This window comes from Rhopalosiphum padi, chromosome 2 (genome assembly GCF_020882245.1).
Source record: "Rhopalosiphum padi isolate XX-2018 chromosome 2, ASM2088224v1, whole genome shotgun sequence".
NCBI classification, from domain to species: domain Eukaryota; kingdom Metazoa; phylum Arthropoda; class Insecta; order Hemiptera; family Aphididae; genus Rhopalosiphum; species Rhopalosiphum padi.
The window spans coordinates 45,660,586-45,732,674 of record NC_083598.1 but is presented as its reverse complement, the minus strand read 5'-3'; the positions used below and the strand labels follow the sequence as shown (position 1 = coordinate 45,732,674).

At 30.0% G+C, this 72,089-nt stretch overlaps 5 protein-coding genes across 6 annotated transcripts; 3 read left to right on the top strand and 2 right to left on the bottom strand.

The window, feature by feature from the left end:
• The first annotated feature begins 2,379 nt into the window (after positions 1-2,379).
• On the top strand, positions 2,380-19,291 carry LOC132919764 (probable chitinase 10). Of its 2 annotated transcripts, none has more exons than XM_060981585.1 (37): positions 2,380-2,504; positions 6,307-6,469; positions 6,781-6,872; positions 6,941-7,105; positions 7,177-7,365; positions 7,440-7,717; positions 7,789-8,094; positions 8,160-8,286; positions 8,354-8,407; positions 8,473-8,655; positions 8,716-8,845; positions 8,902-9,043; positions 9,164-9,391; positions 9,457-9,655; positions 10,036-10,148; positions 10,233-10,455; positions 11,495-11,968; positions 12,030-12,214; positions 12,288-12,492; positions 12,578-12,714; positions 12,775-13,156; positions 13,219-13,398; positions 13,464-13,675; positions 13,805-13,940; positions 14,004-14,146; positions 14,213-14,398; positions 14,466-14,591; positions 14,658-14,793; positions 15,596-15,881; positions 15,954-16,087; positions 16,173-16,384; positions 16,511-16,646; positions 16,735-16,877; positions 17,268-17,453; positions 17,534-17,727; positions 18,288-18,570; positions 18,629-19,291. In XM_060981585.1, the coding sequence occupies exons 1-37, from the start codon at positions 2,438-2,440 to the stop codon at positions 18,719-18,721; spliced, it is 6,828 nt and encodes a 2,275-aa protein (XP_060837568.1). In that variant the 5' UTR covers positions 2,380-2,437; the 3' UTR covers positions 18,722-19,291. The 2 variants fall into 2 exon arrangements, with proteins under 2 accessions (XP_060837568.1, XP_060837569.1); XM_060981586.1 differs by lacking the exon at positions 2,380-2,504 and adding an exon at positions 2,896-3,445.
• A 6,901-nt stretch (positions 19,292-26,192) lies between these two features.
• LOC132919346 (protein white) lies at positions 26,193-47,782 on the top strand. Its single transcript, XM_060980904.1, has 13 exons — positions 26,193-26,535; positions 38,013-38,190; positions 38,649-38,887; positions 40,273-40,344; positions 40,424-40,522; positions 40,997-41,235; positions 42,866-43,049; positions 43,525-43,680; positions 43,749-43,880; positions 45,123-45,351; positions 46,082-46,187; positions 46,440-46,611; positions 46,804-47,782. The coding sequence occupies exons 1-13, from the start codon at positions 26,437-26,439 to the stop codon at positions 46,900-46,902; spliced, it is 2,004 nt and encodes a 667-aa protein (XP_060836887.1). The 5' UTR covers positions 26,193-26,436; the 3' UTR covers positions 46,903-47,782.
• LOC132919347 (F-box/LRR-repeat protein 4) lies at positions 46,242-52,552 on the bottom strand. The gene is made up of 12 exons (XM_060980905.1): positions 51,338-52,552; positions 50,684-50,777; positions 50,410-50,623; positions 50,123-50,342; positions 49,950-50,060; positions 49,737-49,862; positions 49,543-49,667; positions 49,367-49,476; positions 49,144-49,305; positions 48,889-49,054; positions 48,450-48,801; positions 46,242-46,605 (listed from the first exon to the last, which is right to left on the bottom strand). Exons 1-11 carry the CDS (start codon positions 51,614-51,616, stop codon positions 48,459-48,461), a joined length of 1,950 nt encoding a protein of 649 aa, XP_060836888.1. The 5' UTR covers positions 51,617-52,552; the 3' UTR covers positions 46,242-46,605; positions 48,450-48,458.
• A 1,839-nt stretch (positions 52,553-54,391) lies between these two features.
• On the bottom strand, positions 54,392-57,853 carry LOC132921994 (translocon-associated protein subunit gamma). Its single transcript, XM_060985283.1, has 5 exons — positions 57,553-57,853; positions 57,339-57,466; positions 57,167-57,258; positions 55,779-55,910; positions 54,392-54,789 (listed from the first exon to the last, which is right to left on the bottom strand). The coding sequence occupies exons 1-5, from the start codon at positions 57,689-57,691 to the stop codon at positions 54,723-54,725; spliced, it is 558 nt and encodes a 185-aa protein (XP_060841266.1). The 5' UTR covers positions 57,692-57,853; the 3' UTR covers positions 54,392-54,722.
• Positions 57,854-59,858: 2,005 nt separating this feature from the next.
• On the top strand, positions 59,859-60,897 carry LOC132921105 (cofilin/actin-depolymerizing factor homolog). Its single transcript, XM_060983941.1, has one exon. The coding sequence runs from the start codon at positions 60,088-60,090 to the stop codon at positions 60,532-60,534; it is 447 nt and encodes a 148-aa protein (XP_060839924.1). The 5' UTR covers positions 59,859-60,087; the 3' UTR covers positions 60,535-60,897.
• The last annotated feature ends 11,192 nt before the right edge of the window (positions 60,898-72,089 follow it).

The following is a 72,089-nucleotide window of genomic DNA, read 5'->3' as shown; positions in this document are numbered from 1 at the left end:
TCATGTCTGAAAATTTAAATGAATTACACGTGTAATTGTATATGAGAGCATGAGACTATAATTATTACTTTATAATAGGTACATTTTAATTACCAATGTAATTTAGTAAGTGATTTAAAAATTCTTAAAGATAAAAAATTTATTAAAAATACACTTTTTGTTTATTGTTTACCTTTATTATTTAATCACTATTATAATTTAATGGTAGACCTTTTATATTATGATGAATTTATTATAAGTATATCATGAAGTGTTTTTGATTAATACTCTATTTACAGTTGATCAATGAATGTTTTAAACTTATAAATATTATAGTATTTTATAGTAACTATTATTTACATCCATCACAGTTAATGCGTGGCAGATTTATATGATTTTTACCTATTGTATTAATTTAATGTTAGTATTATTTGATATAAATGTATTATAATTTAATATTTATATTTTTATATGCGGTGTATGTATATTAAGTTATTTTATACATTTAAAGGTTTAATTAACCTTGAAAATTACCAATCCACACAGAAGTACACAAATTATTCAACTGCATTTAAAATAACTTCAGACTTAGTTGTATCATGATCTTTTTTAAACATTCACATCCATCTCGCATTTGATTATAATTCTTTCAAGGTCTAGGATTTGGTCACGCTAATAATTTTGAAAAAAAGTAATGGGTGAATAGTTTCCTGAGAACTCCGCTTCAACGTGTTCTATTGCAAGTAAGTACCCAATACAATTTAAACTCATGAGCCATACTCAATTTGATACACATAGAATAATGAATGAAAATGTTAGTCAGTTCATTCAGTTTATATCATATTGTACGAGCTTCGTTTTAATATAAATCTAAAACGTATAATATGGTTTTTTTATAAGACGCACCTAATACTATAATCATTCGATGTATAAAATTCCTTTCGACATTATACGAACAGATATAAAGGTATTGTGTAGTAATGTATAGTGACTATAAAATAATTGACAACATTCGATGAGTATTTGTGTTTCAGTTGAATCATTAGAAAAATATTTATTTAACTATAAAAGTAAAATAATGTTATACACGGTAATATTATACAGCTGACTATATATAAGTTACAATAAAACGGTATATGCTGTATTTAAACCAACTAGTGTTGAGATTAGTCATCTATAATCACATAGGTATAATACCTACTTTTTAATATAATGTCAGCCAAAATTAGCTTAGATACATACCAATTGTCTGATTTGAATAGGTATACTTATCTATTCTGTTAAATAACAAAACATTCGATCACAGTGCCAAGATTTTTTTTCACGACTTAACACCCGCAAAATCCAAGTACATTTTTCATTGTTAAATATTATAATTTAACACCTACCGAATAAACTGAACAGCATATATTATAAGTAATAACTGTCGTCATAATTTTGTCACCGGAAAAACGTAAAGCCATATTATAGGCTATAATATACCAAAACAGTTGCTAAAATATACATTTGAGCTGAAAAATATGAATTTAGGGTGTGTGCAGACTGTATAGATATAAAGCACTTCATCATTTTTGAAATGGAGAAAATAATATTCGCATACCTAGCTAATTATTTATTATAATCTTTGAACTATATTATTATGATCACATTTAAAACTATACATAATAATAGCCGTGTTGTCAAATATAATTCGTTCAGTTCAAAACAAGTAGGTAAACAGATACGTATAATTTTATTATTCCTTTTTAATGTACAACATTTAAATTACCGTCGTTTTCGTGAAACATAAAAACAGATAAATGTATTATTAAAATCCTTGGATTTTAATTTATGGAACACATAACATAATTGCAGCAAACGAGTGGGGTTATTGATTTCATTATTATTACGTACAAACCGATTTATCGTATATTATTACGATTAGACTACTTATTGTTCCTCCTATCTATGAACCGTGAGCATGATTTTTAGGGCCTATAGGCAATGCGAGTGACGCGCGTACTGCGTGTTGTACATATATTTATATATTGTAACTGCAGTTCCGCGGTCTCTCGCGACGACGGTGTGAGAGAATTCGGCAGAGGAACAAAATCGTAAAACGGACTCTGCGAATCGATTTGTTCGGAAAAATCAATGCGCATTGGAAAAATTACGGGGCATTACGTCGGTTCATCATCGGACTGCAGCGCGAAAAACGTACCCGATCGCCAAACCGGAATATCCCTTTCCAAAACACCAAAGCCGTCGATTGGTCGCGGAGGTTCCGGTCGCGCGCGCCCACCGGCCCGACCGATCTCGTATACCCTTTCCGGACGACCTTGAACCGGTCGGTGGTCACACACTCCCCCCCGGACGACGATCGCTCCGGCACGGGGTGGAGACGCCGCTGCCGCCGTGACCGCGGAGGCTCGCCGACATCATTCTACCGCGGTCCGCGTTGTCCACCGGACATAATATCATGCCTGGTCGTGTCGTCAACCGCCAAAGCAATCGCCGCTGGTCGGCCATCAGCAGCACTACCTCAGGTATATATTATAATAATTATGAGTTCGAATATTATATATATTATACTGTTTCGTAGCGCAGTTTCGATCGTATAATAATAATAATAATAATATTGTATTAACGTTATTACCATTATTTATCGTAGTCGTATATTCGAAACATTATTTATCAATAATTATCGTCAAATCGTCAGCATTTGTAATTTATAATAATATAATGCGCGGTATTGTACCGTTGATTAATAATAATCAGTAGTGGTGACGCGACGTCGGAGGACTGTACGGGCACGCGACGTGAATCCTAAAACATATTAACACAATAATATTATTAGAAGTAAAAAATCCGATACGTTCGGTGATCGGAAAACCCGCGCGGGTGAGGCCAGTGCGCGACTCGTGCACGCAGGACGCGGTCGTCGCCGTCACGAAAACACATCGCTGTACGTTACTGTAACCCATAAGTCGTGAGTCACTATTACAAATTATAATACTTAAAGTTTTCGTCTTTAACCGCTTTTGCACCATTTCTGGGGGTTTTTTTTATTTCCTTTACAAATATCGTTTAAAATCGATCGCCCTGCGACTTGTTCATCGGTCGTATACCTAATAATAGTATATATCACATGCGTTTACAAGTTATACAAACACGTACGTGAGAAGCCGCGTGTTAGACACAGTCACTCAAGGATTACAGCTCAAATCGTTTTGTTTACTCCCATCCCGATCGCCCGCGGTTCATCTACGGTGTACATTAAGTGTATATTATAATGTATATATTGTTGTGTTTTTAATCCGTTCGGGATTTAATCCGATTCGGGAGTCCGACGTGTCAGCGACTTCGACGTAGGTAGACGTACCTGACCCGTAAGATATTAATAACTATAATCTTGAGCTTTTATACAACGCGACCATAGCTCCACCCGATCAGGTCTTACTGTCATCCAATGTGATTTCAAATAGAGGTACGTAACATAATTGTTATTGGTTTATATAGCATATACATATAACTATTATATTATTGAATATATAAATAAAATCACTATCTCGAAATTAATTTGCATGTTTTTTCGTCATTTATCGTCTTAATGTCTGCGGATTTTTTCCATATTGCATTTATAGTTTCTTTTTTGAATAAAATATAAAATTATGTTCAAAACATTCAATATTGACTCGTAATGATATTAAATCTCTATTAAATCGCCATCTCTCTTTATAAAATGAAATCTTAAAATATAATATCTCCGTATTTATTTGCAGTTTTTGTTATTTGTCATCTTAGTGTCTTTTCATTTTCAACATTTTTATAGTTTTTAAATAAATACATTTTTTGGCACCTCATAAGATAGCTTTTTCCAATTTTTTTCCACGAGGTTCAATAAATAATCAATTTGCGTTTATTATAGATAAAATATGATTTTACAAACTGACATTTAAAATTAAAATTTTTTTTTAATTTTTGTGATTTGTCGTTTTACTGTTTTCATATATATATATATTTTAGTTATTATATTTATTGATATACTTGGAAAGATTTCATACAAATATAATATATGTTCTATGGCCAAAAAAATATAATACATCAATTTGTATTTTGTATATAATTTTTATTATTTGATTACCTATTTTTATAACTACATAATAGTTTATATAATATTGTATTAAAATAATATAATATTGTGCCAAGTGGAATTCATTTTTAAAATTGTGTTTGTATTTATTTGTATGAAACTTGCACGAGTTTATGATTTGATAAAAAAAAAAAAAAAAAAGATTGTAGAAGATTATATAAGATGATGCAAGATGACGTACTTTTGATTAATATTTTAATTACTTCTTAGAAATGTTTTGGTTTTTAAGAAATATATTATTACTTATTACCTGGGGAGTGTATACTTTAATGTATTTATATTTTACATAATTATTAACTGTTAAAATAAAATTAAGTATTATACATTTTAAACTACACGATGTCGTAGATTTAATAAAGTGTATAACTTATAACTCAATTATTAGTTTATTTAAAATATTAAATAGAATATTAGATTTTATGAGATCAATTTCTAAGTAAAATTTAAAATGTGTAATTGTTGTTAATTACATTGTTAAATATGCTCCAATAGTCCAATAAGATTTTGTTTCTTATTAAGTAGGTATTGAAAGTTTAGTCGAATTAATATATATCCTTTTTAGTTCTAACGAAATTCTATGATTCTAAACCGGAAATTCAAACGCACGTACCTATTGGTATTTTATTTTTTTATTAATTTTGTCGCTTTATGAACTGCTTGAGTTGGAAACGAATAAAATGCATTGTCGCCGATATACGTGTATCGTTACAACTTGAAAATATTATAATCAAATTAAAAAAAAAAAAAAAATGAATAAACAAAACACTAAAATCATTCTAAGAACCATTCTACGTTATAAATTATAATATACCGAGGCGTGGTACCCCTTTTATTACCTACGTTATACAACAATATAATATAAACACATTTTTGGTATTGTTTTTACACGCTATAGATACGTAAAAAAATCGCGCATCTGATTAGGTTCGATTGTTTTACGCATAGTAGCGGTGGCTGTTACTCATTTGGCGACGACGGTAACCCGTCAGCCACTATTATTGACGCACACTGAGCGATCGTGTGTTATTATATTACCCCGAGGGCGAATATCAGCGGCACATCTGTAATGTAATGATCCAGTTGTAATGTTACTACGGGCGCGTCTCTGTGCGATTATGTAGATTTGTCGGCAGTCCAATTAACCGACCGATCGCGTCTAATACGAGATAATTACAGAATTTGCCCCGGAGTTATACAGTAGTAGCAGCATTACATATATATAAAATATTATTGTAGTTGCCGTCCGAACAGCGTAGCCCGGGCTTTTTTGCACTTGACCTCCCGCAGTAACTAACCTGTTGTCCATATGTATTAATACGCGTCTCCGCGTTTGATACATATCGGTATGGAACATCTATAGAGAATATGTGCAGTGTAGGAAGTGTTGACAGATTACACGACAAAAAGGTATTTACTAACGGACGTCGGCGGTTAAAATACGACTTCGGCAGCGTTCGTAAAAAAAAAAATTGATCAACCAGAGATACAATGATATATATATTATTTATATGAAATAAACATTATTTATTATTACGACCTTGAAGTCACTTTGTGCAGTCTAGTAAAAAAAAAAAACTCAGCTAAAACGTTATGTACCTACTCGGAATTCAGATCGAGAACAAAATCGTACATCGTGAATTGTAACTTTTGTTCTAATAAAAATAAATAATAAGTTAAACTTATTTTTATTAATAACGATTGGACTAATGGTGTCATACTTAAGTCATTAATTTGGGGTGAAAAAATTTGATTGCTTAATTTTAGACAGGTAGCGAGCTAAAATTACATAACATATTATACGTATTAAAAATATTAAACTAATGGATCGATTTGTAACGTAAGTGTTCGTGAGGGTCGTGAAACCACTTTTTTTTAGTGAAGATTCGAATAATCCTTAATTCTGTGGGTCAACGTATTTACATACTCCGCACGAATATTAAACAATAAGACCGTCACTAATGCGTTATTGCTGTTTTTTTTTATAGATAAATAGCGATTTTTTATGGTATACAAACATAATTTAATTTTTTTTTTATATACATATATATTAAACTTTTCAAATGAAGGTCTATAGTACATAATATTATATTTTGTTTGTATTACGGTAAAATCTAAAAATGATGCAACGTGATGCGTTTTGTTCATAAAACATAAATGCAAGTACGTGCAATGACGCTTATTTAAAATATTTTCAGCTATGAGGATCATCGGTGTTTTGTTTACCGTTATCCTTTTTTTCGTACCATCACGATGTTTGACGTACGTAGATGGAGATGAATCATCCGATAATTGGAACAAGGAATCCGATATTTTACCAAGTAGAGCGGCTATTGAACGAGTACCTCATCAGTTCGAAAGGTAATTTTTGTTGAAATAATAAATTAAAATGTGTTCATTAATGCATAATATATTTTTATTACTCTAAAAACTGATGTAGTGACGTTAATATAAAAGTCACTTATGCTCAATATAATAAAAATTCCAATTGCACTCATGTGTAAAATACTTAATACATATTTTAATTTAATTCTAAACAAGTATTTATTTAAAATTTCTAATTTACATATTCGTGTATGAATACAAATTATATTGCAGAATATAGTAGTTCTATTTTCGATCAAAACTATAACCATGAAAATAATGAAATAAAATATTTTATATGTCTTCAGGTACAAAATCCATGTCCCTGTTCGCGATGCTGTTGAAAAACTGCCATCAAAAAAAGATCCATCACCCTCAAAATATAGACTAGCGTCTGGAAGTAATGTTTTTTATTTAAATCTTGAGAAAATTGTATAATTTTTTTTTTATCACGATCTATAATTTTAGGTGCTAACGTTTTTTGTCATCTGGACTCTACACAATACCATAAAAACCAAATTCCTCAAAAGTTGGAACAAATCGTATTATCTTCATGTACTCATATTTTGTTCAGTTCTGTAGACACAAATTTTGACACTATTGCAAACAATTGGTATTCTAGTCAATCAAATGGTATAAACATTAGAATAAACATTCTATGTATGTAGCTTATTTGTTTTTATTTACATTTTACTATTTTTTAGGCACTTTTGCTTCAATTGCACGTTTAAAAAAGAAAAACCCTTCGACAAAAATATTGTTATTAATTAACGAAATTTTACCAGAAAGTGTGTCGTTTTCGAAGAGAGATTTTATTATTTCGGTTTCGGAAGTTTTGAAAACTAGTGGATTCGATGGGCTAGTGTTATCTGATGTTGCACCCTCAAATTATAGTAATACTATATTTATTATAGTAATATTATAGTTATGTTAATTTTTAAGTTTGTATTACTAAATACATTTTTAGACGAGTTTGGTGAAGACGAAAATATTAAAGAAGAATTTCCGTTATTGATTGAAGAATTAGCGAGTGTGCTAAAACAAAGAGGATGGTCATTATCACTAATTGTACCTCCAATGGATCAGACGTCACAAAATTATGACACCAAAAGAATCATTTTAAATTTAGATTTCATTATTCTCAAAAGTTTTGATTTCCGGCAAGACAATGAGAAAATTATTGGTCATCACGCTCCTCTATATAGCGCGGTAGATAGGGATCCATCGTCAAAGTATCGTAATGTGGTAAATATTTTAAATATTCATTAAATTATAGGTCATATCAACAACATATAATACAAATTTGAGTTTTAAAGGATTATATGGTGAAACATTGGATACACAACGGTGCTGATCCGAATCAGATAATAGTTGGAGTAGCATTATTCGGAAGAAGTTTCAGATTGACTGACCCTAAAAATTTCCAACCAGGTTCTCGAACAAACGGTGATGGATATGCTGGTAGATGGACAAAAACGTCTGGGTTCCTATCGTATTACGAAGTATGTGATCGTGCAAAAAAAGACGATTGGAAACAGTATTCGGACAAATCCGGTTCCCCGTTTGTTGTTAGAAAAGATCAATGGATTAGTTATGAGAACCATCACAGTTTAACAAAAAAAGTACATTAAATAAAAAGTCTGATGTTCGATTTAAAATTAGTTATAACACAATTATTATATTTTAGCTTGAATACATGGAAAAATTGTCATTAGGAGGAGTTATGTTGTGGTCATTAGATTCAGACGATTTCAATGGACTTTGTGGCACTCCCTGGCCACTTGTAACCACAGTTAAAACATATATTAGTAATGGTGAGTTAAAATAATGTAAAAATATTTTTGTACTATTAAATTAAATTCTGTTTTACTATTTTTAAAGTTAATAAAAAAAATTCTATGGCGAATGATCTACGAGAAACACCATTACAATATGGTAAATATTGCATTAGAAGGCTATAATAGTTTGATTTTGATACCTAATAGTTAATTTATTTTTAGATCTAAACAAAAAAGTGGTATGTTACTTTGCCAGCTGGTCATGGTATCGTTATGGAGAAGGCAAATTTGCTCCGGAATATATCGACAAAAATCTATGTACACATGTAGTTTATGCATTTGCTTCTTTAGATCCTAATGATTTAACAATAACATCGGGAAATGAATGGGAAGATTTTGAGAATAGTACGATTATCAGTACAAAATTATGTGTAGTATAAAGTAATAAATATTTTTATTTTATAGAATTTTATGAAAGATTGGTGTCCAATTCGAAATCTGAAGATATTAAAGTTATGATCTCAATGGGTGGATGGACTGACTCAGCTGGTGACAAGTATTCAAAATTAATCAGCAGTGGAACTACTAGGAGAAAGTAAATTTTTATAAAAGTATAGTTAAATAGATTAAAAACAATTTATTGTATTGTAGTTTTGTAAATTCTGCTGTTGCGTTTTTGAGAAAATATAATTTTAACGGTCTTCATCTGGACTGGAATTATCCAGTGTGTTGGCAAGCTGATTGTACTCAAGGCCCAACTTCCGACAAAACAAATTTTGTTAAACTTATACAAGTATTATTATTTTTATATTACAAAACTGTACAATATAAAAAAAAAATTTAAAAAAAAATATTGTTACTATTATAATTTAATATTCTATCAATATTTAATTCATTTTTTATATTATCATAGGAACTTAAATCGGAGTTTAATAAACAAGACCCACCGTTTGAATTATCAGCTGCGATCTCCGGTTATGAAGAAATTATTAAAGAAGCTTACGACTTTCCAAGTTTAAGTGAATATTTAGATTTTATGTCGATAATGACTTATGATTATCATGGATCTTGGGAAAACTTTACTGGACACGTGAGTCCGGCTTACTACAAAAATGGTGACGAATTTCCTACTTATAATATGGTATGTCAATAGAAAACAACATAATATTTTTGTAGTTTCGATAAACAATTTTTTTATATATTTAGGATTCCACTATTAAATTAGTACGGAAATTGGGCGCAGATCCGTCAAAAATTGTAGTAGGTCTTCCATTTTACGGTCAGACATACACATTGTCATCGAATTCAGAACACGGAATTGGTGACCCTGCTAAAGGTTCGGGATATCCCGGTGAATATACGCAGCAACCGGGAATGTTGGCCTACTACGAAATTTGTAACAGAGGTACAATACAAATTACATTAATCAATTTTATAGTATCTATATAATATAATATGTAATATATTATATATATATATAATATATAATTTTTTGTAGATTTATTGTGTAAAAGTATATCGCAAAATATGTGATTATTAATTGTATAAATATGTACAACTTTTTCCTTAGCTTATTTAAAAATATGCATTAGCATATTAAAATTATTTATCAAACCCAATGAATATGAATATAAAATCTTTCTTGCATAAATTAATAACGCTATTATTGTTTAGTTAAAATTAATTATATTTATGATAGAAAATGGTTATTACTTATTTAACGGTAGTACACATTCATATTATATGCAGTTTTCATATAATATTAATATTAAATGTATGTTTTAGTTTCTAATGAAAAATGGCAAGTATCGAGAGATAAAAATAATGGATTTGATCCATATGCGTATGAAGGGAATCAATGGGTTAGCTACGACGACGAAATATCAATTAAATTAAAGGTAAACTGCGATAGAAACATTAGAATATTTTAGATTTTAGATTTTAAGATATTGTATGATTGATAATAAATCATTTAATTTCAGTCTGAGTATATAGTGAAGCAAGAACTTGGTGGGGCCATGGTTTGGACAATTGATTTAGATGACTTTAACAATATATGCTGTAGAGGCTCTTATCCGCTACTGACAAAAGTTAACGAAGTATTTAAAAGGATTCCAATTAAATCGTCAAATTTAATATGTAATAAACCAGATTATCCAACTACACCAAGTTATCAAATTCCTACGACAACTGAAGAAGGACAAGGTTTGTATTTTATAATTTAAATTAGAACGAAATAAAATAATGTAGACCCGGCAGAAATCTACTATCCATATCTACTATCTATAGGTAATAAAATACTGAATATATTGAATACAAGTATGCAACTACCACTTTTTACTGGTGCCATTTCAATGTAATTATCAGCAGTTTAAATTTACATTATTCTACTGTATACTCAAATTTTACATACATAAGGAGTACAAATAAATACAAATAAAAAACTAAGTAAAAACTCTTAAATGCTCATTATATTTACCAACATAATTGTTTAATCATACAAACTAATCAAGTAGATACAGTTTTACATATTTTGTAGTTAAATTAATCTAAAAACAATTATTAAAATAATGTGAAGATAAAAAACTCTCTTTCTATATATATATATATTAATAAAAACGTTTATTTAGCTATCGAATAAGTCAGCACGTTGTATTTTGTTAGTCAAACGATTAATTTTTGCTTAGACATAATTACGAGTTAATCCTTATTAGTTTAATGAATTTTTTTTTATTTAACTGTAAATATAAGTGTAATAGTGAAAAATATTAATAATATAATAATAATGTATAAGTTAATAATTATAATCTTATAAAAATAAATGGTCGTCTGTCAACTAATAAATAAAAAACAAGTTTATAATTATAAGTTTGATATATATTTGAAAACAATATCCATGATTATATACTTATAATAAAATTATCATAAAATTATATAAAAATATGTAATAAAAATGATTTTTTTTTAAAATTTTTTTTTCTAATAATACTCCGTGAATCATAAAAGTTCAATAAATATCGTTCAACAACAATTATTAAATTTGGCAACGTAAAAAAAAAATAATTAAATATTTTAAAACGTTCTGTTCTCTATCGTATTTTACTACCAAAATCGTGATGTGAGTTTATCGTTTATTAGTAGTATATAATTATAACAACTAATGTAAAAATTAAAACTTATTATAATAATTACTATTTACTATAATTAATTCCTATTAACAATGATATATTATAATTATCTATAGGCTCTTGGGAAGAACAACCGTCATCAACAGTATCAACAACACAACCTACAAGACCGACGACAATGTCGACAACACAACCACCTACTAGACCAACAACACAATTTATAACTAAACCACAAACCCGACCTTCGACAACAACAACTACCACGAGTACAACAACGACTACAACCCCTCCAACAACTTCAACTACAACCACAACTGAACCAACTATTGATGAAGTAATTGAAAATGAACAACAGACAACTCACAAGCCATCTGTAAACCGTCCTTGGTGGTCTGAGTACCATACCCAAAGACCAGAACAACAAGAATCGTGTAAACCAGGAACGTATCAATCTTCTAAAGACAGTTGTCAGAACTATTATCAATGTAAAAACGGACGATATAGGAAATATGCATGTAAAGATGGATTGCTGTGGAATAGAAATGCCAACAAATGCGATTCTTTAAGAAATGTTGACTGCAATGAACCTAGTAAGTTTTTAGCTTCATAATGATTAAGATATGTTAAAATTAATATTAAAATTATTCACAGCTAATTCTCAAATTTCCGAAGTAACTACAACCACGACAAAAAAACCTGTTACTACATCAAGACCTACAACAGTTAGACCAACCCCTACGTGGCGACCAACGACAACAACAGCCAGGCCGGTCACTACATGGCGACCAACGACAACAACAGCTAGACCGTTCACTACATGGAGACCAACAACAACTGTAAGTCATAATATAGTTAATTTTAAAAATTTCAATTTCAAAGTACTGATTTTGTTTTATGTGTATATTAAAGACGCAAAAATATAGAAAATGCGTTGAAGGTGAATATGTCGCTGCTATTGGTGACTGTACTTCATACTTTGTGTGTACGTACGGTTATTTCGTGAGACAGTTTTGTTCAGCTGGTTTGGCTTGGAACGATCAAAAGAAAATGTGTGACTGGAAATATAATGTGTATTGCAACTACCAACGTTCAAATAGTATATTTATGTACACTAGTAAGATTGCAAAATAAATATAATTTCAATAGTTTTGTCGTTCGAGAATTGTTATTTAGTAATTTTATACTTGGCAATAATCTAGGTATGTTAGTCAAATCTTCGGTGGAATGCCAAGAGGGTGAATTTGCGTCTCATTCGGGAGATTGCAACAAATATTTACAGTGTTTATGGGGAAAGTTTAAAGTTAACTCATGTCCTGCTGGTCTCTATTGGAATAATGTAATATTTAAATAAAATAATAATTATGGTCATCGTGTAGTAATTTTATTTTGGTTACAGAGGCTCAAGCTTTGTGACTGGCCAGTAAATTCTGGCTGTATGCCGTCTCAAGAAATTAACACTTACCCCACCAGTGAGCCAGAAATTCCATTATCACCTAGTCAACCGTCAAGTACTGAACCAACCACGAAGCCGACTACTTCAAGACCAATAATAACAAAGCCAACTACTTCCAAACCAATGCCAACAAAGCCAACGACTTCGAAACCAACAACTTCTACTTCTACGACAACTGCTACTTCGGAATTAACTACAGAAGAAAATTATACTCCATGGAAGCCAACAACTGGAATACCTACTACGGAAGATCCGTGGGCATGGAAACCTACCACTACGACTGCTGCAACTCTTCCCACAACCCAATCAAACTACCATTTGACTGGTAAATTAAAGCAAAAATTAAATCTTATAACACCTTTAATACTATTTTATTTTATCTTGTAGGACAGTATAAAGTTGTATGTTATTTCACCAATTGGGCGTGGTACAGACCTTCACCTGGTAAATTTTTCCCAGAAGATACAGATCCAAATCTCTGCACTCATATAGTATATGGTTTTGCAACTCTTGATTACACAGATCTAGTTATTAGAGTATTTGATTCATGGGCAGATATTGATAATGGTACACGTGAAGTTAAAAATTGATTAAATAAAAAAAAATCATTTAACATCGATTATATTTTTTAGGTTTCTATGAACGAGTAGTAGCACTCAAGAGACGTGGTGTTAAGGTATCTATTGGGTTAGGTGGATGGAATGATTCAGCAGGTGATAAATACAGTCGTTTGGTCAATAATCGTGCCAGTCGCAAAAAGTTTATTAACAATGTACTCGATTTTATGTATAAATATGGTTTTGAAGGTCTTGATGTCGATTGGGAATACCCCAAATGTTGGCAGGTAATAAAAATATACATATTTACACGTATATAAATTTAATTACAATATTTTATATAATATATTATTGTATCATATATTTTTTAATTTTTTTTTTATTTTATCAATAATATTTAAATTAACAAAATACAGACTAATTGTGACCAAGGCCCAGAATCTGACAAAAATGCATTCTCCAATTTTTTGATTGAGCTTAAACAAGCTTTTAAACCACATGGATACTTATTATCTGCTGCTGTTTCTCCTAGTAAAGTAGTCATAGACTCGGGTAAATATATTTATTTGTTTAATATTTTTGCAATCATTTTATTTAATAATAAAATTATTTTAGGTTACGATGTGCCTATATTAAACCAATACTTAGATTGGATTGGTGTAATGGCTTATGATTATCATGGTCAATGGGATAAGAAAACTGGTCATGTTGCTCCAATTTATCACCATCCGGAAGACGACATTTCGTATTTCAACTTGGTAAATAAAACAATAAAATATTATAATACGATTAAATTATCTTATGTAAATTAATTTTTTTTATAGAATTATACTGTTCATTATTGGATCGATAAGGGCGCAAGTAGTAGGAAAATTGTTCTTGGGTTCCCATTATACGGTCAGTCGTTCACGTTATCTAATCCTAAAGTACATGGATTAAACGCCCCTTCTTCTGGGGCAGGAGAAGCTGGCCCATTTACCCGATCTGCTGGATTTATTGCTTACTACGAGGTAAAAATCTATTAACGTTTATCATTTCAAATAGTTGTTTATAATATAAGATTATATTATTATACAGATTTGTCGTAAACTAGCCTCTGAGCAATGGACCGTTGTTCAAGACCCACAAAATAGAATGGGTCCATATGCGTATAAGGGCAACCAATGGGTAGGATTCGACGATGTCAAAACAGTAGCGCAAAAGGTCAATGAGTTTATTGATTAAAAATGCTTAAATATTCAATAATGTCTTAAATATATCTAATTTTAGGCAGAGTACGTGAAATCTATGAATTTGGGAGGCGCGATGATTTGGGCTTTAGATTTGGACGATTATCGAAACTTATGTGGCCAAGGACATTACCCACTACTCAGCACTATCATGAGAACACTAGGTCAAAAACATGGTAAGAATAAAAAAAAATTAATATTTTAGTAGCATTAATAATACTAACACTAGAAAACGACATTATACAAAAAAAAATTGTTTACATATTTTTTCGAGTGTATTTACTATTTATCAATCGCATGTTAATTAATTTCTTGTATTTAATAGAACTCCACATACATAGATTTGTAAAGAATACCTTAATAAATTTTAATTTCAGTTAGTATTATAAGATATAGGTGTGTTACTTTTTTCAACTAGTCAACAAGTCATTGTAACACTTAACAACTTTAGTAACACTACCTATATATTAGGAATTTTCATCAGTCATCTGTACATATTACATAAGTATTTTAAGTATTTATATAACTATATATGGAGTCACTTTTCGTTATTTTGATATTTTAAATAACACTCAACACGATCACAATATTATGTTCAATAAAAGTTTAAATCGAAAAAAATGTATAATAAAATATAATATTCAATATCTGTAATAGTATTTAAAATACAATTTAAATACTTGCTTGTTAATTTATTTTTTAAAAGTACAATATATATAATATATAATGTAAACCATCATAAGTCATACATGTTAGTTGTTCTACGTTTCTCATCAATATTGTGGTATTGTAATGACATTGTGTCGATGTCGTATAAAACTATAAACTATTTATTTTACACACATTATAATCCTATGTCGATCTATTGAATCTACTGTATGTCTGTATACATACTAATAATAATATTAGAAAATTCAAAATAATATAAAAAAAAAATTAAGTTATTTGTTCTTAAAACTTTTTTCTTTATTTATACAGGTCATCCAAATACAACTCCGATGATACCCGTAACAAATAAACCGACGACATCAACGACTACGTTGTCATCACCGCACTACAACACTTCAACAACCGAAGTGTCTACAACCACACTGTTACCGACAAGACCAACAAAACCTACGTACACGAGACCGCCAACGACGACAACAACGACTACGACTACTACCACGACGACCACAACACTAAAACCAACAACGACTGTTAAACCATCATCCACAGAATACTTTAAAGTGGTTTGTTATTTCACCAATTGGGCATGGTACAGGTTCGTAATGATTATTGTTGAAACGTACAACTATCAATAAGTTCGTCGGTTTATTTCGTTTGATCTTTTTAGACATAGTGGCGGGAAATATTTACCAAGCGACATCGACCCGTCGCTTTGCACACACATTATTTACGGGTTCGCGGTACTGGACAACGATGAGCTGGTCATCAGGGCACACGACACTTGGGCAGATTTCGATAACTGTATGTTTTCGGTGCCACCCATTGAGGCCGTACCGAGAGGAAGGGTATGAAGATTTCTAATTTGTGTTTTCACGTGTGCTTGCAGTTTTCTATCGCAAAGTGGCAGCGCTCAAGAAATTCGGCGTCAAGGTGTTGTTAGCGATCGGAGGTTGGAACGATTCGGCTGGTAGCAAATACAGCGAGCTGGTCAACAACCCGTCCGCGAGAACCAAGTTTGTGGAACACGTAGTCGGCTATTTGAAGCAAAACGATTTCGACGGACTAGATTTCGACTGGGAGTATCCAAAGTGCTGGCAGGTAATTAAACAGACGATCTGAGTGTAGAGATTTTGACAGTCGTGGTTTGTCCGTAGGACAAAATATTATAATATATTATTAACTGTTATCATTAATGTGCGCCGTAATGGTTCATAATATAAACAGGTCGACTGCAAGCGGGGCCCGAAAAGCGACAAAGAAGGGTTCTCGAGACTATTGTTGGAACTGCGAAGAGCGTTCGACAAAGAAGGTTTCCTATTGTCGGCGGCTGTGTCTCCCAACAAAGTTGTAATAGACGCGGGTACGTGAACAATAGCAATAGTACAAATGTATAATACAAATACAACGGGTTGCGGTGTTTTATTCGAGTTCGTTTGTTTCACGATTAGGTTATGATGTGCCACTACTCTCCGAGACGTTGGACTGGATATCCGTGATGGCGTATGACTACCACGGACAATGGGATAAAAGGACCGGACACGTAGCGCCCATGTACTCTCATCCCGACGATTTTGACATGACTTACAACGCTGTAATTATACAATCGTCATTTATTTAATTCAGGGCTGTTGAATAAACATACATTTATACATAAAAAAAATTGATTTAAAATATGTACTAAAAATTATAAAATGGTAAAACCGTTTGATTTAAAATTAATTAAAATCTTAATAATTAATGTTTTTAAAATGAATTAAATAAATTTAATGAATAATATTTTTAATTTATAAAAATTAGAAATACAACTTTTATAAACAACATTAGGAGTAATGACAGTAACGTGAAACAAAATATATTTAACCAACTCGATTAAAATCGATATGTGAGCAAAAAAAAAAACATTCAGAAAATACATTTAACTCGCAGTCCTGATCACCGTTTATATTAATTATACATAAGACAACAACGAAACCTTTTTCAGAATTTCACGTTGTACTATTGGGTGAACCAAGGCGCGGATCCGCGCAAACTCATAATGGGTATGCCCATGTACGGTCAGTCGTTCTCGTTAGGTTCCAGTAAGAACAACGGTTTGAACGCTCCGACCTACGGCGGTGGTGAAGCAGGCGACGCGACCCGGTCCCGAGGATTTTTGTCTTACTACGAAGTGAGTAACTATATAGTATAATAGTGTGGTGAATCGCCAAACGAAGAACTTTGGTTTTCATGCGTTCGTTGCGTTTTCAGATTTGCCACAAAGTGTTGAAGCGCGATTGGCAATTGGTCCAAGACCCGCTGGGCAGGATGGGCCCGTATGCCTACAGTGGCAATCAATGGGTGTCGTTCGACGACCAGGACATGATCAGATTCAAGTCCGAATTCGTCGTGCGTAATGATCTCGGCGGCGCGATGATATGGGCATTGGACTTGGACGATTTCAAGTGAGTTAAAAGTACAATTTCGCCAGAAAACAGTAGGCCATAGGCAGAGCTTGATAAATTTGGTAGAGGAGACTCAAGCCCTAGATTACTTAATGAAAACAATTATTAATAACTTCCTATATTATGTTAGAAATAATTTTGTTCATGTATTGTAAAAACAAAAAAATAAAAATCAGTCAGCGTTCAGCGTGTGGCAGCCAATCATATGCCAATACAAATATAAAGAAATATACTACAATGTATTAATGCATTGCACAGTATTACAATATTATTACAAATACTAAAATAAAAAAAACTGATGTAGAAAAAATAACTTCAACTGGATTTTTTTTAAATAATATTTTTAATTGTATAGGCTAAAAAAAATAGTATTATTATGCCCTATAAATAGTATATTTGTGAATGATAATACAAAACTGCTGGTACATAACTAGGGTATACATTTGGAGGGAGGCTAATGGGAAATTTAGGGGGCTTAGCCTTTGCAGTACGCGCGTATTGTATACGGATAATAATAAGCTTATGTATATTATTATATGGTCCAACGGTTTGATTTTTAGAAACGTGTGTGGTTGCGAGACGTATCCACTACTGAAGACTATCAACAGAGTGCTAGGAAGGTTACCGGGGCCGGGGCCAGACTGCTACTTGGACCAAGAGCGAAACGACTTGGACGGGGTGGTCATCAACAACAGTGACATCGGATACGAAGAAGAACTGGGCAGAGGGCAGTGCACCGAACCGCTGTTGAGAGGGCACGGGACTGACTGTAACAAATATGTGATTTGCGAGTTTGGAACGTTGCTCGAACAGTCTTGTCCGTCAAATCTGTACTTCAACAAGGTAAGGAAAAAATGCTTACAATAAGGCTCTAGTAAATCGATCGATAAATCGTTTTCAGATGAACATGTTGTGCGATTGGCCCGAGAACGTCAACTGCACCGAAAAGAAACGCGTGTCGTCCTCGCATAGACAAATGCAACTGTTACATTAACGAATCCCGAACCCCGTGGGAATGTGCCGCATCGATTAATTTAAGTTTACGGTTTAAGATACGACGATTATCATATTATACCTAAGTTTTATTGCAGTAAACAATTGAACTCTACATACTGTCCCTCAGTGTGTTCCCTTGGTCCGTTTCGCTATACCAAATAATATGTATCGCGACACGGATTGATGAGACATGTCGCGTATTCGTTTTTGATTTTAATTTTAAACCAAAATATTATTGTAAATAATTATGTTATATGAATATTATATTTTTATTATTGTTCAACAAAATACTCCACGGCTAATGATAATCAAAATTATAAAACATAGGTAGGTATATAATATTATAAAAAAAAAACCCTTCATAAATTTACGCAACATTATTTAAAACTCGTATTATTATTATTAGTATTATATTTCCGATTCGTTCGAACTCTCACTGATTCGTAACGTTATAATATCACTTCTGCCTTCTGTGCTCTGACGTATTGTTATAATAAAATTGATAATAATTTTATTCCTCTATAAAGTGATATTAATTATTGTATGTAATATAGTACTACTATTGTGATTTGTGTGTAATTTATACCTCAATACCTGCGTTCAATTTAGGTCAAGTTTATACTTTTTATAGTGTTATATTTTCTAGGAAACTTTTTAATGAATGTTTTGTAATAATGTCTAATAGTTATTTCTACACTCACAGTTCTCAAACAAACTCGATTAAATGTGAACATATAATAATAATTACCAAGTAGTTGATAGTAATTAATAAATTATTTTGATATAATATGTTTACTACAAAACATATAATATGTTCCTGAGTCCCGACTACTTAGAATCTATATTTTTAAATAAGTTTCATTGATAACGAAAATCTATAAATAATTTTAGATTTATTTTCGTATTGTGAACAGATCGTATTGTGAACAGATCGTATTGAACTTTCATTAAAAAAACTATTTTCATTAATTATTATTATAATAAACGTTTAAAATAATTAGAAAATTAAAAAATATTAAGTATTTTTAAATGTGTTTACTTGGTATAATTTAATATATTGATTCGAAAATCAAAGCCCATTACGAAATGAACAAAGTTTTTCCCTTAAATTTCTAAAACAAAAAAATAAATAATAAAAATCCTAAAATTCTATGAAATACGAGGTGTGATCATGTTTCCAATAAAATAATTTTTGTGCATTGATATGCTGATTCTATATTTCTGTATAGCTATATAGGCTATATTATGTATGGCCTTTGCACCACGTAACTATAAAAAATAAATTACCTAAACTGTTACCAGTGTTACCCTTTTAAAAAAACGGTATTTAACAGATGAATTTCAAAGATTTTTTTCAATAAAAAATGATCAAATTTATAGTAAAAAAGGGAAAAAAAACAACATAATCATACATTATTATTTGATAATATTTTTAAATGTTATAATACGTTTTTTTGCATCTAGTCTAGCTGCTCAATTATCCTTATTTATAAATATTATTGAATAATTATGTCAACGCCTGCACAGCATTTAAGTAGGCAAACTACAATACAAGAACGTAAATTTAAATGCATTATCTAATAATGTTTTAATTAGATAACAATATGAAATTGATTAATTTACAAATAACAAATTTTAATCTTATTTAGTAATGATTTAAATAATTTAAATAGTTCATTGCAGTAATCAAATTAATTATGAAAATTATATTATTAAACTATATTACAAAAGAAATATTAATTATTCACTGCGTAAGAAAATAATTTGGCGGTTAAAATATAATATAATAAGTATAAATGAACTAATAATGTTCATGACTATTGGTTACGAAATATTTTGTGAATTGTTTTAAATGAGTAAGCGCTTTTAATTTATTTATTTTATTAAATATTTTCACGATTATAATAGTTTATTATTATAATTATTAGGTTTTTTATTTCTCAATAACACTTAAACAGTTAAACTAATTAAAAAATATTGTTATATAATATTAAACTAATTAATCTTTTAACCGGGTACCATCTGAATTCAAATTAAACTAATCTGTATAAAAAATAACCATTAAATCTTAATAACTATATTTAGATATATGAGTAATATTTTTAACCTAACGCTATAGAGACATAGAGTATAGGTGAACCTATTGATTTTCTGTTTACAAAAAGTAAAAATACTGACAACTCCCTTTCAATTTTTGGAATCAATACTAATTCGGAATGAAACCACCCAGTAGATTATTTTCTCAAAATAATCGTGAAATTCAAAAGCTTATTCAAATCATATTATCAATATTAAAGTGTTTTATTCTCGACCCAACGGATCAAAGTCAATTTTACTACTGAGATGAGGTACGAATTTTTAATAAAATTATTACTTATCACACATTTACATTCAGTTTAAAATATTAGAATAATATAATATGTGGTTTTTCTTAATTATTTAGATTTTATATTCTTATTTTAATTTTATTTTTATGAAACAAACGCCCAACGGCTATGAATTTATATTTTATGGTAACAATAACAAATAATAGCAAAAACACAACAAAAACAAAACAAAAAAGAAGACCTAAACCATTGTAATCACACATCATACTGGTCAAGGGAGCATTTCTCGCCAAGTTAGTCTACTCGATGGTAAATAAAAAGTTTACCCCGTAAAGCTGATAAATCTATTTAAATCCAATTGGCAAATAATCATCCGAGTGTCGGATGTTGGGCATTTTGATTCGGTTGGCTGTAATATAGTCAAACAAAAATGGTTTTCATCATTAAAATAAATAGATTAATGCTTTTAAATGATAAATAATATATTCAATTTTAAACGGTTTAATAAAAATATTATATAAGTGCATAATAAATAATAATATCTTACTCTAATTTTTAATTCAGTCGAAGCCCGGGTGATTTTGTACCTTGTTATTATTATTAGTCCCAGAATTATACTCGTCTATTGAGATTGTGTCTTTTTACATTTTTATAGTACTTACTATAAGTTTAGCGTGCATTAAAAACATTTTCAGTTAGTTACAAAAAAAAAAAAAAAAATCATTGGAATAATTATTGAAAAGACTACTAATATACCTACAGTACACAAATTAACTTATCGGATTTAAGTTGTATGTATTTAATTAATTTAAGAAATTTATAAATTAAATAATTCACCCAACTGAAACAATTATTTTGTTAATATCAGTTTATTTAAATCTTTTTATAATTTATTATTTTTCTCATTTAAAATACCTAGTATTATATATATTATAATATTATTATTGTATATATTATACAGATATTATGGTATATCCATTGTATTTAAGTTGTTTGGTTGTTTGTTTTATGAACCTAATAATAAAAAAACACTTCAAATAAACGTAAATTATACAGTAATAATAATATGAAATACTCATAATAACTTGTTATTTCTATTGATCATATTATATAGATTATATTATATTATTTAGATATATATATATTACATCATTCAATGTAAATCAATATAATTTTCGTTTCTTCTGTAGTTTTCAGACATAATTTTATATAAACATTAAATAAGCGTATACAACTAATAACAGTGCCGGTTACACTATTCGGAATTTAACTTAAGTTACGTAAGTCCATAACACATCTATGACTCTATGTATTATCATTTATCATAAATGTATATGATAATAATAATATTAATTTATTATATTGTTTCATTATTTATTTCGCTTATGCCCGACACATATAAATTGTGTAAATAATATATTATTATAGCTAAGTACTAACCGTGTTAGGTATTATTATATTATTATTTATTATACCATAGAACATTAATATATACATTATACACTGGTATATTTAATTTATCATTGTAATTTATAAGTGCTAATATAATATTATTCTGCAGTAAGAACCTACCGTATGTTTTGTGCGTACGAGGTGTAACTAAATCGATTAATATAATGTTGGAATACATATAATAAGTACCTAGGCAATACATATATCATTGAGATTTGCGCGATACTATTAATTGGCTTACAGATTTTATCGTCAGATTTAAGGATACCTCTTTGCAGCTCTATATTACTCTACAACTGGTTCGGAGTGTTTCATCAATGAATATATTTTCAATATTATAGGTGTATACTGTATAGATATGTTCGCTATATTATAAACGGCTCGACGCCGTTTTAATATTCATAATACGCATTATCTAAGCTGGGCGTTTTATTTTTTTATGCACTTGTGCTAATAAAGAAATACTACAGTACTATCTCGCGTACCAATCGATTGTGTGAAAAATAGGGTGGTTTTAAATTTTAAGTTAAACATAGAGTGGCCAGATTAAACATTTGGGAACAAAAAAAAGCATTAGGAAGGATGGTTTTGTTTTATAATAAATAACAGCGCATTAACCATCTATAATTATTTTTACTTAAAAAATTGTCAAACAGTTAACGAAATAAAACAATTAATCTGTAACCAGTAAACATCCTTGGTACCTAACGTTTGTTTTTAATTTTTTAATAACTAAAATAACGATTACCTATTTGAATTTCACCAATAAGACTATATAATATACGACATAAATTGTTTAAATTTAGAACATTTAAGCGTCCCCAAAGCATTCGTCGGAACAACGGAACAGTCTTTTGAAATACAGAACGTCTAGTCACCCTAATTTAACATATGTCATATTGTATACCTATGGAATATTCACATAATATACTCGAATCATGTATGTTTTCTTCGCATAGTAGTATTAATGATGTAATACGTATATGAGTATAATAGATGTTCAACTTCAAGTAACTATGAGTAACTTGTCTAGGGAATGGCTGAGTATCGTGGGCCGCGGTGAACATTTTTTTGAGTCTATATATTTAGCTGGCTTCTCCATAGTACGTAGCATTATTAAAACGGTTTTTTTTTTTTACTAAAATTTTAGGAATATTTACAATTTTTTGATCAATATATACATAAAGTAATCGTGAAATAAGTTTTTTACTACCAGCTAAACTCAGAAGCTACTGGACCGATTTCGATAAAAGCAATATCAATACCTAGATTCTTTGAGACTCTAATATAGAAGGATGTTCAAATTTATTTTTTCAAGCCCTATAAGTTTCTAAAGGTGATTGGCACAATAATAAAAAAATATAATTTCCTCTTTGTTTCACAAACATCGAATAATTTTTTTCTTTATATCTAGGTTGCCTTTGATTACCAAAAAATTACAGAACAGACAATTGAAAATATCAACCGATATCATATTATTATGTACCTATTCCTATATGTCTTATTATGTAAATAAGAGACCTAAAATTCTGGGAGGAAGGGTACAGTGTTTATTCCAACAAAAATACATCATACAAATAGACAGTGTGGTATTCATTGTGTTCAACGTGTTAAATAATATTATATTTTATCTAAAATTATACTATGTGAACTCACTAATTTATAACGACCAACGAGCATGTCCTGAAGTGTTGGACAGACTTACATAATGGTAAGTAATATGCAGGGAATAAAACTTAAATAAAATTGAACCTAATAAACTAATATTTTATAGTAATTATTAGTACTTATAGGTTTGTCCAATTGTCTATATTAAACATTTTATTTCGATAATACAATAATTATATTGGGTCATTTTGTACCGGCCCAGGTGGTTTAATATGTATGAAACCTGCCCACTGCACAGTAGCACAGTGGTCCAGACCGTCTCTGCCGATAAAGTGCTTTTTTTTAAAAGTCATAGTTTTCCGAACGTAATCTGGTTTTATATCTAATATATTTCTTATATATTGCACAAACGCATTATTATATATATACGTATATTTTATTAAATAAATAATCTATCAAGGAAAGCACCAACCCATTTAGTTTTTTAGCAATATATACAAATATTTGATTATAATATTACTTCTGGATTCAAGAAAAATTGTCCACGTGGCGCATTGGTTCGCGTGGACAATACTTTTTATCTGTATTCTTATTTTATACAATAAATAAATTCAATAATTTTTTTTTAAATAATATTTATACCTAACTTATAACTGTACTATTATAAATGGTATAATAGAAAACACAATATGAAATTACATTAGGAGGTAAGCTTACCAGTGTGGGAACTCTCTGTATATTTGGCTGTTCAAAAGTATTTGTATTTTTTTCATTTACATTTTAAGTGTTAATGATTTACCTGTTAATATTTTAGACTTGTAGAGGAAAATAATTTCGTCGTTATTCGCTACATACTCGCGTCGCTATTCATAAAAGACATAGGACTTGTCATGAAATATAATATATCGGTGATCACCATTAAATATGATAAATAATGTATTTAGATAGTGATCTAAAATATTTCTTTTTTTTTCTATGATACAATAGTTACTTGGTTATTATATTATGTAGGTAGGTCGTAGGTATGTTAAAACCACACAATATCACATGCATGATGCATCAATTAATGGTACTACACATATTGTTCATTCCGCATCGGCATCATGATACCTGTAGTACCATTTACGGAATGTATTGATATATTATGTTCAAAGACATTTATGGTTATGAATTAATGCAATTATTTCATTACAATTATATAGTTTACAATTCTCGAGAAAACTATTAATTGTATTTCTAAACAATTAAGATGTAGAACTGTAAAATAATACATTTTGTGTTGTTTTATCCACACCCAGTGCTATGATATTGAAATTTTTCATTTTCGGCTTATAAAAATTTTGATTAATAAATTATTTTTAGCAAGATGTACTCGTTGAAATAACTTTTGATGTATATCTATTTAAATTTAAAAAAAGTTTAGCGTATTTTAAAATTGTAATTGTTTTGGAAATATCTTTCTAGTATTAAAAAAAAATTATTATTTACGTTTACGAATTGGTTGAATTGTCATACTATGCGTTAATAAGACGAAGTCAATATATAATATGCGGATATGACGTCCTCTCGGGTTAAAAAGAAACAACAACAAAAAATTACATCATAATAGTATGTACTTGCAAGAGGTAATTATTTCAATAATAAAATAATATCTATAAATACCTATAAACGTAAATAATATATATATATTATTGTAATAACCGTGGCATTGTATTTAAAGCTCACTTTATATATTATGTTAATAGTGTTTACACGTTTATAATTTTATATTATAAAAACCAATAGTTATAGAACATAGGTGATAGGTAAAAACCGTATTCGACTGTGAAGAATGCGATGGCAATTTTCCAATGGTACTCGTATTGTAGACGTACAAGTCGAGATGAGCGTAGTGTTAGCTGATCGCCTGTAACCTGTGGCTGCAGAGGACATATAGTATACCTACTATATACCTATACGATGTCGGTATACCTCTTTTACGTGTTTATGCATTTTTACCAGCTCGACGTGTTACGTAACCGCTCGTCTTCCCCTTCCATGGCCACGGCGGTGGGTGCCCGGCTGACGGTCCGTTCCCGCGGCTGAAGATCAGTCTACGATGAACGGTCGGTGATCTCTCACATACCTTGTATATCTTGTATCATATTATTGTTATTAATTTATTATTATTATTATATACGTTTAAATCACGCGGAATGTGGCGAGCACGACTTACCTGAAAGACGCTGGACGGACACAGCTGCAGTTGTATGCGCATACGATATAAAGTTTTCACCGAGTTATAGATCCCAAATTGGCGTGCGCTTTCCGACCGTGCGTCTTCGCCATGGGCCCCAAAGACGAGAAGAAACCGTTGTTGGGCAACAGCAACGCCGACGATTCCCGACCAGAAAAAGAAAAAAATGTCACCCGTTACCGGAGTCTGGTGAGTACTTGCACACTTTACAATTGAATACGATCCTCTTGACTCGTGTACATATAAAATAACTTGTTATCTTTTTAAAAAAAAACACAAAAATACGAAACGGGCGTGCGTTCGATAGCATCTAGAATCTAGATTCTAGATTCCGAGTAGATGCGTCTGGTATGATAATTTGATGCAGCAATGTCACTCTACAACTACTCTATCCTGATCTATTAAATTAATATATCGCACAAAGTCCAGCCAAAAATGTCTGTAATTTTATTTTACGTACCTATAAGTGACCATTTCGAAGATCTAAAAGGTTTCAGTGACGTTGTCGACCTCTATTAACATCATATAATATGCATATCATGCTATACACTATTGTATCATAAATGTGATAAATGTACTATAATGCAGTTAAACGTTCGTAAAATCAAATGTACCTATAGTATATCTGTATAATATCTAAATCACCTAAAGGTGGGCGAATGCTTTCAGTGCTGATAAACACGTGTTTCTACTTTAGGTATAGTAGTACTATAGTAGTATAGACGTTTTTTTGCGGTGGGTACATTTTTATTGTTGTTGATAAAAATCAAATGTTTATACAGATTGGTGCCCGAATCCTTGTAAATAATTTTCGACGATTGCTTACACTCAATTGTATAAGCTATAAAATCTATAGTGTCACCTTGTCACGGTATACTGCACGCGCGGTGTCTCCTTATTATTAGTATTTTTGTTTGAATTAAGTGAAAAATATTAACAATACACATTGAAGATTAGTTACGAATATACGAGAACGTTATAATCAATACATTATATTATGTAATTATTATTATATTATATTTAACGGGGGAAAAAGCCCAACATGTAATCCCTCCCCGCGAGAAGGAACTTTGAAATTCATACGATGAGAAAAGAAGGGGAATCTATACGCAACCTACACAAGAACACTTGGTCTATATATAGTCAATACTCTTCTATTCACATTTTCCTACAACGCCAGTAGAACAACACGGCGCCTAGTCCGCCGACTATGTGCAGACTGGTAGTTGGCGCCACAGAAAAATAGTACCTATACCCCCGATTTGCAAACAAGTATATTATACTTTTTGATTTCGTTAATGTGGTACAATCATCATATCTTTGATTATTCGATTTTTTTTTTTTTTAAATAGACGTGACAATTTTCATACGATTATTAATACTAAAAAATAGATCTCATTATGATCTTTAGTATTGGAATTTAAATAAATACTTAGATTTACTATACCTACTTGATTTATGAAATTTAATAAAATTAAAACTCTTAAAATTTCTATAATTCCAGCCTTAGAACCATAAAAAGTGTATATACTTTTATTTAATTTGGACAGTAAAATATTAAGTTCTTTCGGGTTGAATTTAAATATGACCTATTTACTATCATATTGATCACGGTCTATACAATACAACGTTTTAATTTTTACCTAAGCGCAGCTAATCATTTAGTTTGGAAACCAGAAGGGGTTATCTCAGCCAATAACTACATTACAGAAGAATCTAATTATAGGGTCAAATATTGGAAAGAGTCATGGCTGATAACTGATGATTAATTCAAGTATATTACCATTTTTATATCAGTGAGTAAATCATTAAAACAGTCAGTTTTTATTTAATTCAAACGAGCACGAACGTAAATTACATTATTATTTACCTCCGTAGTTGTACGCTGTTATTACATCAGAAGAAAATACTTCGCTGATCAAAAAAGCTATAATTCAAAATTTGATCTTATCAAAATATACACTTAGGTCGGCAAAATCGAGAATCCATAACTAGTAATCAGTATAAGTACCTATCACTAAACTGCATAACACTGAGACCATGCTTGATACATAGGTTACATGGATATTATTCAATTTGAAGGAAGATAATAGTGTACCGATTATTATTGTAAATTTTAAAGTGAAGATTAATCGCATTCGATAACATTTTCGAACAAATTTCAGTTAAAACTGAACTTGTTTTCAATTTATTTTTACATAATAGAATTTATTATATTGACTCTATTGCCGGATAAGTAGCTTAGTACACCGTTATACTTACACTAACGAAAATTACTGAGACATTTGAAAAATGACTTTTTTCCAAGCATCGACCGTCTTTTGCAATTAATATTTAATGATTTAATAGTCTCTTTGGAACCTTTGGAACCATAATAGCGTTAGACAAGTCAACATTGTTTGGTGATAGTAATTATGCATTTGTTTTATTTATCTTGCTTATTTAGTTTCATAGTTGAAAAATTATTTTTAAATCTCTATAAATATAATATGATTAGTATTATATAATATTATTACAATACCTATAGTTACTATACAGTTTCGCTTGAAGGTTAATAATTTCTTTGGAAATCTAATAGAATTGTACCTATTAACTATAGTTGCATAACGCAAGGAGCATATATTCTTGAATTAAAATTCAAAATGACTAATTTACATATGTGTTATCGTGTTGAGCAATGTATTTCTATCTACCGGTTATATACGTAATTATAATCTATTAAAATAATAATAATCTACTTACTTTTATCGACTTATAATACTAATAAATAATCGAGTAAATATAATATATATTAATTGCGCGTACCGCGGCGTGTATCGTGTATACCTAATATAATAATTATAAGTTATGTCAGTTATGATATATATATAATTTTATGTACTTTATACCTATAAAAGGATATTATAATTTCGTTTGATGCATTTGTTGCTGTCGTTTTTAGTTCTTAAATGCATAAATTAATATATTACCTATTTATATAATTAACACACTTTTCAGTTTTCACAACTAAACAGATAAGTTCACCGTTAATTCAATACTGCAATAGCCTACACGGGTAATCAAATGCATGATTTATCACTATATAAACATAAACAAATGAAAGTACTCTTGTATGCGAGTGTGCAATAACATTTCAACGTATAGTATATAAATAAATCTATCTAGTCGTCGATTTCTGCAATATACGATGAAATTAATTTTGCACATTCGCAGAATTAAAATTGTATAATTATTATACTATAGATTCTAAGCGGATGAACGATAAATGTATTGATTATACGATATGGTTTTTTTTGTGTCCTATGACTCGCTATTTATAGTAGAAAACATACTCTGATCTTCAACTTTTAAGGGAGTTTCTGGTTTAAAATCAAGTTTATGATTTCTTGGGGGAGAGGAACCGAAAATAAAAATGTCCAGTATTTTTTAAAACAATCCACTCAAATATTTACGAAAAACCGGTTTTTGACAAAATTGAGTTGGTTTTTATCGTTGTATTCGGGTCAAAAACGAATAGGTAACCAGGTAACCATAAAGAATTTTTTTTTATAAAATATTTATATTTGCTTTTTTTTTAAATGGGTAACAAAATATTTAGGAAAGTTGTAAATCTAATACAACGACTTTCATAACAGTTACTCTTCATCCTTAATCAAAAAATATTGAAAGTACCTACATAGTTACAACTTTTTTTTATAAGTAATTAGATTTTAAATTTTGACAAAATTCATAAATATCATTTAAACTTGCAAATTGTTTTGTAGTTAAAAATTAATAAATTTTTTAATTTTAATAACTCAGTCTTAAATATTTAATAAAAGCTTCATCATAATTTATTTTTATATAGAAACCTAAAAATCTCATACACAAAACATTATGCACATTTTTTTTTAGTAGACATTTTAAATTATTTTTTTTACAAAATTAGACAATTTTAAAAACAATATAGGTACCTTAAATCATTAATTATTTAACGTAATTATTCTTGAAACTTTTTTCTTAACGTTACACAGTGACATTTTCAAATTATTTAGCTTAAATTTTCGAATTATCTTAAAAACTATTTTATGTTTTCTAATATTATCAATATCAGATTTACCTTCATTGGAACAAGTACAATGCACTTTGAACAATTTTAATTGTACGTGTTTACTACATGTTGACGGAAATACGTTAGATAAATGATAATTTCTAAATAACATATTCACATAATAATTGACTAATACATATTAAATTCGTATTCATTCAAGCATTGATTATTATAGAATAGTAAAATCTGATTCAAGCCTTCACTCTACAATCGTAATAATCGCATACATGATAATAATACATGCCAAGTGCTTGACAAAAATGCGTGCATGGTAATCCAATACGAAGGTGTGTTAGTTATGAATTCCCATCATTTGACATTTCTGATCCGATGTCAATTGATACTTTAAAATGAGGCATATAGCTTGACGTACATTATTTCCCCTTTGTGGTGGCGATCGTTCGAGCAGACCATTATAATGTTGAGATACATTGTGTATTGGTTTACAGGCGAAGGGCCACTAATACTTGGTATGGTTTCCACGATCACGTAATTTCATATTTTTATTTATTGATTGACTAATACGGCGAGTGTTAGTATTACTGTTACTTATTTTCTCAAATAGCGACGGCACTCACGGAAAGAAGTTAACGTTGTCGTTACAGTTCTAAAAGCACGTGAACATGTTAATAAAAAATATTTACTTGAGTTAGTTACGTTATAATTTAATAGCTAATAAACAAAAGAGTCATGTATAAAAACGCTTATGGTTAATATAATAATATGTAGTACACAGTTGAAATAAGTTTATTTTTTAGATTCTGAGAGGAGAGGTTAACGGATTTAGAAGAGTAATTTCTTATGGTTACTTGAATGTAGTTATTACTTTTAAAAAATTAACTTAGTAAACATTATTATTATTCTCCATTATTGTTTTTTTTTTTTTTTTTTGATCATCTAAAAATAATTACTTAAAACTATGAATATTTTTGGAACCCCTGCAATTTTATACAAAATTAATTTTGATATTTTGTTGTAATTCAAACACGAATAACTCGAGACACTTAAAAGTTAAAATATTCAACGAATATTTATAGTCACATTTTCTTTCGTCATGTTATATTTTTCAAATTATATTAGCCCTTTATAAAATTGTCAACTTTTTTTCTATAAATATGTATTACAATTTATAAGCTCGGCAAAAAATCTTGAACATTCATTACATATTGTATCAAAAGTTATTTTTACTGAAATTAAAATGCAAAGTATAACGTATAATAAGGCTATATAAATTCGCTATGGGTGTATTAAGTTCTAATTTGTTAATTAGAAATTTTTATTAATCTATTGTTAATTATAAATAAAAAAATATAAAATTTTAAAAATTTTAAATTTAGTTTTTCCACATAATTTAAATATTTATTTACTATTAACATACAGTTAAAATTTCTTATAAATATATCTTAAAATATTGAAAATACATTGGTAAAGTTTTTGTTATAAGCTTTGAACGAGTTTGAACTTTGAAGTTACGACGAAATTTGTCAAAATTATGAATTACTAGAGGATTTAAACTATTTGACAGTCAATATATAAGTAATAATTGGTAAATAATAATACGAAATCATCTCATTTTATTCTTTACAGAATAATTTCAATAAATCGACCATTATATTTGGTTCTTTCACTTTATTCACTCAACTGCAGCACATTACGTATACCATATTTATATGTTAAACATTCTATTCGATAAAAAAAAAACCTGTTAGATCTTTCTTGGGTTATTGAATATAATATATGAACTTGTTTAGTAAACAACTAAGAATCAAATTCTATACCAACGTTGATTTAGATTTACTTAGCATTATAGAATATTGCTTAAATATTATTATAAACCATTTCTAGTCTACCGAGATGATTTCGTTAAAACAGAAATAGTTGGAAATGTGGTTTTTTAATGAACTTTGCGAAATCAGCAAGTTCGGTAATGAACAGAAGCTATTATTTCTACGAAATCAATATAATAATATAGCTCATTATATGACGCACGCCATTCAGTAAAAAGATAAGTATAATAATCATTCGGTAAATTGTTGACACCTTTGATAACACTATACGGAGCACATCCGAATACGTTACTATATATAGCCGGAAAACGATATCTCAAAAAAAAAATTAATATTAATTTATGAGGTAATATTTCATCTAGTTGTCGTCTCGCCAACTCATCAATAAATCAATTATATTTTCTAATGAAAACTTTATTCCGTACTCTATAATAGACGTAACTAACGTCTGTCACTGTAAACTTCACATACACATAAAATGATACATATGTATATGTATATATTATTATTTTTCTATCATTATATATATAAACACTAATTGTATAGAAAAAATCCCATTGACTTCACCTGGGAAAAAATGTATAGTTTATGTATGTGGCATTTAATAAACAAAAAAATGATTTGTTATTTGTTCAGTGCCATCGGACGTGGTTCAAATTACTCTTTAAACCATCCTATGGAATTTATAAGAACAACCTCTGAAATTGTCGAAATCAGTGAAGAAGATTTTTGTGACTATAAATCATATCCAAACACGTATTGTCTTTTATAATGTATAAAATCAATTTTATAGGTCAATTATATTTATTATAATGTATTATATAGATAACAATTTGCCTTTTAATTGATCCGATATATTAGTTACATTGTAACACATTTAAATTTATAATACTATTATAACACGTCATAAAAACTATTTTTAAAAATCATAAATATGTTTACTATCGAATTAAGTACCATGTGGATATTAAATATATTCATGTATATTATATTATTATTTTGTCTGAATATTTTTAAAATGTATAAAAATAAAAATGTTCTAATGCAACAAAAAACACCCAATTTATTATTTTCACTTTAAATTCGTTGATATAATTTTCAAACCTTTGACGATTACCAGCCACTGTGCTAGGAACTTTAAGCTCTCATAAGCACACAGATATAAACAAAAACATTACTAATATAGTAATATATGCACAGTAAATTAATGAATTGTTAAAATTTAATTTAATATTTAATTGTATTACTCATTTTTATTGTTTTGACTAATTTTCATTAAGCTTCCATATCACTGTCAATTCTTTAGTAAAAACGAAGCAATAAGTTAATGTATACTATCAATACTGTTATAATGGCGCTATGAACTGTTATGTTAGGCATTTTAATTTTTAAATTACAGTTTTATGAAATAAAATAGTATTCGGAATAGCAGAAGAAACTCAACTAAAATACTAAATAATGCATGTAATAATTATATCGATAAAAATCAATAACCTACAGCATACAAAATAAAAAGTAATAGATTCTTTACATCCCAAACAAGATTTTGATTCAACCTGACCAAACACGATCATGATTCAACTATAAAAACTGCTGTCAAATTTAACTATGTATATGTATAAATAAAAACTAAAAGTTCTTAGCTATTTATCCTATAAAAGTGATTAAATTTTACAACAGTTGCAAATCTGTAGAAAAACCACGTGTTAAAAGACTGGCTATTTGATTGCACAACCAACTGCAAGAATTCGTATACACCAGAATAATCAATATCTTCGCTAGAAAAATACAACCAATATCTGATTTATCCTATCGATTAACGTCGTTGAACATTATTGGTGAAATAACGAAATATTAAATGATAGATTTAACGACGTGTTATTTTGTTTTAATTTAAAAAACAATAATAAATACCCTAAATACCTCAAAAATGTTCACTAAACATTTGTTTTATATTCGAGTTTTTTCAGAAATGATGATGAGGTAACTTTTTAAATATGTTGACTCTTTTTAATTTTTTTAATTTTTATGTTTATGATTGTTGATATAAAGCTCATTTCAAAAGCTTTAAAACGTAATACATTGTTATCTTCAAAAGTTTTTCTTACTAGAATTAAAAAAACCAAAAATTTGAGTAAAGGACATTTTGAATATTTTCCTCGAATACGGAAAATATATGCAACTTTGTAAGCACGAATATTATTATACATATATTATATTGTAGAGTGTAGACTATTTCCTCAATAATATTAAACTAGTCTAAAGTGTTGATGCAGGTGAATGGTTTAATGAGTTTACCTCTGCATGTATAACAAAACTAAAAATTAAGAAATATCTATAATCTATATATTATTATAATTTATATAATTTTTTTAAAGTATGTTAAAACTATTAATTCTTCGTGAGACACGCTGTATAATAATATAATAGTAATTAAAATGGTAAAATTGTCTTATCTTTAGTCCGTATTATTTTATTTTTAATTAATAAAATCGGGTTCATTCAAATAGTATGTACAACGTGTACCACGTGTTTTTAAGGTACACAATATGTACAATAAATTATAAATATTTCTATGAAAAGACTTAAAGCCTGTATAATAACGTGTAGCATTCAACATTTTAAACAAGTATTTGAAAAAAGTATAATATTTTCAAAGTAAACAAGTATATGCTTATATATACAATACAATATTATAAAAATATTATATATTTTATATAAATATTATATATTTTTATGGAACTAAATATTGGTCTATTATAGAGGTGTATAGATCAATAAAACATAACTTTGATAACTTTGATAACTGATAATTATTAGAATTAAATGCACGCACGTGAATTGAAAATATAAAAATTAAATGCTTCTAATGATGTTATAAATAATAGATATCAAGATTGTAGTCGTGTTATAAGTTTTTACGTGAGCGTGACTGACAGTTGACGAACAAAAATAACTATATAAACCTAGACTTATTATAAAAATGAATGGACGGTTTTTAGTACTTAACTAAGAAAATTGTATACTCGAAGGTTATAGCATAATATTATAATATTGTATGTACAAGTAGTTGTAACTGGAAATAAATTCTTCTTCAAACCAGTTTTAGATGTGCGTGTGTTGTGCAAGACTATTTGTTTCACAGACTTAATTTTTTACTTAATATATTATATTAAAGTGTTATATCTTAATGTTAGATGCTATATTTTCTAAGACAAATACCCACATGTCAACGTGGATAGTCTGCAAAATAATATTTTATCGTTTAAGTATCTTGAGTTACAGCATAAAATAATTCACTATGTTTTTTAAATTCTAATAGATACACGTTTTAAATAATAATAATACCGTTTATTAATAATTAATAATTTTACTAACCTTGGTCTGAAGGCAATAAAAATATTTCCCTTCTTAATTAATATTATTTATTACTATGGAGCATCGAAGTACAAAAATTTACTTCTAAATATTTAGATTTAGTTAGTTGGTGGTGGCAGATTAATTTAAATATTATGTTAACTATTTTTTTTTTATTTGAATTAAGTTTTTCGACAATCTCTTAAACTTTGCTAAAACAATATGAAAAAAAAAACACGAAATCAATTAAAATGTTAAAAATGTATACATGCTTATTTTATATATTAATAATATATTATGTAATATGTTAATGAATCTATGTCATCAATGTCCAATATATACATAAGCAATAGTTTAATACTACGATTTAGAACAGCATTCAAATCAATATTAAATGTATGAATATTTTATTTAGTATCTAAATCCAACTTAGGAAAAAAAAATTCCTTTTTTATTCCTTTTTTTAATATTATATTAGAATTCTTAAGATTTAATTTGTTAAATATTCAAATTCTTATCAAGTTTTTTAACTATTATAGTATTATTATTAAAATATAATACAGTAGGTAATGCTGGTAATGGTAGAATATTCGAATAGTAAAGAAGCCGAATGAATTTCACTAATGCAATAATTAGTTATATGAAAAATTGGTAGAATGTCATACCTCTTAAAAAAAATTGCTACAAGCCCCTTTGATCGTGTTATGAATTTATTGTAAATAATATATATATTTACTAGAGGTATTGAAAATTTAATTTTTAGACGAGTTACCTAACTACCTATTTATGAAACGTAAACGATATAATATATTTGATATAATTTGATTTTTCACTTATATTATAGCTTATCACTTATCAGTTAGATAAGTTATCACGAAAGAAAATATTTTAAATTCAACCTTAATGTTTGAAATTAGTTATTTGAACTATTTCATATTTTTATATAGATTTATTATAATCTACAATATTTAAAAAAAGTCAATATCAATTGTTAAAAACGAGCATTTTAAGATATACATATACAATATATATTATACATTTAATCATAAATAGTATTTGACCATTGATCGAAATGTAAATATTAATCTAAAAATGATAATAAATATCTTTCCGAAGACAAATCACCGAGTTCATTTAACAGTATCGTTACGGTAATTATTTTCAGTGGTTGCTAAACGACGTTATGTTACACAACTCCGTATAATCGTATGTCTTGATATATATGTAATTATAATTGTTGATACTTTACGGTTTTCATCACTGCGTGACGTGGATGTTGTACATCTTGATCACACTACAACACATTGAAATCTGAAAGCAATTTAATAAAATATTAAAAACATAATTTATAATAAATTATGACCCATGATTAATATAATAATACATGATAATTATTTTTTGTTTTTCACTTCCTTAATAGTATGGTCCAAAGAACTTTCCTATCCCTGAACACCTGCAATATAACACTATATGGTTTTTGGACAATACAATAGTGATTATAGACCAAAACCTATACGTTTATGAAAGACTATAAATGTAGGCATTTAATTCTATCTTTACACGAATTCAGTTTTTCTCATGAAAAGGTATAGTTGTGGTTTTACGGACAGAGTAATGAAAAACATGCAAAATGCATAGAACAGTGGTGACCAAATATAGCCCGCGATCATTTATTAACTGGCCCGTCAAAATAATTAAAATTAAAAAATATATGTATTCTAAAAATGTAAAAATATATACTTAATATTTATATTTAATTTTATAACAAGCAATATATAATGAATAATTAAATTTATTAATATACCTTTATTAAGATATGCTTAAAATAAAATATTATAACATTCAATTCCAAGAAAAGTTTAAGCTCTTGGCCCGCCGAGAATTTTTTTATTTTTTTTATGGCTCTCGGTAAAAAAAAAAGTTGGTCACCACTGGCATAGACCATTTCGAGTACTCAAATTTTATAGAACTTATATTGGTGAATCGATCGGGTTAAAATTATTACTGTCTTACAAAAATGCACTCGTAATACTTTAAAGTGATCCTAGTAGTCTAAGTATATACGCAAATATTTAAAAAAAAATAAGTTTTTTACTAAAATTTAATTTAATTCTTTCTTGTTGTATGTAATTGTGCAATATTTGGTTATTGATCGTTCTGAATTTCGCACAGCAGTTCTGCATTAATTTTCTTCTAAGTAACTATGACCGGAATGTACTCCGTTTAGGGACTCAACCAAACTGGTAGGCATATATACATAATACACGTCCAGAATTAATTAGCATAAACATAATATATCTAATTCAAGACACGTGTGTCCTGAAACTGTTATATCAAAAATAATAACCTGTAAGACTGTGTCCACATATTTGAGCTACTTTAAGCAGAGATTAATCTTAAAATATAAACTATAATGATATTGTATTTTTCAGGAAAATTCCAACGGAACGGGCGCCAATAAACAAGTCAACCACAGCATCACGTATACGTGGACCAACATGAACGTGTACACGAAAAACGGCAAAAGTCAAAACTTTTACGATTCGCTCACGTCGTGCTGTTCGGGGAGTCTGAAAAACAAGACTGAAAAAAAACAATTATTAAACAACGGTTAGTTACACGTATATAAGATAACTACTTATAATATCACTACATTTGCCAAAAAAAATATGATCTCCGCGTCAAGTAAGAATTTATTTCTTCGCGCTCTCGCGATAGTATTATTTATTTTTACGATTAAATAATATTACAAAATCGTTAACGGTCAATTACTGTTTTATGGTACCGTGTTTTACGCCATACGTGGGATACCCGCCGGGCCAATACTCACCGTGTGCGGTAATGACGGATTTTTTACTGCAGCCAACACGTGGATCTAACGACGCCGGTTTTATGGCACAATACTCGTACTATCATGGGAACTCAAAAATCATAATATTATGCGTATACCGCGAGTTCGGGAGGGAAATTTCGTTCTCTTTAATTTATAGATTCTGCAACCGACACGTCCTTACTGTATAATATACTGTGTTGTTAAATTAATTATAATAATATGTTGACGGTTGCAGTGAGCGGTTCGGCGCGACCAGGCGAATTGTTGGCTTTGATGGGATCCAGTGGCGCCGGCAAAACGACCTTGTTGAACTCGCTGACATTTAGGAGCGACAACAACGTGTCGGAGTCTGGAGTTAGATCCATCAACGGCATACCCATCAACAGTAAATTGCTGACGGCCGTCTCCGCGTACGTCCAACAACACGACCTGTTCATAGGGACGCTCACGGTCCGAGAGCACTTAATATTCCAGGTGAGAAAAACTAGGAAAACGGGTTTTAGGATTTTATGCATAACTACGTTCGGCAGTGTTGTGCGAGGAGGACTCGTCCCTGTAGCGCCCACAGATATACTATTGTGTACGCGGATGGGGCACGCGTTGTATATTCATAAGTGTGATCGAATATATGTAGAATGTAGATCCTCACCACTGATAATATATATATATATTAAGTAATAATAACTTTAAAACACAATTATATGACGAATGTCCTTGCAGTTATTTCAATAATAGCAATAATAAAATAAATTATATTGAAATTTATCGAATTAACGATTGGGCGGATGTCGAATCGGTGAAATCGTTTTTATTTTTCATATATCCGAGTTCACAGCTACGTAGTCGTCTGTCGTGTTGCGTCATGTCGCGTCGTGGATCATCCCAACTGGAAATTTTCCGGTAGATCGTGGATACTGTGAATACCACGATTTCAATGGACAATAAAAATTTGATAGACGAAACGCCATGCGCTCACACGATAAACGATGATACGACGTAGCTGTGAGCCCGGATCAAACCGTACCCACAACCACCTATAGTATGGTAACTAAATGCATATAATAGTAAAGTGGATTCTTCCACATGTTATTATATCGTGTATATATTTATTAGGCGTAGGGATGACCTGTCAATGTATAATAAAATATTATCCACGATAACGTCTGATCCGACATAGTTTCCACGTGGTAGTCTTACCGGTCCGGTTTATTAAATCTCGTCGTAACCATATAACCGAGGTGGAGGTCACCGACCGCGGATAACCAACGCGACGACGACGACGACGACGACCCGACGTTTTTTTGTTGGCTGCTGCGGATTAGGTTAGGTTAGGCAATACATTTTTTGCAAGCGTTTCTAATTCCCTTCCGAACAAAACTAATTCCGTCTTCCGAGTAAATGGACACACAGAATAATTAACCACATGACAGATAATTATTACGAACCATGAATATGTATAATAATAATAATAATAACAATAACAATAAAACGATAAGACACGAGTGACGAAATTCATTTTTAAAACCAAAAGAGAACCCTTCATAACTAAAATTAGTAGTATGTAATTTATTTGAGAAAATAGCACAACAAAAAAAGTGATTTTTATGAATTTTTTGTTTTGAACTTTATAATACAATATGATACTTGAAACGGGTTTATTATAAATACAGGTCTAGAAAAAAAATACATAAATAATACTCTCCGACTATAACAATGATTTACTTACACGAGTTTAGTATCTGAGTTGCTAAAATATTCTGAGTATATAGTAAAAATGTAAAATAGTCTTTAGTATCTGAGTTGCACATTATAATGGCTAACACTTAGCACTGTGTCTTACATTTTCATTGTTATGACAGGCGATGGTGCGAATGGACAGACACATACCTTACGAAAAACGAATGGCTCGAGTTGAAGACGTCATACAAGAGGTGAGTTTAATATTATTATATTTTTATGTGGTTGCACTTATAATAATACAATTACGCTTTATATTTTTGCCCAATTTAGCTGTCATTGAGCAAATGTCAAAACACTATCATCGGTGTGGCCGGCAGAATAAAAGGTTTATCCGGCGGTGAAATGAAACGTTTATCGTTTGCATCCGAGGTAAGACTGATTAATTATATTAATACATAACACAAAAACTTGTTTTAACCAAATTTATCACTTTAATAGAGTGCGACATAAATTATAATATGACTATTACGATTTATGTTCTTTTGTAAACATCATAATTTTTAGAATTAAGGCGTATTAATGTCATAAATACATTATATAATACTTATATTGTATAATTTATAAATATATCGCGATAATCATTAAATATTTGATAACAGTGCCGTATCCAGGATTTGTTTTCGGGGGGGGGGGCTTAAATATTCATATTTAACTCTATAAGAAAATAGGAAATAATTTAAAAAAATATATATACACATACTATTTAAAATAAAAGATTTCGGGGTGGGCTTAAACCCAAAAGGCCCCCCCTTGATACGGCACTGTTTGATAATATATTGATATTGTAAAACTCGACAGTGTGAACTTTTTTACACACCATTTGTTTTCGAATGCTTTCTACAGGTGTTGACAGACCCTCCACTGATGTTCTGCGACGAACCGACTTCGGGACTGGATTCGTACATGGCGCAAAACGTGGTTAGCGTGCTCAAGTCGATGGCGTCCAAGGGCAAAACAATAATTTGCACTATTCACCAGCCGTCGTCCGAGGTGTACTCCATGTTCGACAAGATACTGCTATTGGCTAGCGGCCGTACAGCTTTCCTGGGCACTCCCAATGATGCCATCGAGTTTTTCAAAACGTAATATCCGCCTCTTGTAACGCCTAACACAGTAACACACGAGTCTAAAATTCAAAAGAATTGTAGAAAAAAAAATAGTGAACCTTATCAAAAGGTCCTCCAAGATACTCTACTGAACTATAGATAGACTCTTAGATCCAAATACCCTCCCCCCAGCAAATAGATAAGATAAATTTTAAATTATATCATTTCTAACGAAATAAACCACTAGAGGTAACCATATGGATTATGTGTGATAATTGAATTCACTATCATCATTTCGGTCTCCCACGTCTTTCAATAGTATATTGAACTGTATAATATATAATCAAAGCGATAAGTCTATAGGTATTTCAATTCGGTGTATTGATATTGTTTCGGTCACTTCAATTATTAATCATCAAAATTATATGAAAAAAATCAAGATAAAACTACTTAACTAATTAAAATGATAACTTATTTAAACTTTTAAGCTTAACTATAGTTGGTTAATTTTTTATATAACCAGTGTACCTAAAAACTTTGCTTTTTCCATTTAATTTTAAAATGTATTTCATACTTTTTGATCACGTAATAAATTATAACATAATTTACATGTATATTATTACATGATTTAAAATTAAATTAAACCAACAAATATCTCATTAGCGTTTCTCGATATAACAATAATTATAGGTAGTTACCAGTTACATAATTAGTAAAAAACGCAATTGTGTATAGCAATGGCTCCCAAAATATTTTTATCCTAACATATTATTATTAGTTACTAAAAGTTGCTTTCTTGGTTATACTTTCAATACCAAAACATTTTGTACTTCTCAATGACAAATACTTTTAGATCTGAGAAAAACAAACACCATAAACCAATTAAAATATTCACAGTAAAATAATAAAATACATAGGTATTTGTATTTATTTTTGTATAGTTCTTCCCTGCATAAAAGTTACATCTCGAGTAATGATTTTTATATTTTTATAAAAATGTTTTTTTTTATAGTTAATGTTATGGATCTGAATAAAAAAAAGTTAAAATTTTCTCGACACAACCTTTACGAAACTTAAATTATATACACACATATACCGCCTAGAGTGGCGCTGAACTATTTCCATCCGGTTCAACTGTATTTTAAACCACAAAACAATTTGAGTAGGTGGGTAAGGTGTGTGTAGATATAAGAATAATTAAGGTATGACGGACTAGGTTAAACCTATTATTCTATATAGTTAGCGGGATATAATATTTTTTTTTATATATCGTTGTGATAAGGGTGGGTTAAAATACTACTAAAAATCATAATAACCAATCCCTCGAGATTTAAATAACTAGAAAATCAAATCCCCAATTAGAATAATTATAGGAACTCGTAATTAATAATAACTTATGTTGAACATACAATAAGAAAAAAAATATCAAATCAAAGCATTATCATGGACTAAATTATTTATGTTAATCGGGTGTACCTAGTCAAGACTTGGTGTATTGTTTACCCTTAGCTTTAAGTGCCGAATGCATTTACGATTAAATTTTAACGTTAGCACTACGTTCTCGTGTTGACTTAACCAACTCGAGTTTTGATTGTTTTGATTGTCATTTGCTTAACCGCCTTTGTACACAAAGTATTATATCCCGTCGTGAATTCCGTGTATACAGGCTCGGCGTCAGCTGCCCGAAGAACCACAACCCGGCGGACTTTTTCATTCAACTGTTGGCCATCGTACCGTCCCAAGAACTGTGCTCGTACGACACCATTGACACGGTTTGCGAGGCTTACGAGGGCTCAAACTACAAGAGTGAAATGATCGAACACCAAAAACAGTTATTCACCGCCAGCAAAGTGAGTGCGTGTGGATCGATGCAACTCGACCGTATAAGTGTATAATACAAATGAGCATATATTATTATAATTAATAGACCCGACTGACAGTACCCAATTATAATCCAATGATTACTATATTATACGAGTGTTGCGGTTATGATTTATCGTTTATCCGTCTCGTAAGGGATTCTCACTAAAAAAATGTGAGTTTCCTATAGTGTTCTGTGTAAACAAATCTCACATGATTTATCACATTCGTATATTTTAATAGTGATAGCTCTTTTCCGCCGCGATGCATAGTTTTCGATTTTTGTTAATATCATATATTTTACGGACCTAACCCGTCACTAGCGTCACTGACTGAGATACAATCGCGGGGGCGACTTCTGCAATATACGATATGACCATCGAGACCATACACACCCGCGGCTCTTATTCGAATAAACTGTATTATATATGTATATAGTTAACGTCGGATTTCCGCTTTTTCCAGAGCTCGATGGACTGTTGGGGCTCGACCGGTCTGGAGAACGTCTCGTCGCCGTACAAAGCGACGTGGTTGGAACAGTTTTCGGCGGTCTTCTGGCGGTCGTGGCTCAGTATCAAAAAGGAGCCAGCCCTCACCAAAATCAGGCTCATCCAAACGATGGTAAAAACCGGTGAAAACGCGGCGATAACCGACCCGATCTAATCCGCAAACCGTTTTCGTAATTTCAGTTGGTAGCCGCTTTGATAAGTTTCATATTCTACAACCAACACTTGGACCAAGACGGAGTGATGAACATCAACGGAGCGCTGTTCATGTGCATATCTAACATGACGTTCCAGAACGTGTTAGCTGTTATTAACGTGAGTATACCGGTCCGAGTGATCGCCGTAACTCCGGTGGGTTGGGTTAGGTTTGACAGGCGACAGCGGTGCAAGTAGGAGGTGACGCGTAGGTAAAGCCTCCCTAAAATAGCAACAATGCTCTTCAAAAAACTTGAGTCAATATTTTTTCACTTGTTGACAAAGATTTTTTAATTCAGTAAAAACGCTTAAAAGTTCTATGTGCTGAAACGTCTACTGAATTCAGAGCTTATGTAATTGTTATTGGTATATTATTTAATAATAAATACAGTTAAATATATATTCATATATACCAATTATTAATTTTAAACAATAAAACTAAAAAAAAAAAAATGTTTTGAGTTAACAGTCTCTAATATCACAATATAAAAATGAAAATTGTAACTACTAGTTTCGGACATTGTCAATCACGTGTTACTTAATACGTCAATTATTTAAGTTATTTTTATTTTTTTTATCTATTATCCATTTCTACATTGTGTGTGTCTAAGATTATTATATTTTATTTCATGTTTAATATTATTAATTAATTTCATAAGTAATTTGATAACGCTAAACGTTCGAAACTAGTATACCATCAATTTTTAATTTTATATAATTATATTATAATATATTATATAGCGTATATTAGAGGTTCGTAGAGGTTCCCAACCTTTTTTTACTCGTGGCACCCTTATAATCATTCTCTAAAAATCCGGAGGCACCCTATGCCCTATAAACTAAAAATATATTTCAAATAATTTCGCGGTACTCTGGTTGGGAATCTCTAGCTTATAGTATACTCGAGACGGTAACCGTAAAAAATGTTCATAGTTTTACCATTTACAAATAAATATATTTATTTTAACCACACCGTTTATCAATCAGTATTGATCAATTAAACATTAATAGATATATCGATTATACCGATTACAATTTGCTAATGGCTATGTAGCCATAAATCATAATAATTTATAATAATGTACCTACGTAATTGTATTATTATTACTTAATAAGGTCTTTGCACCTTTGCGCTAACCGTTTCAAGTACAAAGTTGAATTTATAATAAGCATATACAGGAAGAGCGTTTCTGTGTGTTCAAATAAATGGTTGGATCGTTGGATGGTGAAAAACTTGCACCAATTGCTGGGCGGCAGGGATTCATATTATATCTATAACATAACACATAAATGTAGTATTAAAGCCCACAGACAATGCTACTATATTATTATGTTAATAAATTATCATTTCCACTGCCGCAGGTATTCTGTTCTGAACTTCCGGTGTTCATGCGTGAACACCACAACGGCATGTACCGGACAGACGTGTACTTCCTGAGCAAAACCCTCGCCGAGGTACCGATATTCTTGGTCATACCAATACTGTTCACGTCCATTATGTACTACATCGTGGGTCTAAACCCAAAGTTCATACACTTCCTCACGGCCGTCCTTTTCATAACGCTCGTCAGTCTGGTGGCCGTTTCGTTCGGTAAGTGAACTTCTCGAATTATACCCGAAAATACGTGTTGGTAATACACATTTACACCTCCTTACTGCTCTCCAATAAGTTTCAGTCATTGGACGTCGCTCATACGGCCGTCTTTATTTTAAGGGGTTTTAAACGGCAATTTTAACGACACTCGAGTACTTCTTACACCTATTTTTATCATATTTTTGGTTGTTGTGTACAGTAATGATTATGAAATTAGCTCGTCCTATGGCGCAAACCAACGTTAGATAAATATTTACGAGTTTATAAAGAAATGGCCATACATGAACGATAAATTATCTAATCTACGATGTTACGTTTTTTATTTGTTCATTAACATGACCATTAACGTGTTATCAATTATCATAGACCTTTCACACAGGTCCGGCATTGGACTTCGGTTTAAAAAAACACAATTTTCAGAATTTATAATAAAAACCCAAATCACCACATATTATTTCTGTCGTTATTAATTTTATTATGGTTAATTCAAAAATAAGAGTCCGACGCGGCCCGAGTTAAGTTTTCTTTTATTTAAAAAAAAATGATTAAAATATAACTACTGATCTGTAGTTCAACTATAGTAATATTTTCTGTTCGTTTTGCCCGTATCGTAACTATAAAATTGACTGAATTAAATGAGTAAATAGCCGACTCCGAAGCCCTTAAAATCAAATCACGTAATAACACTCGCCTGTCCTAATACACACGATTCTTTTGGTTTTCTCAGGTTACTTCGTGTCGTGCGCCAGTGGTTCCATATCGGTCGCACTCTCAGTGGGGCCCACGATCGTCATACCTTTCCTGCTGTTTGGCGGTTACTTCTTGAACGTGGGGTAAGTCACAAAGCACGGTGCATTTCTATGTAATATTATTATCACACACGTATATACGTATAATGCAAAATCGTGTATTACAATAAAATAATAAATATAAATAATTAATTATTCTGTACAACGCGTTTGTATCGAATATAAATATATGATATTATATGACAGCATTCGTATGATATATATATATATATATATTATATAATAATAATAGTTATCGCTAGGTATAATAATATATTATAAATATTTGTTTTCAAGATCAATTCCGTATTACTTCCGGTGGCTGAGCGTCTTCTCGTGGTTCAAGTATGCCAACGAAGGGCTCCAGGTCAACCAGTGGGCAGACATCGACACCATCCAGTGCAACAGAGCGAACACCACGTGTCCCCGTTCCGGTCACGCCGTTTTGGAGTCGAACAGTTTTCTAGAGGTAAATAGACAACAACGTTATTGATTATTGTTGGTTTCGCATTAAATGCAAACATATTATTTCGACGGCGGCGGTTATCAGCCGACAGTGAATAATTATTGGCTATTGCCATCACCAGAGATTTTTAGCTACGACCCTATTTTAAACGCATCTAATCTATTATTGTTTCGTTTTGTTTTTATTTTTCCCCAGTCAAACATCACCATGGACATAGTTTCACTATTTTTATTAGTCATCGTCTTTCGGTTCATGGCGTACTTATCACTCCTGGCCAGAACGGTGAGAAAGTAACACACACGAGATAATGTTTTCAACGGTTCTGGAAATTCATCACTGCCACAACTACGTACAACATACCTACATAATGTTTGTAAAAAAAACCACCAAGGGCGATACACTACGTGGAATTAAAATATAAATCCTGCAGAGAATCAGGAAAACTATATACATTAATATATTTATACAATTATACAGGATAAGATCGCATAGGGATGTACATATATTATACTACAAAAGATTTTAGAAAGAAAAATAATATAATGTAATTTTAATTTAATTTAAACAAATAACTACATAATATAGTTAGATGCCATGTCATTATCAGTCGAAGACATTCTAATCTCTGAAACTTAATTTCTATAATTTATAAATTGGTACTAGTAACTTAATTTTTTTACATTTTATTATTTAAATTTAAGTATCAGAGTGCCTGAGTGCCATAGCCAGAGTGAATGCCCGTGACTGTACATTTCACTCAAAATCTCATGTTTTTCTTATTAGATAAATACACACAACCATACTGATAAATCTTAATATATAATATTACTAGTTTACCTATAATTGTGTATATTAAAGTCCCCCCCCCCTATTCGAATTTAAACCTTAAATACGGTACTAGTATTTGGTGAACTAAAATAAAGTCAGTTATTTGGTATTTAATCTGACTTTTTTTAATAGTAGTCGTGATTATTTTAAGAGTATACATTGTATGTTTGTTTGATGATTTTTTTTTATTATTATTATTTTTATTATTATTATCATTATTACTACTATTATTATTACCGTATATAATACAAAAACGATTAAATTATTGATTGCACATTGTTGAATTATTATACAAAATTTATAACTAACGTGTATTTGTTAAATTTATTAAATGTTGTTGAGCACATTTTATGTTGATTTATGTTTATTTGCTTTTACATAATATATTATGAACCATGATAATATATATATATATGTGTGTTTTCTGAATTACAATTAATCAATTTGATCAAATTATGAAAAATTTAATATTAAAGTAAACATCTATTTTGAACTAAAAATATTACCACCTATTTATAAAGTATGCAGCTAATGAAAATCCACAAATTAAACAACAAAAAAAGAAGTTATTATCAAAAAAAATTAAAACTGTATTTATATTATTAATCAATTATATTTATTTCACTTAAGTCTTTTAAAAATTAAAAACATTAACAAATAATAATATTACTTTGAGCTCAAACATAATATCGATTAAACTTTTTTCTATATTATTTTTTCATAATATATTTAAAAATGATTACACAATCAATGATCAATAATTATTCTCACTATAAATAATAAATATAGATATAAATAAATTTTTAACTCTAATAATTAGAACAACAATTTAATATTAAAAGCATTAAACATTTCAAATTTTAGTTTATTATATTTCTAAACATCAATTATTAAATGCATTTTTCAGTGTTCCACAAAACTGTGAAACAGAACTTACAGCTTTTGATTACATACATATACAATTTATTCATAGACATAAAAAACAAATGGAAAAATACAAAAATTTAACTTACTGTGATGGTCTAATAATGATATACATTTGAATGGTCAGAAGTAGTAAATTGGATGCATACATTGGGATATTTTGATCGCCAAACTTGTACATCTCCTTCTTTGATGTTCTCACAAAAGTTAACATCCATTAACTTAAGATTTTTACATTTCTGTAGGAACTTGGAGCAAGCGTCAACTGTAATTGCTCTGAGACCAACCAAATCGATTTGTTCCAGCAACGGGCAGTAATCAGCAAACGCTAGTAGATCGCGGTCACAAACACCACGTAATGACACAACAATGATTTTTTTCAATTTTGGACAAGATTTTACCAAGTCCATGAGACTATCACCTGGAATACTCAAAGCTAAACTGAAAACATAATATTACAAAATAATATTAGTTGAGTCAATATTTGTGGTAATATGATTTTATTTTTATTTTTAAATGTATACCAACCACCATCCGAGATCAATTTCTTCGAGTTGTTTAAGAACAGTTAAAAAGCGCAATCCAGTAGGAGACAGTGTATAACTTTTCCAAAAGTCTACAGACACTAGTTGCTTATTTGATATTGACAATGTATGGGCGATATGGTCCATACAATCAATTCGTTTACACGACCCTAACCATTGGTAAAACAAGCAAAAAAATGAGCACAATCATCACAATAGAATAAAACTATATAATATATTATAAGAATTAACTATTTACCTAAATTGATGTGCTTCAACTTGGGCATACATGTTATATAAAAAACTAAACAGTCTGTGGTGATATTTGTTCTATACAAATCTATACGTTCCATTTCTGGGAAACTCTGCGGTGGACATATCAGCTCAAAATCGATTGAAGTGCAACTTCTCAAACTCAATTCTAAACAACCATAAGTTGCATATAAATTTCAGTACAGATATAACAATGAAAGTCACTTTACCTTTAATATATTTGCAAAATAAATTGATTGCGATTAATGTGGTATCATTGACAAATCCACAACAGTCCAGTCGTAAGTGAGTTAAGTTAGTACCACATTTCTTTATAAATCTAAACATTCAATAAATAATTTAAAACAAATGGTTATAATTGTATTGTTTACCATAAATTACATACAAGTTGAATGCTGTGCTTAGTATTCCTTTTGTAATACCACACCAGGATAAATCCAACTTCGTCAATTGGTTACAATACGGCTCTAATGAAATGAGCATTGAATAGGAAAATGAACACCAATAAGGCTAAAAAATATTATGTAATGAGTTTTTTTTTCTTCTTCAAATATGTAATTTTTAAACACTTGTACTCACTTTTAAATTTAATTCTCTATAGAAATATCCGTCAGTACAAATGTCATTGAAACGCTTGCACACTCTCATACAAAGTCGCAATGATTTTAAATCCAAATATGAAAATATTTGCATCAATGATTCATTCTAAATTTACATAATTAATACAATTTTAAGACTTGATAATGATTTTTATAGTATTAATGTAATAATTGAATTAATAAAAAAGTGTACCGGCAATCGCAACGTGTAATCAATGTTGGGTACCTTACGCCACTCATTTTCAAGTTCTTCTATGTTCTTGATAAGTTTCAAAAATGGATCTAGACTAGTTGACATAGGTATCTAAAAATGAATACACCAAAATAATTAAAGTTTTAGAAAAAAAAATATTGAAAATAACTTACATTTGAAGCCATTGAGGGCACTCTAATACCAGACAATATCTCCTGATTTTGTTCTTCGTTATTATCATAAACATATCCTAAGGATGTATGAGTAACCATAGGTATAGAAATAATGTCTAGTTCACCACTTTCTGGATATTTCAAAATACCGCCCATAGATACAGCATCTAACTCAGTATAGTAATCCAATTGGGAATGATTAAACTCTATGCATATTTCTCTGTAAGAAATTGAATAACATTGGTATCAATCAAAGAAGTTTACAATAAAGTAATATTTTGTCTTACTTGACCAGTTCCTTTATGTAATTTAATTTTGGAGCAAACAATCGAGAATGTCTCAAACCATTACAGTTCTGAGGCAACCCTTCCCATAATAATCTCCATGCCATCGTATCAGGAAGGTCAATAGCTTTGCCTGATATCCGTACTACAGACCCCGGAGTAAACGTTTCAAATATAGATATTACCAATGGAACAACTGGTATTTCAAATGATAATACTGTAATACATATAATAAAAATATAAATGTTTAATTTGTTATATTTTTACTTGATCTTACTTATATAATCTTCGCTTCTTATTCTTCCAGCATTTTGTGGCATGATTGGACATTTTCGAGATGGTGCAAATTCTCTCCATGGTCCATAACTCCTCTAGATAAAAAAAATAATAATAAAGTTTATAAATAAAAATAAGAACTTAAAACTCATTTTAAATTATTTGACATTAACAAGATATTATTATTTAAATAACTGAATTTTCAATAATTGAAGGGTGGAAAAATGTTTATAAACATAATAGCATAATTAACTAATAATGCTTTTATAATCTTATGTTAGACATATTTATGATAAAACGTAAAGGATAATATTCATAAGTACAAGAGTACATTTATTATAGTTTTAAAACTTTTAAAGGAAGTAAAATAATCTATAGCAGATTGATGAAAAGCTTAATTCACCAAAACGCATTCTAGAACTGTTTAAACTAAAATAAACTACGACAAGTTTAGATAAGTAATAGAAGCAAAACATTTAATATTATCGACTACACATAATAATTTGGTTCAAGATTGAAATCGACGAGTTTTATTAAAAGGTGACATTTGTCTTGCAACTTGTGAGCTTGTAGGTCACGGGTGCAATACAATCGATCGGCGTAGTGGATGACAAGCGCACAGGTACTTAAAACATTAGAATCGCCGAGAACTCACCATGACATAGGACTGTGGAAAGTCTCCGTAGTTTGGAAACTTGCTCGGTCTGCCCGTGACATTGCTGGCCGTGTAAGATATGCTAATGTCGCTGCCATATTGAGAGCTAAAGTCCACCACTTCCGACGAGAACTGGAATACGAAATTGTCCAACGTAGAACGCTGCTTGTTGATTCGCCTGACTTGCTTGCGGTCCATGTATGTACGCGTGTAGTCAATGTACGACTTGCAAAGCTTTCTCAGGTCATCCAAGTTAAAGCCAACTTGTTCTTCGTTCATGACCAATTTCGTCGGCACAAATCCCGATGAAACGCGCACCTTTGAATTCCATCGAACACACTAATTCCGATAACCGCACATCGTGAACTTGGACTTTTGGCAGGCGAGATTTATAGCTGCGCGGGGTTCGAAACGGCTGGTAAATAAATTACGCTCGAACGACGATAATAAATTATAATAATTTAGTATTTACTGTTTTGTTGTTTTGGTCGTATTTACACTTTATCACGGTATATCACACGTCCTTTGACCGCAGAGATCATTGTTCATCAAATCGGTTTGATAATGCGAACCAACGCTACCAACGCTACCAACTCTGACGAAACTATAACAGCGGTACAGTAGTAGGTAAATCCCGTGCCAACCAGTTTTCAGTGTTTTCACGTTTCGAATACTCCGACGCCCGGGAAATCGTTTTCTACTATACTAGTGCATTGCCCGTTGTTTATTTTCGGCCTAAAACGAGTAAAACGCCGTAGGGTTTTGGATTAGTACGCTTTTTTTTCGGTGTGTTTCACTGTTATTTACTTCGGTAACGACTCGGCAAGCGTGTACACAGGGGGGTTCAACCGCCTCCCCACAAATTTATCCCGAATACGTACTCGCAACTCGATTGTTAGACTATGATGGCGTGTCCGGAACTGGTGTCGTCGACAGTCGACTACCGACGTCCGGTCGGAATGCCATTTCAAAATTCGAGCACGAACGGCGTGATAATTGCATTTGTATGTGTGTACAGTGTACGCGTGCAGGTTTACTTTCTGCGGTTCACTAAAAAACAAACGTCTAAACCTCATGCCGCACGCCATAATCCGACTCAATCGAATCTTCGCTTCGCGGACTATACAGCTGCTTTATAAAAACCGCGATGGCACCTTGTTTACACTGTTTACTATATATTAATGTTGGCCAAAAGATTGCCATGTCCCGATCACGACGTTTAACTATACTAACGTCTAACGTCTAACTGCTGTATAGATGAGCGACGAAGGACTAAATCTCGTATTGATTACAGTTTAAAATAAGTTATATGTACCTACCCAATAACATACATTAATTTAAATATTCACTTTCACTATATTATACTCATACGTACCTATTATGTAAATCACATAATATAATGCGAATATGCGAGTTTAATACACTCATAATAATATATGCACACATTTATTATTTAATATATTATTTGACAATGACCAAAGTAGATTGGTAGGTTTTGTAGGTAGACGGTAAACGAGTAATATATTACCTATATAGGTATCTTAAGTACCTAGTTGTATTAAATTATTTAAATTTACGCATAATAATGCGAATATAAAAAATACACAAATATTTCCTATGTATTGGCCAGATAGACTTTTAATATTTACATATTTTTTTTATAAAATATATAAGCGTGTTTTAATTTGAAATCATTTTGATTGTCTTTAACCATTAATAACTTATTCAAAAATGTAAATATTAAAAATCTATCCGGTCAACGCACAGGAAATATTCTTCTTTGTAAAATATATAATAGGTGCCTTTTACCTAAACTGAACCAGAGAATTGTAATCGTGGAACCTATCGTTGTTCCTACATTATGTGGGAGATTGACCGAGAAAACAAATGTTGGTGTGGCGACCGGCGACCCCTTAGCATAAAACTAATTTAAAATCATCTTTTTATATTAGTTTAATATCATCAATTTCATCGACATTTAATTATATTTTGAAAAACGAGGTCCATTTAAGCTATATTTAAAGTTAAGTTTAAGATATTAGTGTAGGACTCACATTTTAATTCACTAAAAAATATCAAAAAATACCTACGTGACATAAATTTTTTTTTTTTTATATTAATACTTCAATTATGTTTGAAATAATATTAATGTGCCATATAAAAATATGTTAATGAAAGTTATTTATACAAATATCCAACTAATCTGTAGGTGTCACAAGATAAATTTGACTTTTTTTATTTTATTTTTGTACAAAATTAATTATTTATATTTTAGTTTTTATAATGTTCTAAAATGTCATACACTGCATTAAACTGTATTACTAGAACACTGTGTACTTGAAACACATTTGTAGTTGGAAAACATAAAATTCAACATTCCTAAAAAAAAATAATGTAAATGCATTGATACTAGAACCCTAGTAATTAGTAATTACTAATATTACCCAATTACAATTTTGGATAGATTAGGATATTACTAAGACTTCTTACAACTAATTGGACACTTTTTAAAAACTCAACAAAAGATCAAATTTGATCAATTTCAGTAACTTACTTACTCTCAATACTATTTTGAACATATCAATGATAAGAATTTTTAGCTGTCTTACTTATATCAAAAATTTAAACTACAAATTAAATGTATTATTTCAATCATTTATTCATTAAGATTGTTTAAAACTTCAAAGGACTAAGTGTTTTATGTACATGACAAGACTCAGTGCTGTAGCCTGTAACTAGACTATTTGAGGCCTGTGTGCAAACCAAAATCTAAACACCCAGTGTGGCCGTATTATACATTTTTTTGAGGACCTGCAATATAGTATGAGGCCTGTGGTCCGTGTACGGTGCACACCCAGTTTCTACGGCACTGACAAGAATAAATCCATTTTTGCATTGAAATAGATATTGTAGCTGTAAAAACTTTAATCAATGTATATCAATGCAGAAAAATGTTTACCCAACTTTTAAAAACATATTTCAACTTAATTATTCTGACAGCATTGATTAAGTCTTGTAAAACTACCTAATGGATATAAATGAATAACTAGAATATAATATAGATATAAAAACTATTATAGTTTTTTATTTTAATACATATTTATCTTAAAAAAAATTAAAAATGAACAATTATAAACTATTATATTATGGTTAGCAAGTAGAGGGTGATTGAACTCTTGCAATAGATGTTTTAAGTAAATAACTTTTTCAAACAATAGTAAAAAAAAAAAAAAATACATTTTTTTTATACATTAGGATCTAATATATTATTTAAACAAATTGTATACACAATTTTTTTGTAGTCCATATACTTCTTTCTGTATAACATCGTAAGTTCATAGAACTTGAATTCTGCGATGTTGAGGTGGCAGGTCACAAAGAATGATTACTGAGTTCCAGTTGAAAACAAAGCAATTAATCCACTTGCAATTCCAACAGAAAATATGTAATTCCTATAAATATTTGAGTTAAGGTAATCTCATTATATATATAAATCAAAATCAATAAGTGTTAACATTTTGGTCGAGTTATGTACAGTCGACTCTCGATAATTCATAGTAAATACTAGGTCTCTTGAAAATCACACAGTAATTTGAAGAAAAATAATGCATTTAAGTAGACTAGGTAATTCGAAATTAAATTTTGGGAAAATTGGCCACTATCACTTGACAATTCAAAGTATCATTCGTTCAACGCTCGGAAATTCAAAGTATACATTCAAAAATGAAACTAAATTCAATGAAGCAGAAAACCATTACAGATTTCTTCAAAAACTAATAATACTATGTTTTTTATTAACTCTATAATTCTAATTTTTTTTGCCCTCTCGTTATTTCGAACTACTCAACAATTTGAACGCTCACTAATTCGAAGTTTTTCAACAGTCCCGTCAACTTCGAATTATCGAGAGTCGACTGTATTATGTTTTTATGTGATTTAGTTAACATGTAAATAAATTATTTTCTCTCAGATTTTGATTACACAATTTGTATAAATGTATTAAGTAAAAGAAAACTAAAGAAATGAAATAGATACTTCAGTAATATTTTTAAATTATTTTGTTCCAGAATAAATTTGTATCTCAAATCTCAAAAACAGAAAAAAGAAAATTTATATTCCTATTGTTTTGTAAAAATGCAATGCTATAAACAAAATATGACAATAATAAACCATGAATATCATTAAAATATCAAAAATTGGACTCATTAATATTAATCGCCATTTCTATACTCTGCCAAAAATATTAAGATCATAACCAGTCATGCAGACAAAATAACTTCCTTCAACTCATACCCCTACTAACCATAGAAGGCAGAGGATGGAAATTTAGTAAACCAACAATGGGCCGGTTGCACGTTAAAAACACCGGTCATGATCTTAACTCGTGTAATACAATTTAAGTTTAAATTTCTCAAATATGAAGTATATTTTAAAAGGATACGCTGTTGTTGAGAATCCCTTCAGAAGATAGAAACTGAGCAAAACTACAATGACCAAAAATAATGCATTGTTGTAGAAAATTGAAAATGCTGTTGCTTCATAGTCTGCTACGTCGTTTTTTTGGAATAGAGCTCTAAAATCAAACAATAAAATAGTAAATAAAATGTTATTTTAATTTATACTAAATAAATTGCCTTAAAAGCTAATAAAAAATATCACATTTTTATACATTTTCTTAAAAACACTTTTGAAGAAGTCATTTCTAATAATTAGATCCAAGTTAAATAAAGTTGAAAACACAATAATCTATTTATCTTACTTATAATTTTTTAATGCAGCCAATCTATATTCAAAATAATTTAAATAAATTTAATATTCAATACATTAACTAATAACCATTTTAAAAGGGACAATTTTCAGTTATTTATAATATAAATTTAAAACTATTGTAAATTAATGCAACTTATTGTAATATTAACAAGTAAAGAGTTAACAATGTCAAATTAGTAAACATCAAGTTTTAATTAATTTAACTATTAAGTGCCAATATTTTAATTACCCTAATATAATAATTTGTAATAAATATATAACACTACGGAAAAAACATAAAACACAAATTTACAAATAATTGTAAATTACATGGTTCGTGTATATGAAAGTATGATAGTCACTTGACCTGATTTTCAAAATGTTGATAACACGATTCGCATTTTATTTCAAAATACCACGAGGGGGATATGTAATGAACTCTGAATCATCCCATATTCAGACATGATTACCCCGAGAGCTATAATAACCTTCACTACTTCCTATCTTATAAATTCAACTGAATATTTGGATTTGAGTTAATTTTTATAAAAAAACATTGAGAAATATTTTTTGAGCTCTATTTTTACACAACTTCTTCTTTTTTTTATCCACAATTGGAATGTCAGTATATGAAGTCTGTTATAATAATTAGTATATTTTAATCTTCAAGTGATCGTGCAAGCGGTGTTTAAACCACAATTTTTGATAAAACTAGTTTAGTTATCTGCCACAAGTGATTGACCAAATGAGTCTCACTACTATTCATACAATAGGTATTTATAAGTTACCTGTAATACATTTTAACTTAATTTAAATATAGTTAAAAAGTCAATAATTATTAATTATATTTTTAATATCAATGTAATTAATAAAATGTTTTAATGAATTTATATATTTTCCAATTTTCCATTATGTGTGATAAAAATTTAAGTACCTACTTAAAACCAGCATTGGAAAAACATATTTCAATTTAAGTGTAAACAACATGGGACAACCGCTTGAAGGTAAAACAGGTTGTATGGTGTGGTGGCATAATAGTTGAATGCATTTTAATAAAATAATAAATTAATCAATATTTACTTTTCATCCTTTTCTTTCTTGCTTATTTTTTTGTCATCAGCATATTTTCTAGCGATTTCTCTGGTCACTGCTTCTTCCCTTTTGATCGCGATCTACACAATCAAAATGCATATTTTACACTCGTCACTTAATATACAGAATATTACATAAAAACAGAAAGTCCAATACATACCTTGTGTTTCAGTATGAATTTAGTGTTTTTATAGGCGAATGAGATAAGGTATGTGCTGCCCAAAGTGACAAGAATGAACCAAACGAGGGCTGGCATCATTTCAATCATGTGAATTCTCCAATAAAGCCCTGTGCAAACAAATAATTTGGATTAGAGAGGACAAATTAAATTAGTATGGTAAACTGGTAATTAAAGATATTTTGGTAGTACTTACATATGGGCAATGCAGAGACCATGAAAGCGCTTCCATAGAACAGTGCTAAAGACTTGGTGGTAACATTTCTGCTAAAATCAGACAACAGTTGTTCTTCTTCTTTGGTGAACAAAGGTTCATATTTCTCCTTTTTTACCATTTTTATAGAACAAAATTTAACTCAGACAATAACAGTTGATGACGATGGCTCGAAGTTTCGTACTACAATTTAAAAAAACGTACATAGACTAGTTTACTAAACAAGCTATGGACAATATGAGAGGTGACTGGTGAGACGTGTACGTATTTTGGATTACAGTTATGTTTACGTATCACCGCTTAGCGCTTAAGTCACCAACCGTGCACAACGTGTTCGTTCCCGCACAGTGTGTCCGCTAAGACTTATCAAAATATTCCCTTTGGAATTTTTGCCCACCACTTCTCCACGATGACACAAGTGATAATAAAATATTATTTATAATATTTCATACTCGTAAAGTCGTAAAAACTACTTGTAACTAAAGTTGTTAAGATATACCTTTATTATAATATTTATAAATCTCTGTTCATATCACTTGCCATACCTAAAAAATTGAATCTATCATTGTTAGTTCAGTCATCTGCTCAGGATCAAAGCAGAAAAAATGATTATTATTGTACTTAATCATATTATTATATAATTCAAAAATTAATTTTTACTTGCAGTTTTTTAATTTTTTTATTAACTAATAGTACTCCATTTAATTACATAATGTTTAGTAAATTAGGTTACAGATATAATAGGGCCTCCAAAAAAATTGTATCCACTGACCTCAAATCTCAGTATACATAGTTCCATCATTGAAGTTAGTTTAGTTAATATACCTAGTATTGTTCATTGTTTTAGTTTTAACGTTTTTTTATATTATGTAGTATATACTGCTATAATATCACTATATTAAAATTTTTATAATTAAATATATTAAAATATAAATACATTTGTTAACAATCTGAGAATATTTTCTAATTTTGTTTAGATATCGTAAAGTTTAAAAGTATCGTGTCGATAGGCAGAGCCCAGTAGTGGATTTAACGGGGGGGAAATGGGCATTCGCCGCCTGGACCCCTACACGAAAAGGCCCCCCGTACCCAGTGTCCCAGTCCTCAGTCCTTACTTATTTTCATTTCAACAAAAATTGTCAAGTATAATTAGTTATTTCTAAAGGTTTTGAAGTTTTGGATTGTAACACATCAAGTAATGATATTTGGGATAACAAATAACAATAATACTGTGTAATTTATTCGTACTCGTACGTATTATCTATGTACAGTCAAATCCACACACCGGCATCATTATAACTATTTTTATTTATATTGTTTCATTACCTAACTAGTTAAATAGTTTTTTAAGATCTGAGAGAAGGTGGGTGTAAAGTTCTCTACGAGTTCCACGACAATTCAAAAAGATTGGGCCTTTTAAATAATATGCCGCTAAAGCTTTTTTCCTTAAATCCGCCACTGCCAATAGGTAAGCATAGTCGCAATCCTGTAATCATGCTTATATTTTTATATTTTCTACACGCGTCTAAAGAGATGAATTAATCATTATTATTAAATAATAACGTAAATAAAAAAATGTATACCTAACACCTACCTAAAGTTCTTATTAAAATACAATTCCAAGTTAATTCTAATAAAATTTAAATTTTTATAAAATCTTAGACATTGATTTTTAAATTGCTGCAATTACAGGTGTTATATCTGTATGTTCAAGGTAAAACGATAATTTATTTTAATTTATTAAAATTATTATGATATTCTTAAAAATATGTAAAATATCTTTAAATATTCGAGATAGCTACGATTAATACATATTATATTATAATAATTATAATAATGGTGCAGAAAAATGAAATCTACAAAATAATAATAACAGTAATCAGTAGATACTTATACTTGTTGATGCATAAAAATAATCGAAAAAAATAAATGTTTGAATGATCTAATCTCTATTCAAACGTCGCGCATAGAAAATGAAGGTAGAGACCACGAATTAAAATATACTTTATTGGGTATACTTTAATTCGTGATAGAGACTACTTCTGAAAAACTTTAAGCTTAGGAAGATGAAATTCAAATTTAGAAGACAGAAGTAGTCCTGATAGTAAGTTGTCCGCGCGATTTGTATCACCGGCATCTGATTACGGTCAGCTGACAGGAGCCGTGTAGTGCAGTGTCTACACAGGCACGATATCGTGCGGTAACGCGTCGCGTAACATACTCTTCCATGATAACGTACATATATTCTCCTTGGGGAGTGCTTAAATCGGAGTCGAGCTGAGTCATATTGTAAGAATCCAATGCCCGTAGTAGTACAACACTGTGCTGTACAGTACAACAAATTGTCGAAGTGCTTTTCTGCGGCGGACGTCGGGCGTTTTATACATATTCTCTCTGATCGTGTGTGTTAGTAATTTACCCTAAAAACCCGCGCCCTGTTCCGTTTTTCGCCCGTCGAAGCGTTAAACGTTTGTTGCGCACACGCACAATCTAATTGTAATCGTAAATCGGTTCGAAATGGCATCGGGAGTAACCGTAGCGGATGCGTGCAAAAAGGTCTACGAGGAGATCAAAAAGGACAAGAAGCACAGGTACGTGGTGTTTCACATCAAGGATGAAAAGCAGATCGACATCGAAGTGATCGGCGAGCGCAACTCTACTTACGACCTGTTCCTAGAAGACCTACAAAAGGCCGGCCCGCAAGAATGCCGTTACGGTCTGTTTGACTTTGAGTACACTCACCAGTGCCAGGGCACATCCGAGAGCTCAAAGAAGCAAAAGCTCTTCTTGCTTTGCTGGTGCCCGGACACTGCTAAAGTCAAGAAGAAGATGGTCTACTCATCCAGCTACGACGCGCTCAAGAAATCACTGGTCGGCGTACACAAGGCGTTCCAGGCTACTGACCATTCGGAAGCTTCCCAAGAAGTCATCGAGGAGAAGCTCAGGTCCACCGACAGACAGTAAAAATAATTCAACAACAACTTATATACAATAATACGCATATAATAATATGTATATTTATAAAACAAAGTTTTCGTCTTTACGTTTTGGTATTAAATAAAATAAATAAAAAAAAATATATATATAATATTAGTACTTCCACAACGTAATCTTTTATTATTACAAAAAAAAAAACAAAAAAAAAATATTTATAAATTCAAAAACATACTAACATTTCAATAAAAAATCTAATAATCATAATATACATTGTTATAAAGCGATATGTTCCCGTAGGAGCATTTATTTTATACCTATATATTATTTTAAGTATTTTAATGCATGCGTGTTTAATTTCTCATCGACAAATTATACGTATTTCAAACTTGATGCTCTCTACTTTATTTTGTTGGTTTTTTTCTCTAATATTATTTATAATCCACTATTTGTTTCGTATCATTTTCCACGATACGCGTCTTGAGTGTGTACGATTTGAGAATAAAACAAATCTCATCACTTAACATTAATATTATTAAATATTATGCTGAATTATTTCTTTCCTTTTGTGTGTCGAATTTGAACTTTGGAGTCTGATCTCGGTTCGATTTCTTAAGTTTATTTTTTCTTTCTCCCTTGTCTTAGTCTATTATCAGCATTTACTCATCCAACCGATGCACACACACACTTACATATACGGTTGGCTAATTTTATTTGGTTTTTTCACCGTTCTCATCCGCTCCGCCGTCTCCTTTTGTTGATCGGCGGGCGGCAGTGAGGGAGAGAGAAAGAGTGATTAGAAAGTGTCTGAGCGTGAGTGAGAGAAAACTACCGCCGCAATGAATGATTGTAGGATGGACGCGGCGGCTGAACAGACGCGTAGATAACGCTACTATTAAAACTGATACGGTGACGGATGCTCCGGCAGTGCTACCAACATTGGCGACGGTGCCGGTCCGGCGGAGCCTTTAAATGGAACGACAAGTTTAGAGTACGAGACACCCGTAGTGCCGCCGTCGTAGTCTCAAATTAAACGTTTCTAAAATAAGAGCACTTCCCACACACGGAGCGAATGACTGCGGTACAAAATGCGCTTTAGAAGTTTTGACGAATGAAAACAACGTCGCGACAAAGTAGTAGTAGTAGTAGTAGTAGTGTATACAATACGATAAATGGGTGATGACCAATTTAATAATAATACGTATAATCGGTGTCGCGACGAAATCGTCGTGTGCGCCTCGGGAAACTTGGTTTTTATTTCCGCGCGGACAACGACGATTTATTAATATTATATATTCGGACGGCGGGCCTACTCGGAGAAAATCTCGTTTATAAATATAAATGCACGCGCGCAAAAGGGCCGATAAACCGCGTACGCTCGTAAAGGGGGAGATAATAATAAAAATATCGTGCGCACGAAGGAGGGGACCGCCAAATGAATCATCCTCGGAGCATTAATACGATCGTTCACTGCCCGTTCGCCGTTTGTTTTTGTTTTCATCGAAACGACATATTATTTTCATTATTTTGTTGGTCGCTCGTAACACCGACGACGAGCGTTGTGACAAAAAAAAAAAAATTAAAAAAATGTGAAACAATATTAATAATGTGAAAAAATAACCCGGTGAAAGCTACCGCGGCGGTTGTCGCCTTGGATGGACCGCAGCGAAATATCGTATTGATTTTTTTCCGTTTGCTGCGCGTCGCGTCCTTCTCTCCCTCTTTATATGCTCTCCTCGTCGTCTCTCTCGTACTCGCTATTATAATCTCGTCCATTTTATTGTTGTAGACCCGATCGCAGGTTTTACACGTCCTATTTCGCTTATTTGTACTTTTTTGTGACGCACGTCGTGTCCTCGTACAAACCGTATTATTCATTCAGTAGTGTCGTAGCTAGGATTTTTTAGTATATGAGTTGTGGTAAGGCAACTACATCTTTTGAAGTGAAAGATCAAAAAAAAAGTTTAAATACCTAATAGTTTATTGTTCAGCACTAAAATTCAATCAATTTAGCAAGTATAGTTATATTTGGCTACTTGCTAGTTGCTACACACACAGTTCTAAGAGCATAAAAAATAAATATAATTGATATGATATTATACACACATATATATATTTGTTTATAATTTCGAGCATAAACTTTGTTTAAAATATATTACTGTAAAATAATAATAAATAATATTAAAATGTTATCGGAAATTTCAAATTAAATTAATATATGTCATAAAATAAATTATTTATCCGAATTTAAAAAGGAAGCATGTGTGCGTATTATATTAGGTATAGTATGTATAAACATAAAAAATAATTTTGGGCATAATCGATTTATACGTATTGTTGTTGGAACTTAATGGTAACAACTTTATTTATATTCGTATTCGTATGTAAGTTTTTTACGATAATTCAATTTTTTATCGAGTTTTGTGTATACTTATATAAAATAGTGTAGTTAAAAAATACTCATAAATCGCTTAAAAAGAAATTATCGTAAATAATCTATAAATGAGCACAGATAAACTTCTTACCATTATGTTTCATAATAGTTTGATTCACTCTATAATATTAAAACTGACTAAGCTAAACGTTAACAGCTGAACGTAAAATTTGCCAAGTTACGCACTTGTAAGACAGAGTCAACAAACGCGGGTGTAGCTGTAGTGTCCTCTTAAGCATATATCTCTACTGGCTTCACTCGTAAAGTCGTAACTACCTCGAAATTAAAATTTGGCCTGTTTTCCCGATAATCTTTGAACTAAATGGCTTAATAGTTATTACTAATACAAACCAATAGAAATTAAAGACTAAAAAACCAAAAATAGTTTTAAAGAGGGGACTATAGCGCTCTTGGCACCCCCTCACTTATTGTGCCACTGACGGTGTTTGGAAAGTTATCGTTACAGTTGAATAGTGCTGTTCATATGACTTAATTGCGGAGATCTACATTTGCCGCTTGGAATGCTTGTTACCATAGTGTGCGACAATATTATTATTGTAGTGATTAGTTCACATGAAGCGTCGGTAAAACAGTATTAATACTTATTAAGTTACAAACAAATTTTTTAATTTTTGTAAATTATGGTGCGCGATCATCTTTAGTCTATACAGTAAGTAATAATACGTATTTAGCACATCGGGTATTCAGTCATAAATTCGAGTACAGTTCGGATTTTATTGATCCGTAAAAGAAAATCATTAAAACCTAAATTAATAATGGTTTGTGTGTAATAACTACTAATAAGGGAAATTGCAGGCTTATTATTTTTAGGTTTCTTATTAAATTCTAAAATTATTAATGAGCTCTATTTTTCGGTTTTACTGCACTAGACAAAATAAATAAATATTTTTTATCAAGATATTATGTACTTTATGAATGAAATAATAAATCTACAAATATTATGATCTATATCTTTTAAACACTTAACGATCAAATCAACAATGCGATAATATACCTAATATATTGACTATATTATATACGTACCTAATAATTTGAGCATGGCACCGTTTGGTCATGGATTTTCAAGTACCGTTTACGATTCTTATTATTATTCTCAAAATAATAGATATTATTTACTTAAGATTATTAAAATTTTAAAGCCAATATTAATTAATGATAACTTGGTATCAAAGGTTCGGGGTTCCGATTTGAATTCTTCCTTTTCATAGAAGTTGTTATAAAAGTAGAATCTAAATAATATAAATATTCACTATCTTATTTTCATAAATGTATTTTTCTAGTGTTATTCAAATTAATCAAAGTCCGATGACTACAATAATGTGATCAGAAAAATTAAAAAAGTTTCCCCTTTTCAAATTAAATATTGCCAATTTTTTACTAATAGTCAGAAATAAATTTTTTTTTATCACATGAAACCGAATATGTATATTAGATAAATAATTATCTAGTGAGCTACCTCATTGAAATTCAATAGACTGCGTTCACGGTTATCTAGATCGAGAATATATTACCTCAATGGTTCTTGGTTACTCCACAGTATATATCTGTGGGTTACTCAATTGTAATAATTGTATAATCGATTGATTTGTCTCCAAAATATATTTTCATATCAATGAAAACAATTTAAAAACGTGTTGATCATTTTAAAAATATAATTTTTTGTGTTCATTCTTCAAAATATTATTTTATACTTACTCGTAGCTACGTCTTAGCATAATAATATTTATACAATTTAAAAAATGATAATTCACAGCAATAGCGGTGGGGGGCATGCCCCTCAATCACCCCTGCGTCCATCCTTACTGGGACTACTGGGTACATTGGATTTTGGATTAACTATTAATACCTATGTTACTAATACTAAACTATACAACATTGATATCAACTAAATAAGGTATAACTTATATCAATAGTTTAATTACATAAATATTTATGTATAGGTAACCTGCAAGTTTTTGTTGGTGCAATGTACTTAGTACAGTAGATACCTATGTAATTGGGTATGATTAAATTTTTAAATGTACTCTTTTGCAGTGGTGGTGCAAATCACTTCACTGTAACAGATGCAGAAATAGAGTATAGGTATAAGTATATAGTTGTGACTTGTGAACGTCTTAAAATAACGTGATTAATTCAAAGAGTGTCTGTCATATATTTTAGCCTTTTCTACCACACCAAAATGATAAATATACAACCGTACAGTTGCAGCGGTGCGTGCGGTCAAAATGCCTCTTGCGTCGTTGTTTATTTTAAACGGTATTACTCATTAACAAAAGCTGTAAGTCATCAGCGAATCCGTACACAAGTATATCTGTGTGATACGTTAGAGTAATTTTTTTTATTCTACTGATCTTCTTTAATCATAATTATTGTGCATTCAATATTGTTATAAATGAAACGCATTAATATTTCGATCACAGCGGTGGCGTCACCCGAACACTGCAATAAACGTAAACATTTAAACGCATATTATTGTATTTTTTTAGGTATATTAAATATTTATAATTTTATGTGCACGTACCTACATATTAAAGTGCAGGTATATTTGTGCAAAAACGTACACCTCGTGATGACGTACACAACACTGAGATGGGCGTTAAGATAGACATTATGTATAATAAGAAAAGAATAAAGAAAACGCGTTTAGACTTTCTGAGTAAATGCTATTCGACCTGTCCAACGTTTTATTATTTATTATTATAACTTATACTATGCGATAATTATACAGAAAGGTCCGACACACTCGACAGCTGTTACTTTTAAATTTACTGCGATAATGTTTTTTTATTTTTAAAATAGATGTCTATTTTACTTAAATTTCATATCTATCTAGACATGATTTTGTAGCACACGACCTGTAGTATTTAAAATAATATACTATGAGCCCCTTCAATGTGTAAGTATGTAGAAAGTCGTTAAACGAACAAAAACCTTTTTTAACGTTAAAAAAGAGCACAATCCATTCTACAAAAACTGTAGAAACGGGTTTATAAAGGGACACTGTTTGGTTTTGGATATAGCGTGAACCTCTGCGCAAAATATTGATATTGTATAGTTGTATGCCGTTTCATATTAATATTGTTATACTAATATATACTTTTATATAGACGATATTCAATTAATAAATAGCTAGCGACTTTATGCGATAAATAACTTCAAGTATTCTTTTAAAATATGAGGATTAAAATTTGTGTATTTATTTTTATATACATAGTAACCCTCGTCTACTATATACTGTGTAAAACTAAACATATTATTGAATATGTATTTTTTTGTAATACACCTACACGACTACACCACAGAATGACTACACATTTATGATTATGAATAATGATAAGATAGATTGACATCGTATATATAGATTTTTACACGAAAAATAGTTATTATTAAGGTTACTGTTATAGCATTTTATTTAGTTTTCTTAATTCATTATAATATATTTTTTTAATTGTTTAAAAACAAAAGATGGGATTTTTGTTATTTGACAATGATGTTATTGACAAATAAGTAATGTTTATAGTAAAAATATGTTTACAAAATACACTCCTGATTTAAAATTAGCCAAATATACATTTATAAGCGAAAAAATGGTCAAATATGTAAAACAAAATTATAAAAACATTTAAAAACGTGTATAACTATTATAACATTTACAACATATTATAGGTATATAACAAGATTTTTAATTAATAATACATAAATATTTTTTTTTACAAACACAAGTTTATTTTTAAACTATAATCAATCAATATCTAAACTAAAATCATTGTGAAGTATAATATAGTAAATTGAATATTCATTATATAGTATATACCCGTATATACAAAAAAAGGTTTTTAAATACATCTTGAAATGTTAATTTATAAGTGAAAAACTGTCAGCTAATGACCCAGCCACCGTGGCTCATCTTAATAATAAAAAAATATACTATCTAGGTTTTCTGTACGTCTATACCTACAGTGTAATAATAATAGGTTTATTTCTATAACGTTTTCAATGTTAAGCCGTAAATGGCGTAAATAATAATATCCGTAGATGGTAGATTGGTTATAATTGTAAGCTAACTTCATAACCTTAGATGCCGAAGTCTTAAAATCTTAATAAAACAGTTTATCTATGTGCTCGTTGTAAAAAGTGTTAAAAATTTGAATAATTTGTACTTAAAAAATGTTATTATAAGTACGCCGTGTGATGTGTGATCTACCGGCATGTTTACCATATCTGATGATTTATTTTTATTTATTTATATTATTATAAAATATATTTAATGAATTTGGTTTGTAACTAAAAATAAACAATGATCACTATGATTCCGCACATATACAATTCTAAAGTGTAAAATCAAATCTTAAAATGCATTTATATGCGGGTGCCCGTGGATCTTTTCCAATTTTTTTAAGCTTTCACATTATGCATAAATTTCTTATGTTTTGTATATTTTATTTTTTTTACACTTCTTAAAATGTATTTGTTTTTGGACACGTATGTCCTTGTCCACGATTTTTATTTTTATTTTTCACTAGTTAAATAATCTTAAATGAATTTTTATACTTTCTCGCCATCATCATCATCACCTAACTGATTTCTGTTGGTATTTTTTATTCATATATATATAATTGTATTTAATAACTTGATTTGTTATTTCAAAGTTCTGCAAATAGACCATGTTCGACATGTTCAACTCATTCCATTACACATTTTTAAACTTAATATATTTTTTTTCTTTCTTATTAAAATGCTTTACTAGCGAAAAAGCTTTACGAGTACCCATCACGGGTAAATACATTTTAAGAATCAAAAAAGAAATATTAACTTTAGAATTGTGTAGGTAGGAATGAAGTGTATACGGTCTATTTAAAGTTACAACAAATTATAGGTTACAATTAAATACACAAATAAAAAGAGACCACCAGTGATAAACTTGCCGACAAATCACACTGTAGTCTGTAACTACAATGCCAATATTTTTTTTATATTGTACAAAGGTACATTTATAAATCGTTGTATGTTTTATTTGCTAATTTTCACGCTGATTAATAGAATTTGTATTGTAAAACTAATTTATGGGTTACAATAAGCGTCTAGGCGTGTATATTACTGTATTACAACTTTAACTCATATTGTGCCTGATTAACTGTGTGCAATCTGGGGATTTGGGGCTGTACTATATTTACCATCTTCTACATCAAACTTGTAAATATTTAGTTTTTAGTCTAAATGTGTGTCTATACAGATACTTAAAATAACTATAGATTTGTAATAAATATTATTTAAATTTGCTTATGTATATAGTGTTCGTTGGACGTTGTATCATCATCGTTCATCTTCTATATAATAACTGCATCGAACTTACAACGAAATTATTTGAGATTAAACGAATAGTGGTCGATGATTAATCAGAGACTGAAAACCTATGTATGTTATTATATACACATATATAATAAATATTAAATATTTGTAATTAAACCTTGAAGTACGCGATAACAGCAATGATGAGAAATAACATTATTACTCTATTAGGATCTTCAATTTTATCATATTATACGGTTTGAATAATTTATTTCGAATTATATTTAAAATTTTAAAAATATTTCTTAACAGGTACTGGGGTACCTAATAAAAAGTGGAAACAAATCCAACCATTGTTATCATATAACTATCCGTTATAATATAATACTGTACGTCTGTACCACTTCCATATAGTCATCGATGTTTATAGGTATAATACATAAATATATAAAATTTTACCGACAATTATCAAATTATATGATATACCTATTACCTATGTATTATATCATTATGTACGAGTATACGTTTATAATTTATATATTACATACTATATTATATATTTATATATTATAGGCACGTCGGACACGAACACATTTAGCGATATCCTGTTTAAACTCGGACGCGGTTAATAACTGTAAATATTTTATTCGTCAAAATTATGATTTGGAGTTGCCAAACAATATTATATAGGTATATCGTATATTATATTGACAAAATAATCGTATCATACATTAAACCAACTTGCCGCCGCCTTGTATATTATGTGCGGCGTCAGTCCATCGTGTTATTTAATCAAATAATATTGATAAACAAATAACTAAAATTCCATAAGACATTATTTAAGCCAAAAAAATGAATTCGACTAAATAATCGAAGCAGCGTTCTTACTTAATTTACGATTTGCGAACAAATGTTACTTTTTCGATGAATTATATACACTACGTATAATACATACAATTCGTATGTATATATATTATATAGGTAATATTATAACAAACGGGAAATACATTTATTATGCCACACTATCAGTTATGTCATTAAGTCGAAGGTCACAGACTGCACTTTTATAAATTACAATAAAACCGATTATTTTCTATAGATATAATTATTACAGAAATATATATATATATATTAACTTAAATAATAATTTAATTATTAAGTTAATTACCAACGTTAAGTCGATAAACAATAAACATTTTAATGATAAAATATTAATATTAAATTATAATATTATATAATAGTCCCGAAAAATAGTTTATGTATAAGTATTAAGTAAATAACTAAATAAGTCATAAAGTACAGTTTTTCTACAGATGAAATTCAACGAAAGACAGTTCGCCCAGTTCGGGTTACTCTTATTTTTTTAAACTTTTTTTTTGAGCCACCTAACCTAACTAGCATACTGTTCTAACAATTATAATAGGTATCCGTGAAGTATTATATTATTGTTTATTATATAAACATTTCTTTTCCGGCGTTTTCTCTTTGCGGTCGCTGTAAAACGCTCGATCTTCCGGTCGACCATCATAATAATATAATTTTGGACGGTATCCCAGTTTTTGTCTCGTAAATCGTGTCGTGTGACACATAGTCACAAACTCAAAATACTGCTGTATTGACTATATCGAATGACGCCAATCTGGAATTTTTCGTTTTTATAAAATAATCGTATATAATATCGGTATAACATAAAGAATAGTAACGACTTTTTTAGTTCCTTATTTATCTCGATAAGTCGGTTTTCTAAACATTTAGCCTAAATCGTTTAGGTAGATGTATGTATTATACTATTATTGTTTTATTGTTCAAAATATCAAAAACCATGGCTAAATAGTATTTTAGTAATGATTAAAACATATTTTTGAATGTTTTGGATTCTCCATGCATGTATCTACATAATAATACTGTAATATTGTCCGTGTAAAAATAATATCGATAAAGTCAACCGTATGGCGTACACCCTATGAGGCTTATGACCCTATTTAAAATAATAAAAAATATAATTGTACGCTTTAAACACGAACATGTACATGCACATATTATTTAAATATATAGTGTGTAATTTGTTATTTATTTTTCTGCGTTAATAAATAATAATGGTTATAATATAATACAGAGCGATTCGCCGAGCACATGCTCACCTCCCCATATCTTTCCTTGATAATCCATTTATTCCAATTTTGATTTTTGAAACTTTGAAATACACTCAAGAGCCATATTTTTAAAATTTTACATCTTTTTTTAATAATATTTAAGGAGTAGGTACTATGCAGTGATACAAATAACTTATTGTTTTCAAATTTCGATTTCTTAGTCTGTTGACTCTTTTGAAAATGTATGTAGATAAGAATTTGAACGAGAAGGTAGTTTTCGAGTTATTTAATTTTGTGAGCTATGATTAATGGAATTATGTGATAGTGAGTTTGGAAGATTTAATGGGGACTATGATAATTTGATCACTTTAGTAATTAATATTAATCTATATCAACGTTATAATTTGTACATATTGTGCGGGTATAATAAAAATAGATACATATTTAAACTATTTACTATTTTATGTTTAAACAAAATCATTTTTTAATATTTGTATATATATCTAAATTTTAATAACTACGAATCTACTCGTTCGAGTATTTATTTTTTGAATACATCAACATTTTTAAAAAGAATAATTTGCTCAATAATTGATTGCAAAACATTGCTTTGTAGTATTACCACAGAACACTCCTTAAATGGTATAAATAATTTAAATATGTGGTACCTACTGACACAAACTTAAAAATTCTGAAAATCAAAATTTGTATAAATGTATTACTAAAGAAAAAAAAGTAGGTGAGCATGCTTGGTGAATCACCTGTGTCCTTGTCCTTACATATTATGCACTTACTACGTCTGTCCAGTTAACAAACTAATGTATGTCAAATACTTAAATGTTTTATTGTGTACCCCTTTAGTGTGCGACTTTAAAATTACGATTGGTTTAGACATCGCAGTATACATATAGTATCGAATATAACATTGAATATAGAGTAAAATACACCCGCTATGTCTCAGACGCAGAAACATCACGAGAAAAGTTTATCGCCAAAACATAATATTTTTTTAATTTATCGTATATTATTAAAAAACGTATGTTGAACGCAGTAAAAAGTAAAAACATTTTTCCGCAGAAGACCGTGAATTATGTTGTTTTGTAAATGCGAAGATAAGACGGACAGTAGTTTTTCACTAGGTACGTAATAATATTATCATAATCACCCAAGTCCACCTATATAATATGATCATTATATAAAAATATGCGCGTACGTTTATAATAATAATAACGATACGCTCTGATGGTTTTCGGTCGCTGTATACGCATTATATACCTAATATTATGACATATATTATATTATAATGTACTGCGATGGAAATGCATATAAAAACGACGTATCGGTTTATTTTTGAACGCTGAACAACGCTGAACAACGCTATACGCACACGTCAGTCTGCTGGTGCTGAGTCACGGAAAAAGCCGCGAAACCGCCGCTGCCGACGAGTGGTGCGTCCGCGATGATTATTCGCAATTATTCGCGCACACATGATATAATACAATACACCAGGCACCTATATATTATTATAACGTAATGATAATGACGTGTTCGACAAACAAACGTGATTAATAATTCGTTGTTTGCAGTGCATCACCGTACGAAACGCCGCTCTGTTCGTGTATCGTGTTGACTATAAATAAAAGACAAAATGCGATTCTACGTCGGCGGCACGGCGTAGTGTAGTGTTCGTGCGAAAAAAGACCTCGGGTCCTCGAGACCGCGTTTATTTATATCCGGATTCAGCGAAC

What these genes read in the sequence shown, in the direction of transcription:
- LOC132919764 (XM_060981585.1), top strand. Translation starts at nt 2,438, where the DNA reads ATGCCTGGTCGTGTCGTCAACCGCCAAAGCAATCGCCGCTGGTCGGCC. An exon ending in GTACCTCATCAGTTCGAAAG is followed by an intron (nt 6,470 to 6,780) that starts GTAATTTTTGTT and finishes ATATGTCTTCAG; the next exon opens with GTACAAAATCCATGTCCCTG. An exon ending in TTGGGCAGATTTCGATAACT is followed by an intron (nt 16,088 to 16,172) that starts GTATGTTTTCGG and finishes GTGTGCTTGCAG; the next exon opens with TTTTCTATCGCAAAGTGGCA.
- LOC132919346 (XM_060980904.1), top strand. Translation starts at nt 26,437, where the DNA reads ATGGGCCCCAAAGACGAGAAGAAACCGTTGTTGGGCAACAGCAACGCC. An exon ending in TTGAAGACGTCATACAAGAG is followed by an intron (nt 40,345 to 40,423) that starts GTGAGTTTAATA and finishes TGCCCAATTTAG; the next exon opens with CTGTCATTGAGCAAATGTCA. An exon ending in TCTGGTGGCCGTTTCGTTCG is followed by an intron (nt 45,352 to 46,081) that starts GTAAGTGAACTT and finishes TGGTTTTCTCAG; the next exon opens with GTTACTTCGTGTCGTGCGCC.
- LOC132919347 (XM_060980905.1), bottom strand. Translation starts at nt 51,616, where the DNA reads ATGAACGAAGAACAAGTTGGCTTTAACTTGGATGACCTGAGAAAGCTT. An exon ending in ATTTTGCAAATATATTAAAG is followed by an intron (nt 49,306 to 49,366) that starts GTAAAGTGACTT and finishes ATGGTTGTTTAG; the next exon opens with AATTGAGTTTGAGAAGTTGC. An exon ending in GTTGAAGCACATCAATTTAG is followed by an intron (nt 49,055 to 49,143) that starts GTAAATAGTTAA and finishes ACCAATGGTTAG; the next exon opens with GGTCGTGTAAACGAATTGAT.
- LOC132921994 (XM_060985283.1), bottom strand. Translation starts at nt 57,691, where the DNA reads ATGGTAAAAAAGGAGAAATATGAACCTTTGTTCACCAAAGAAGAAGAA. An exon ending in GGTCTCTGCATTGCCCATAT is followed by an intron (nt 57,467 to 57,552) that starts GTAAGTACTACC and finishes TTGTTTGCACAG; the next exon opens with GGCTTTATTGGAGAATTCAC. An exon ending in AATTCATACTGAAACACAAG is followed by an intron (nt 57,259 to 57,338) that starts GTATGTATTGGA and finishes TTGATTGTGTAG; the next exon opens with ATCGCGATCAAAAGGGAAGA.
- LOC132921105 (XM_060983941.1), top strand. Translation starts at nt 60,088, where the DNA reads ATGGCATCGGGAGTAACCGTAGCGGATGCGTGCAAAAAGGTCTACGAG.